Raw genomic sequence first — 60,948 nt, 5'->3', positions numbered from 1 at the left:
ATGGGAGCGATCCGGAGACCCACACCGAGAGGCAGCAGGCGCAGGGACTGCCGGCAGGAGGAGGCTGTGCCTGCAGGGAGCAGGCAGGAGCTGCAGAGCAAGGCTGAGAGGGGCCTGGGTAGGAGCAGGAGGGAAGAGGCTCACCTTGCGGGGAGGGCCTGGGGAGGGAAACAGCAGGAACACAGAGGAGGAAAAATGACAGAAAACGAGGTGCAGCTTGGGTCTCCAGCACACGAGGCACGAGGCTGCTCGGGAGGCAGCACCCCGCTGCCGTCCGCCTGCTCCGAGCAGTGCCACGTGTGCAAGGCGGCTCCGCGTGGCAGCGGGCACGGCAGCGCTGCCAGGACAGCCGGGACTCCCCCTGGCATCAGCCCAGCACAGAGCTTCCCTGCCCCGGGGGAATGCCAGGGCTGGCACCTGGGGACCGGCACTCGCTGGTATTGCTTGGGTGAATGGGAAGTGGGTCGGAGGGGAAAAGAGCAAACGAGCAGGAAGCAGAAAGGCTCAAGACAAACCGTTGCTCCCCCAGCACTTAAGAGTCATTAAGGGACCCCCTAAATTGCCAGAAGTTTTATTTCCTCTCCAGCCAACCTGCAAAGTCGGCCTCTTCTTTTCCACGGGGCCAAAGCCTGCATGCATTAGAGATCAGTTTAGAAAAGGAACGCTTGGGGAGAAGGCAGTGCTGCCCCGCTGGGGCTGGCTGAGCAAGCTGGAGACAAGGGTGTGCCCTGTGGGGACAGCTCCTGCACCCGCAGCCGAGCGATGGGGCTGCTGTGGCCCAGGGAGCTCAGCCCAGGTCTGTCCCACAGTGAGGGCAGGAGGTGCCTTGGGGCAGCAGGACAGGATCAGGAGATCCTCCTAACTGGGGGCAGAAACCAGCTGTGGGCCTGGGGAGCCTCGCATGTGTCTGCCACCCCTCTGGACTGCTCACACCCCTGGGACCTGCATCCCAGGTGCTGCATCCCAGGTGCCCATGGCCCCAGGACCAGCACCCCCCGCATCCAGACCCCAGCATCCTTGGGGACCAGCAGCTCCTGCAGCCTGGGCGCTGCCTCCCCAGGTCCCTGCAGGCAGCACTCCCCACACCCTGGATGCCCCCATCCCCAGGACCAGCAGCCCCCCCACCCCAGCTGCCGCACCCCTGGGTGCCCGCACCCCCCCCAGCGCATCTCCCGGGTGCCCTCAGCTCTGGATGCCCCCACCCCAGCCGCTGCACCCCGGCTGCCCGCACCCCGGGGTGCCCCCCCCCGTGCCGGCCCGGCGCCCCCCGCCGCGCTCCATCCCCGGGTGCCGCATCCCGGCGGCGCGCTGCGGGGGCGCGGGGGCGCGGCGAGGGGCGGTGCGGGCGGGCGGGCGGTGCCTTGGCCCGGGGCCCGCAGGCTGCCGCCCGGCGCGGGGCCGGCGGGGGCGGCGCGGGCCCCTCCTGCCCGGGCTGCTGGGAGTTGTGGTCCGGGGAGCGGCGCGGAACGGGCGCGGAGCGGGCGCAGGTCGGTACCGCCGCATCCCGGTGCGGAGCGGAGCGGGCGGGGCCGGGCGCTGCGGCCCCCGGTGCACGGCCAAGGGGTTTTTGGGGGGGGGGCACCGGCTGCGGGAGGCGGCCGAGCTCCGCGGAGGGGGGGGCACGGCCCGGCACGGCCCGGCCCGGGGCTGCCGGGGGTCGGCGGCGGGCGGGGGGCGCACGGCGGGGCCGGGCGCTGCCGCCGCACCGGGATGTGGCAGCGGGGCACGGCCCGGCCAACCCCCCCCGGGGACGCGAGAGGGGTCGGAGCCCGGCTGCCACCCGCTGCCGAGCGGCCACCGAGGTGTCCCCGGCGGGCACGGCCGTCGGGAGGGGCGAGGCTGCGGCCGCCGGTAACGGCCCCGGCCGAAGCCGCCCCCCCGGTGCTGCCCCCCGGTGCTGCCCCCCGGTGCTGTGCGGGGCCGCCCGCCTTATGTAACGCCGCCGCTGCCTGGCGCGGGGCTGCCCCCACGTCCTGCACAACTTCAGCCCCGCGGCCTCGGTGTGCCGTGGGCTGGCGGTGACCGCCCCGTTCTTGGGGTCTCAGCCCGCGGGGGTGTCCCCGAGCCCCGTCCCAGCCCGACTGAGCAGCCCCCAGCGGGTCCCGGCGGGGGCTGCGGTGCCCCCGAGGAGCTGTCAGTGGGACCCACAGCTGAGGCTTGGCCTGAGGCCACCCCAGGGGAGCCCGGCCCCAAATTCCCAGTGGGTCCCGTGCGCCTGGGGAGCTGGGTGGGGAGCTGGAGGGTGCAGGGGCTTTGCTCCTTTCCTGCCCTGATGCTTTCCCCTTGATTTTCCCCATGTGAGGTGCTGGACGCAGCCCTGGGGCAGCAGCGGGGCTGTGCTCGTGCTGGGGACCCCCAGGCTGTTGGATCCCGCTCCCCCCAGGCTCTCACTTCATCCATCAGCTGCAGCTTCTGAAGGAGAGCCTTGCTGCCGGGCTCCGTGTCAGGGCAGGAGAGCTGCTGTGAATACAGATGGCTCCTGGGCTCTGCCTGCCTTCCTGGGGCACGTTCTGGCACCGCCAAGCCGGTGCCGCCGGGGCTGTGCCAGCATCGGGGACACCCCCGCGTCCTCCCTGCGGCTGCACTCGGGAGCCGAGGGCTGGGCTGGAGGAGCCGGCGTGCGTGGCGGGATGCCAGCCGGGGAGGGAGGGAGGGAGGGAAGTTGTCTTCAAATTTCCAGGCGGCTCCGACGCGCCACGTGGATGGCAGGACCGGGACGGGGCATGCGGGCACCGTGCTGCCAGGGAGCAGGTCCCAGCCAAAGCTCCGTCAGCTGAGGTGCATCACCCTGCGATCCGTGGGGAAATGCACGTTCAGTTAGGAGCTGCAGGACCTTGGCAGGGAGGGCCGGGAAGGGCTTGGAGAGCTTCCCTGGGTAATGAACCCGGCCTGCTCCTTCCAGTCAGTGCGCTCACAGATGAGCAGATAAGCTCCCCCAGCATCTCCCTCCCTCCCCTTCACCTCTGCCATCCTCGTTTCTCTCCTCTGAGAGAGGATTTGGAGCTGGTGCCCTGCAGCTCCCGCCAGCCCCTGCCCTCCGGCCAGGCTCTGCAGCAGCTGGCACGTGCAGGAGGCATTTTGGGCACGGTGCTGGCGCGGGGGGACCGGCTGAGAGCCTGCAGCCCTCGCTCTGCTTCTGTTTGCCCTAGGCTGGGCTGTGCCTTCCCCACGTGCCCAGCTGCCTCGGTCCTGTTCAGCAGCTGATGGCTGGTTGGTACCTGCAGGGCTCTCCTTCATGCTGGCAGCGCGCTGTAGTCGGGGGTGGCTCTCGGTGTGCTCTCCGACCTGGTTTGTGTTTCCCTTCCCTTTCCCACCGCTGCCTGGAGGTGCCCGGGGATGGTGCAGGGGTGAGCAGGGGCCACGCGTGGTTACCAGGAGCAGGGCCATGGCCTCACCCGGCTGCTTCCCGAGGAGCCTGAGGTCAGCGCTGCTGGCGTGGAGCTGAGGGTGGGATTTCCTGAGCAGCCATCAGGAACAACCCCCCCTGTGCTCAGCGGCTGTGCTGTGAGGATGGACCCCAGACCTCACCGTGTCCCTGCCGGGCCAGGTGGGCACCGCTGGGAATCCGCAGCGGGTGCTGGGCTCACTGGGTGCAGGTGGCAACCTCCTGGTCTCCGGAGGGAGCGTCATTTCACAGCGTTCAGATCCAGAAGATAAATCGATGTGCTGCGAGGTTGGGCTGCTAAGAGCCTGTTCTGGGCTTTGCTCCTGGCTCAGCCAGATTTGGGGCGTGATAAGGCAGCAAAGGAGAAGAGAAGTGGGGGGAAAAGAGCAGGGGAGGAGATGGGGCAGTGGGAGCCGAGGGGGCTGGCTCTCCCCACTTACCTTGCAGTGGATGTTGGGATTCTTGTGGCAGATGCTGTTGGGAGCGGGTAGAGGCTTTTCTCAGTGTGGGCAAACAGCGGGGCTCCTCGTCAAACATCCCCTCTCCCCCCATGAGGAGCCAGTGCCCCCCACTGCCCCAGGCTGAGCCCCCCCAGAGACCCCAGGGGAAGCCCACACCCCATTAACACCTCTGGATTTGTCTCCCCAGATTCTCCCGGGTGCTGCATTTCAGGATGATCCGCCCAGGAGCGCAGACGGGGACCCTCCGGGCACGTGGCTGCTGACCCCGTGGCTCTGGCTCCCCTCGGCCTCCCCGCGAGCCGCTGGTGGCCGCTGCCCATGCGGAGGTGCCGGGCGCGCTGGGGACAGCCGCAGCTCCGCTCCCCCATGGCAGACCTGCATGGTGTGGGTGCCCCTGAGGAGCGCCAGGACTGACCGCCGGGCCCCCCTGCGCGCCTCCCGCTGCGCCAACATGTCCGTGGAGTGGCTGGTGGACTGGAGCTGGTCCCTGGACGGCCTCCGGGATTTCATCGCCACGGGCATCCAGTCCTTCCGCGACTGCGACGCCACCGCCCTGGCCGCCGTCGCCTGCCTGCTGGTGCTGTTCGTGTGGTACTGCTACCACGTGGGGCGCGAGCAGCCCCGCGCCTACGCCACCGTCAACGCCCTGATGCAGAGCGCCGAGGCCAACGGCGTGCAGAACGGGTACGTCTACTGCCACTCGCCCGAGTGCGTGCGCTGCACGCACCACGACGGGCTCAACCAGAAACTCTACCACAACCTGCAGGAGTACGCCAAGCGCTACTCCTGGTCCGGCATGGGCAGGATCCACAAGGGCATCCGCGAGCAGGGCCGCTACCTCAACAGCCGGCCGTCCATCCAGAAGCCAGAAGTCTTCTTCCTGCCGGACTTGCCCACCATGCCCTACTTCGCCCGGGACGCTCAAAAGCACGACGTGGAGTTGCTGGAGCGCAACTTCCAGACCATCCTGTGCGAGTTTGAGACCCTCTACAAAGCGTTCTCAAACTGCAGCCTCCCGCAAGGATGGAAAATGAACAGCACGCCCAGCGGGGAGTGGTTCACCTTCTACCTGGTGAACCAGGGCATGTGCGTGCCCAGGAACTGCAGGAGATGCCCACGGACGTACCGCTTGCTCGGCAGCCTTCGCACCTGCATTGGGAACAATGTCTTTGGGAACGCTTGCATCTCCGTGCTGAGCCCGGGCACCGTCATTGCGGAGCACTACGGACCCACCAACATCCGCATCCGCTGCCACCTAGGTGAGTGCCCCGTGGGGGCCCTGCGTCCTTCGCCATCCCCTGCTCTGGGCAGCCTGGGGCACTGCTCCGGCCACCGAGCTGCCTCCCAGTGCGGGTCCTGGGTGTTAGGGTGCTCTGTGAGGGACGCAGTTATTGCCAAGAGCAGGGCCAGGCGCTGCTTCCGTGCCGGTCCCAGGGCAGGGAGGGGGTCTCTGGGGGTCCCCTCCGGGGGATGGGGCGCTGGGCAGGCGGCGCGGTGCTCCCCGCCCCGCGGGTGCCCGGGAAGGGGGGAGCCCCCGCGGCACAGATGGCCGGGACTCTGCCACGCTGGAAGCGGCGCAGATCGCGCCGGGGGAGGCACCGCACGGGCCCTGCTGGCAAACACCGAACGCGATTGTTCAGCCAACTCCTCTTGGGTAAACACACGCCGGCTGCGACTGGCCATTTAATTGCAAGGGGGGGCTGGTCTGCTGAGCTATCTGACGAGTTCTCCTGCCCTGGGGAGCCGTGGGTGAATCAGGAGCCAGCCCCTGGAGTGCCTGGGGGAGGCGAGGGGCAGGGCACGGCTCCTGGGTGCAGGGTGAGGCACGGCTCAGCCTGGTGCAGGTGAGAGCAGCGCAGAGCCGAGGCCAGCTCTCACCTGGAGCGTGCATGCCCTGGGGAGACGAGCGATGTGGGCCATCCCCTTGTCCTGCATTTCCAAAATCCTGCTCCATCTGCTTCCTGCTGCTGGCCCTCCTGCCAGGACACAGCCCCGTGCCCGGGGTGTGCCGACAGCTGCTCAGCTCGGTGACATCCCCACCTCGGTGCTGCTGTCCTGGCTGTCACTGTGCCCAGGCCGTGGTCACCTGTGAGACACCCAGTGCTTCCAGGTCAGCGTGCCCTGCAGAGCCAGAACAGCAGGCACGGAGCTGAATCTTCCTGGGTTTTACCCCAGTGCCCCCATGGCTCTGCCAAGCACCTGGGGCCAGGCACAGCCCCAGTCCTGCTGCTCCAGGGGACAGGGACGCATCCTGCAGAGCGCTGGCCCAGAAGGGAAGGCTGTGAGCTGCCACCTCCTCCTCCTCCTCCTCCTCCTGCCTCCCCTGGCTGCTCAGCTCGCCCCTTCCAGCTGGAGCGACTCCAGCTGAGGCCACTGTGCAGGGAAATGGGTTTGGGCTTTGCTGTCTTTGAAATGTTCATCAGGAAAGCAGAGCAGCTTTTATGCTCCCAGCTCTCCTGGGCAGCTGGGAGTCCCTGCTGTGCCTGCTTGGATTTGGCACAGAAACCCCTTCCTGCTCGTTAGCAGCATCGTCACCACCTGAAAGTCACAGGAGCTGCCCCTTCCCCTCCAGGCTGCACCTGGGGGCAGGTTGCTGCAGCAGCTGCAGCACTCGTCCTGTGCCATGGGTGGTGTTTCTGATGCACGGGGTGGTGGGATCGGCACACGGCCCTAGAAGTGTAGAGTGCCTTGGGTTGGAAGGGACCTTAAGGTCATCTAATTCCAGCCCCAAATGCAGGAGGTAACCATGGCAATGGTGCAAGGTCAGAGGGGGAGCAGGGGCAGAGCCGTGCATTGAGCCCATCCCTTAAGTGCAACATTTTCCTCCCACTGCAGCCTTGCAGTGGGCAGTGTAATCACACCAGTGCTGGAGGAAGATAAGCGTGCAGGCTCTGCCTTTGGTCCTGAAGCTACAAAAATGCACCAGGAAACTGGCTTCCTGCACACAGCTCATGCCTGGGGCTTGGCAGCTGTGCCGGCTACAAAAGAGGGTGCCCACGGCGCTGAGCTCGGGTTGGGTACAGCAGGGCACTGCAAGGGGGGGGCCCACAGCCCTGGGTGCAGGATGGGCAGGAGGGAGAGGGCAGGGGCCGAGCTGCACCTGGCTTGGGAGCTCAGCCCTGGTTTTGTTTGAGCCCTGCACTGAGCCCTGCTGCTCCTGCTCCCGGGGGGCAGCAGCCCCTCAGCTCCCCTTGGGCTCCACTTTGGCTGGGGGCAGCAGCGTGGAGCTGGCGTGGCGCTCACTGCTCCCCGAGGGGCTCCCTTGCTGCAGGGAGCACAGCGCAGCCTGACCCCCCCCCCCTCTTCTCTCCTCTGTGCCTGAAGGTCTGAAGACCCCCAGCAACTGTGAGCTCGTGGTGGGGGGTGAGCCGCAGTGCTGGGCGGAGGGGCGCTGCCTGCTGTTCGACGACTCCTTCCTGCACACCGCCTTTCATGAAGGTAAGCGCAGAGCTCGGCTGGCGCAGCAGCAGCCACGGGGCTCACACGGTGCCTGCCCGGTCCCCCTTATCCACTTGACCTGGAGTCCTCTCCTCCCCGGGGTGCTCTGTGCCCTCACCCCGCATCCCTGCAGTCCTGCTGGGATCCTGCCAGCCCTGGGGACCCTCCGGCCTCTCCCTACCCAGTGGTGAGCACCAAGAAGCTCCCTCACCCCTGAGCGCTGCGGTGCTGCCCAGGCTCTGATGCTGGCAGCCCCGTGCCCCAGCTCACAGCGGCGCTGCCAGCTGCGGCCAGCCCTGTCACAAGGCTCCTGGTGTGCCCCAGGGGCCTTTTCCTCCATCGGTGGGATAAAAGCTTCACGGTCCCCAGCACCCCTCTCCCTGACCCACAGGGCTGGCTCTGCCGCCCGTCGTGCTCCAGGCTCTCCGTGGGAGCTCCCGGTGCCTCTCCGCATCGGGTCCCAGCCCCTCTGGCTTTTCCCCAGCCTCCCCCCATTTGCCCAGCTCGGTCCAGCCCAAACCTTTCGGTAGCTGCAACACCGGGCAGGGTGAATTTGTGCTTCCCGAGGCGAGCACAGCAGCAGGGTCAGGCTGGTTCTGCTGCCCCTCGCCGTTACCCGCGGGGCCGTTCTGCTGCAGCTCTCCCGGATTAGCCGGCATTAGTGCCGATGGCATAAAGCATCAAGCAGAGCTGCTTTTTGCAGGAGAGCGTGTGAAGAGGGTGGGAGAACAAAAGCTGTTGCTCCCACATAAACCCTGCTACGGAATGGGGAAATGCAGCTCGTTGCAGAGCCGTGGGGATGGGGAAGGCCAGAACAGCGCCGCAGCGGCTCCGCACACCGCGCTCAGACGCAGCTGCGAGCACGGCTGCTGCTGAACGGCAAACTCAGCACCGTGCCCCCTGCCCTGAGGAGCCACGCGCTGTGGGATCGCAAACAGCGGGGCTGGGGCCCTGCAGGAGCACCCTGCCCTGGGTGCTGGAGGCACTGGGCTCCCAGTAGGAGCTGGGGGGTGGTTGCTGGAGCTGTGCAGGGCTGGGCATGATGCTGTGTGTGCGATGCTGGAGTGCACGCGGTGACCTCGCCGAGTGCCTCGGCTGCCCGTGCTCCGGGGGTCCCGAGCCGTGGGGGCTGCCTGGTTCTGCAGCAGAGGTTGGCGTCCTGGTGCTCAGCAGGCACAGCTCGCTCCGGCACGAGCAGGGCAGGGCGCACGGCGACCCCGCGCCTCACCCCGCTCCCGCGTCCCTCCCAGGTCCCCCGGAGGAGGGTCCCCGCGTGGTCTTCATGGTGGATCTGTGGCACCCCAACGTGGCAGCCGCCGAGCGCCAAGCCCTCGACTTCATCTTCGCCCCGGGACGCTGAGGGCGCTGCCTCGCTGTGGGGGTGAGGGCAGCCGGGACCCGGCTTCGTGCTGGCGGTGCCACCGCAGCCCCAGCGCCGCCGCCCGCCCCGGGAGGCCGCTCACGGCACGGCGCTGGGGGCTCCCCTCGGGGTCTTGTAAATGGAAACGTCGACGTGTCTCAACGCCCATCTCCTCCCGCCCATCACTGGCTTCAGGGATCCCCCTCCACCACGCCGGTGCATTTCCTTCCCTCCGTGGTTAGACGCAGCACCACTCCCGTATGTGTTACCGTTGCTACCGTGTTTTGCAGTGTTCAGAAGTAGAGTTACCGGGGTGTTTGTTTGAGTGTGATAGTGTACAATTTCTCGTGGCCATCCAAAGGACAACGCTCCTGTGCCAGCACAGCCGAGCAGCGGAGCGCAGTGCTCAGCCTGCCCCTGTCCCGTTTTGGGGCCGTGCAGATGGACGGACAGACGGACAGATGGGCAGCAGCAGGCACCGAGCACCTCCTGGGGGCAGACCCAGCACCGGGCACAGCCAGCTCTGCTCTTTGACCTTGCCAGAGGTGTTACCCATTGCCTAAATCCCCTCCTTGTGTTATCGGCGACCCTTGTTTTCCACGAGTCGAGGCTGGGAAGCCCCCGCAGGGGCAGGGAGGCGTTTGGCTTTGGGGGGGCTGCAGCCGCAGGGCAGGGCGGCTCGGTGCTGCCGTGCCCCTGCCCGAAGCACCGCACCGTGGGTGCTGCCCCTGCGCTGCTCCTCTGCTCGGAGAGGGGCCGGGTGCCTCCCCCACCCCCTGCCCTGCCCAGGGGGACGCAGCCCAGCTCCGCAGCGACTTCTTTACAGACTTCTGAGTGATCAGATTGCAAGGGAAGGCAGAGATTTCAAATACATCCAAGATATTTTTTACACCTGTCTTGTTACCGAATATCCGAAGTGCATGATTTCTACCATGATTTCTACATGCATTGATTACTTGGAAACAGACTCTGAGGAAGCAGGCTGGCTTGGCAACTGTCTTACAGTTTGGTAACATTCATACAGTGGATAAGCAAAGATTATCAATAAACCGTTGTGCTGAAAACAGACGGGGCTCTGCCTGCTTGTGTAACTGTTCCAGGGTAAGGCAGAACGCGGCGGAGCTGCAGCCTGTCCTCCGGAGGCTGGCTGGGACGGAGCAAAGTGCTGAGAATAACGGGAGCTGGGGTGGGAGGAGGTGAGGGGCCCGCGATGAGCGATGCCATAAGGGCACCGTGTCGCACCCCCAGCCCCGCAGCCTCCCACCCAGGGCATCGCCACCGCCCCCACTGCCAGCACCCCAGGGGCATCCTCTTATCACCTCCCCGCATTTATCGCACTCCTTGGGGCCGTGCTGACCCCACACAGCCAGGCAGCTGCCCCCAGCCTGCGCCCCCAGCACAACGCCTGCCCCAAGGCACTGGGAACTGCCGCGCTGATTCAGCGCTCTCCAGGCTCGGCCATAGGGCCACCAGAGCCTGCAGGAGCCTCCCAGAAAGAAACAAAACAGCATTTTGGGGAAAAAAACCTCATAGCTGCACTGAGCAGAGCATGGGTGGGAGCTGCTGGACCTGGAGCATCTGAGGAGCTGGCAGGGAGCTGGCAGGCAGCACATGGAGTCATCCAGCCCCAGCCCCCCCCCACAAACCACAACAAGACCATGCAGTACGTGGGACTCTGGGTGCCAACACCCAGGTCTTGTCTTGCAAGTTTTTATTTTCACAGTGATGTGTGCGTGGAACAGCAGCGGTCTGAAACACAGCACGGCCAGGAGGCAGGCACGCAGCCCTCGGACCCATCACCGCCTGTCCCAGGGGCTGCAGCCCCAATTTGGTCCCGTTACCTTAAGGGGCCCCCACTCACCTCTGAAAACAGTGCAGACACTGAGCAGCGAGAGCAAGGGGTGAAGCAGGGTGCTGCAGCAGGAGCAGGCAGCAGGGGGTCGAGCTCTCAGGTCACAGCACCTTTCTGTGCTGGTGGGTGGCTTGGAAGGCAGCACCACACCTCACAGCCACTGAGCAGGCACGCGAGGAGGGGCGAGGATCTCCCAGATCCAGCTACAGAATGAAAAGCTGACAGCTGCTGGCGGAGGGCTGGGGGGTTGCAGAGCTTGTTCTATTCCAGTTAGCAGGAGAGCGCGCAGGCTCTGCTAAGCAAGGTAAGGCACAAAGGTGCAGCAGGGGATTGTTGCTGTATATTAAGAGGTATAAATAGAGCCCGAGGCTGACCAGGGCAAGGATAGTAACAGAACTGCAGGCAGGGGCAGTGGCTGGCTGTCATCTCTGAAAGCCAGCACTGCCCGACCACCCAGTGTCCTGCGTAGCTTAGAGCACAAAGAGGTTTTTCTTTAGGTCAAGGCACCCCAGGAGCCGCTGCCCGTGGCAGCAGAGCACCATGATTACAGTCAATGTAAACCAAACACCCCAACGGCTATTTGCTACCTTCAGTCTTTGGTAAGTGCTAACGTCAATGATACCCTGCAGTAGGACAACACGTGCTGCAGGAATAGGGCACCAAGGTGCCTCTCATCAGGGCAAGGCAGGCTGGAGTCCCCACAGGTAGCACGGAGCCCCATGCCTCCCACAGAAAACATGGCTTTGAGATTTTGCTTCTTGGAGATGAACCGTCTTTGCTCATGGGCTGGGACACGCTGCCTCAGAGCTCAAAGCAGATTCACTCCGTGCTTCAGCAGCTTCTGCTTGGCCTTGCCCGGCAAGCTGAAGGCGCTGTCGTGAGGGTTGGGAACGCCCGAGTTGCGGAGCGGAGCACCCAGCTGCTGGAAGTAGGTTTCCTGGACGGGGTTCCTGCAGGCGTACACGGCCGTGGAGGCGTTCCTGGAGGACAGGGGAGACAGCAGCAGTCAGGGTTGTGCAAGATCCCCTTCAGCTCCCAGTGCTGGGCAGCTCAGAGCACTGGGCTCCCAGCTGCTGAGAGGGACTGAGATCTATTTCAGCGAAGGAACACGATGCTGAAACGGGCACCAAACCCCTGCGATGTATTGCCAAAAGGCCACAGGGAGCCAGACCCTCCTTCCTTCTCAAGGGTCCAGGCGTCCTGAAGGAAAAAGGGTCTCATCCCTCACGGTCTGGAACCTCTTCAGCAGCATCAACACCCATGCACCTGCCCATCCGCAGAGAGTCTCCCTGGCAGACCAGCCCAGGACACAAGCTGATATCAAACACTCCTCGTGTCCAACGCCCCGTCCTCCTGCAGGGACCTATCCCCCTGCTGCTGCCCGTACAGCAATCCCAGCACAGCACCCCTGCAGCAGGACCCATGAGGTTAGTTGTGTTGATGAGCCCAGCACATGGGTCAGACACGGTCAGCAGGAAGCTCAAACCATTCATTAAAAACCAGCGTCAGTATTGACCTGGGAGAGATGCGAGGAGGCAAAGCAAAGGGCTCTGTATTCCTCCGTGAGAGCGGAAAGCAGCAGCTGATATGTTTGCTGACACCCTTCTGTGACAACTCTCCATAAAAGCAAGCAGTTTTAGTCATCTTGTTACTCAGTCTGATTCACACACTGAGTTGCTTTTTTTGGGGCAACACAGAATGCGCCAGCTTCCCCGGCACAGGATTTAAGGAGCCAGTCAAGCTAACGCGAACCACGGAGCTCTCCAGCATTAAAGCCTATGATTCACGTTCCCTTGGCAGGCAGCATCGCAGAAATGAAGCAGTAATTCCCAGAAGCATCTTTATTTCATCACGTTTTGGACAAACAAGCACGGCCAAGCAAGCAGAAACCCTGCACACACACAGCAGGAGCTCCCTGACCGAGACCAGCTGCGGGACTGGGAGCGCTGGAGCACGGGGGCAGCTCGTGCTGGGGCTGTGCAGAGCGCTGCCTGCGATAAGGCCATCCCGCCTGGCGCACTGCAATCCAGTTTGCCACGCACATTACAGCGTGTTTCCAACCCAACAAGCCGTGCAAGACAACAAAATCTAGGTTGCCAATTCTGGGTGCTTTTGGCTCCCGGCCGAGACACCAATTATTAGGAAGAGCTATATTTAAAACTGTCTTAGAACCTTATGGTGCCGGGAACCGGCGATGTTCTAGTATTGTATCCGAATTCAGACCTGGGGCACAGCTCGGCTGCGCCTCCAGCTCACTCGTGCTGGTGCCATTTTAGCTGATCAACCCCCAGATCAACCCCCAGGCAGAATATTGAGCAGCCTGCCTCTGAAGTGTGGACTTCAGGCAGCGAGGTGACAGCACTGACCATGGTGAGAGCCACCAGCACGGTTACAACACGTGCCACACCTCAGCGAGCTGTACAAAAGGAGTTCCCCCCTTCCACCCGCTGTGTGTGCCGCACAGCAGCCCTGTGCCCGCAGGAGGGAGTGACGACCCCCCCTTACCTAATGACCCCCCCTTACCTAATGATCATTTCGGAGGCAGTCGGAAGCTGGCTGAAGTCCGAGTGGATCAGAGCTGCAGCCCTCAGGAAGTGCCGGTCCAGGGGGCCAGGTGCAGGGGGCAGGTTGGCTGCCAAACAGAGCAACGGGGGCGTTAGGAGCCTGCGCTGGGGAGAACCGAGCAGGAAAAGGCTGGGGATTTCCCCCCAGTGCCTGGGTATGGCAGAACAGACTGCACAACAGCCTCGGTCTCAGCGTGATCTCGACAGGCAGCGGCTGGTTTGTGCTCAGCCACGCACAGCCAAAGCCCGGCGTGCCTCTGCCACGTGTACACGGAGCACAGGGGCGACAAGGGAGGCCTTCAGCAGGCTAAAAACTCACTAACGATGGAGTTTCCTTGGCTGGGCTGTACAACAGGGACATTTCTTAAGGGTTAACTGCACACAGCTTAGCAAGCAACGCCTCTGAGCTGTGAGGAAGGTAACCACAGACCCTGCTGTGACAGTGCAGCAGGTGAGGGCTTACCCGTGAGCACGTTCTGGATGCAGTCGTAGTGCGTGAAGCTGTAGGTCGCCTTGGCTGAGGACACGGAGTCCTTGGGCAGAGTCTCCCTCAGGTGAACTTCGAGGCCGTTCAGAGAAGCCAGGCTGCTGTGGTACTGCACAGGGCAGGAGGAGGCACAGGTCAGAGCATCCCGGGGGGAGCGGGGGGAGCCCAGTGACCGCTGCCGGCAGGGCAGGGATCAGGAACCACGGTAACTTGGGCAGAGGAAAGCAGGGAGACAGGGACCAGAACGGGGCACCCCAACCCCAACAGGAGCCTCTGCACCGCCTGCAACCACGGCTCCCCCAGCTCAGCACGGGCCCGGTGCAGCCTGGAGGATGGATGGGATCAGCACCGAGCCTGCAGCCTCCGCCGGCCCCAGGATTAACTCCCTAATCCCGAACTCCCTAATACCCCCCCGCTCCCTCCTCCTCTGCTGAGCGGATCAAGCCTGCACCCAGCACCAGGGCAGGGCCTGCCCTTGGCCCCAGCACAGATTTGTTTTCTCTCCGGTGAGGAGAGGAGGGGACAGCCCCCACCCCGGGACACGCAGTGGGACCCGGAGCCCGCCTGCTCTGCCGCAGGTCTGCACCAGGAGCTGCTCTGCCCGGGGTGATCCGTGCCGCCGCGCAAGGAGCATATTTTACCCTTCTTTGGTGTCATTTAGGGGACTCAAAGCGTTTGATAAATTAATTACAAGCAAGCTTTGACATCCCTGAGAGCCGAGGGTCATTTGTAACCCACAGATAAACAAAAGGACAGAAAGCTGCGGCCGTGCCTCGAGCCCAGCGCGACGCCAGCAGCGCAGCCTCAACGCTCCCAGCTCCGTGTCCTGGAGGAGGGGCGCGTTGCTCCAGGAGGATGGGACAGGCAGCACAGCTCCAGGACATAACACCTGCTCCAAGAGGAAGGCTGTAGCCAGGAAAACCAGGAGAAAAATAAAGCTGGGCAGAGGTAACGGTTTGCCAAGAGGAGATCCGAAGCAGAAGCATGCCAAGATGAGCAGGAACAGGAAGGGGACGATGATTTGGCATTTCTGGTGCAGAAGGCTAAGGCGTCCTGGCCTTGGCTGATTTTGCATCCACCCCTTCCCTGGCAAGCCAACCCTGCGGGCTGTGCATCCCCCGGGGCATGGGGGGGTCACGGACACAGCCACCGAGCCCCAGAGCTCAGAAGCAAACCTTGAGCTTTGCGCCCTTGAGGCTGCGCTGCTGGCAGCCGGCATCAGCCGGAGCTCTCCCCCACCTTGCAGTCTGACAGCTGAAGAAATGAGGTTGTTCCTATGGCAACTGGCACATCAAACGGGCCTCTGCAGCTTTGACTCAGCTCCCCAGCTGAGGCCGAGGCCAGGCAGCAGCTCTGCAGCCTCATCCTTCACAGGGAGGCGCCGGAGCAGCCTCGTCTTCCCCCCGCACCCTTGAGCCCCTTGTTACCGGCAGCGCAGCGCCCGGCGGGGCAGGCTGCACACAGCAGCACGCCCAGCAGCGGGAGGCACCTTGGATCACCCCGGCACAGCGCCCACAGGCAGCGCTCAGAGGGCACCCCCCAGTCCTGCCACAGCTCCCCTGGGGACAGCAGGGCCAGGGGGAGGCAGGCCGGGGACCTGGGTGCCCATCCGGAGAGGCGCCACGGGGAGCTGCGGCCCCAGCAGGGCTCCCCACCAAGCACACCCTGCCCTGCAGACAGCCCCACAGAACCCATGGGGCTGCCCAGCAAATCCCAAACCCAGCTCAGCCCCTGGCAGCCAGCAGGGCTGTCTCGCACCACCACGCTGTGCTCAGGAGCTGGTGCTGACAGACGGCAGCAGCTACGGGAGCGACCCGTGACAGCTCCCACCTCCCAGGCTGGCTCCTCACGTTCGCTCACACCTCTCGGCGCTGTCTGGGGGTGCTGGATCCCGCCACGCCGCACAGCTTTGCCTTCTGTGCCACACAGCAGGTGAGGACAGGGTCGGGGACAGCCTCCCTGCTCGCTCTGCGCCTCCAAGCCCCGTCCTGCCCGGCCACCACCACGGGAGCGGCCGCAGCCGAAGCCCTGCAGGTGCTGACGGGGTCTGCTACTCACCACGTTTTCGATGGAGCTCTGGTCAGCTCGGAGGCGATCTTCAGCCAGCAGGGCGAGCACCAGCCCCTTGATGCAGTGGACGTACAAGCTCATCTGAACCGTTCTGCCGTGCCCGCTGGTCCCCGCGCCACCCTGGGCTCCCCGAGTGCCCTCCCGAGGCCGGGCGCTGTCCCCAGGCTGGGGACAGGCTGTGCTCTCTGCTGGGTCACCGGGCTGGCTCTCCTGAGTGCCTGCAGCTGGCAGCTCCCCCCTGCTGCTGAGCTCTGGCCGTTCACCAGTGGCTGGACAATCTGCCCCCCAGTTACCACCAGTGGCACCACTTTCTCCAGAGACGCTGTCAGGGCTCGGGGTCACTTCCTGGTCTTCTTCACCCGACTTCCTTCTGCTCAGCTCCTGGGCAGGAGAGCAAACGGCTGGGCTGGTGCTGCCTGCAGGACAGCTCTGGGAACTGCACTGTTGGACATCCGAGTCCTCAAGAGATCCCCCCGTGCTCTGCCTCTCCTGCGCGTAGGGGTTTGGGAAGGAGAAGCCTTCCAGGTACGGACCTGCAGCCTGAGCGTGCCCAGCAGCACGCAGCCTGGGGGGGCTCGGCAGCTCTCTCACGGGTCTGTCGGATGAGAAGGACGCTTCTCCACCGAGCTCTGAGCTCCTGTCATCCGGGCAGCTCAGTTCTGCAGCTGGGGAATTCTTTGCCCTGGCTTCCATCCTGGGGAAGCTCTGCAGAGCCCCCGTGTCTGCGAGGCTGCCTGACTGCACGCCATCTGCTGCTGGGGGTGTGCTTGAGGCTTGCTCGGGGGGCTCCTGCACAGAGGCATCGTTCAGGTCTTGCTTTCCTTGAATTCCTGTTGGTTCTGGAGTTGCCTGGGAGCCAGGAGCATTCTTCTCTCCTCTGAGGCTTGCTGGGGACATGGGCGACCTAGCAAGAGACAAGTTGATTGAACTGCTGAGCAGGATCTGTTTAGAGAGAATTATTAAGTATGTAATAGCTCATGTCCTGCTACAAAGAACATCTGCCTCGGCAAAGGATGGGGTAAGTTCTAACACAGCTGAAAAGCAGGGGCCACACACATGACTGCTGGGCACCACCTCACTCACAGAGCACAAAGGCTTAAAACAACACCGGGAACTGAGGGAGCATCACAGCTGGCCCTGGGAGACAGCCAAGCTTCAGGCTGCTTCACAACAAAGATATGGACACCACAGACTCCATCCAGCCTAAAAGACCCCAGGCCCCTTCAACAGAAAGGTGCCGGAGTTTGAATTAACGTTAGGGGAAACAGCAGTGGCTGGTGAGGACACAGCACCACGCTAACTCCCAGCTGCAGGGGCTTTTTTAGGTGATTTCCCACCTTGTCATCCACTCCACCGGGAAGTCTCGGAGCACTGAGACCTCGTCTTCTGTTAGGAACACGGGGATGATACGGACGCCCTGCGGCAACGGAGAACCTGCAAGAGCAACGGAGGTTTGAGAGTTGAACGAACAGGTCCCAGCACACAGAGCAGAATCCAGACTCCTCAGCACAAAGCCCTCCACAAGAGGAGGCGGCGTGCTACCACCCTGTGTGCAGGGGCATCCGAAGCTCCAGGTCTGACTAGGCAGCATCTCCCCACCCTCCTCATACACTCGGTGCCTGACAGAGTTAAAGTTCTCCCCCTCTTTTTTTTTTTTTTTTTTTTTTTTTTTTACCCCTCCAACTGTCCTGGCAGAATATTTATTAACTGATGCTCAAAAACGATGACTGAAAGCAGCAGCCATCTGTTTTCAGGGTTCCATCAGTGGCCAAGCAGACACATGGGGAACTGGAATTCATGTTGGGAATCTGCAGAACTCATGACTAAACCCAAAAGAGCAAACTCCTGTGCTCAGCTGAAGGAACTAGCTCTGATTACACAACACCCACTGGCACACACTGACAAGCAGCAGCGCTGCCCTCGGGGATGCTCCTGCATTCAGCTCTGACACAGTCCCAGGAAATCTCATCCTGACTGCAGACACAGCCCGGGGGCTGCCCCCACACTGCTGCCCTGCTGCTGGTGCTCACCGTGTGCTCGCTGCTCCTCGCCTCCACGCTCATCCTGCAAGAGAAGCCAGCCATCAGCTCATGGCACGACTCAGCACTCGCCACCAGTGCCACCAGCTCATCCCCCCCTGAGGACAGCGGGTGTCCTCCCTGTGACTACAGCAGGCCCCAGACCATCCCCTTCTTCAGGTTACCACTCTGGGCAATGATTTATTCCCTAGGTAGCCCTCAAGGCCAAGGGGACTTCCCAAGAACCCAAATCCGCCTGAAAGCAGGGAGAAATACACCACAGCCTGCCATTACTGCCCACTCGGGGAACAAAAACCTGCTTCTCTCCACCAGAGAGAAAGTAGAGGCATTCCTCTTACTGGATCTTGATACATTTTTGGAGAAGATCTTGAACACCAGAAATGATTACTTCTGGTAAGTTTTAATGACAATGAAAAGTGACCTATTCATCACTTTCGGATACTCATTTTAGATATCAAGCACTGAATATCCAAATTTAGGTAACACGCTCATCAAAACATCATATGGTTGAGAATTCACAAATTCAGATTGAAACAAAAGCAAATTCCTAGTGTAAAAGTCTTGAAACCTTCCTCAATCTTAAGTAATAAAAGCTCTTAACAGCATCAATATTTGTCCTGCTCAGTAACCACAGACAAGACCTGTGGGATGAGAGCTCCCAGGGGGCACCCCCCGAGCGCCCACCCGCACGCAGCGAACACGCTCAGCAGCATACCTGGCCTGGCTCATCACCCTGGAGGAGAACTTTGGCTGTGAGAGGAGGCGGCAGCTGGGTGCTCACAATCCTGAAAGTGCAAAACCAAGTCACCACCCATGAGCACAGCATCACCTGACAGTCAGCTGGGGGTTCTCATCCCGGCTGAGCCAGCGGCAGCGCGGTGCTCACACGAGGCTGCTCTCTGCACAGACCTGGCTGGGCTGCAGGGCCCCGTTTCCCAGACAGGGCATCCCTGGGGGGTCTTTTCCATCGCACCCACCCCTCCAGGTTGTGCTAGAAACCCTGCGTGGGTTGAAGGACCAGCCTGAGACACGGGCTGTACCATACCCAGCACAAAGGGAACACAAGCTGGGTGACCGTCAGGACTCAAATTCTCTTTGTTGGGTTGGTTCCACTACAAACCCTGCTGGTATTTCCTCTGGGCCAACAAATCTGGTTTTGCCAAGTCAGGACCTAATATTAGCAATGTTTCCTGCCACCCCCCGAAGAGCTGTGAGCAGTGGAGAAGATTCAGGAGGACGAACACTCCAGGTACTGCAATGTAGCCCCTTGTACAGGGCTTCGGAAGGTTTGTGATCTCTCCACGTACACCTTGCTGAGATCCACCTTCTTCAGATTCTCCAAAAGACTCTAAAAAAGGGAAGTTTCACCCCAGCACAAAGCCCTCTGCAGTGCTGCAGCAAGGTTCAGAGAACTCTGATGTTTGGTGGAAAAAACCTCTACCAGAGGGAAGAGCAAGGCAGTGAGACACACCGGGGTGATGGGCAGGCACAGGACAGGACCCGGGTCTGCAGTCAGACGTCTGCTTCCAGGGCAACACTGCCAGGTTTAAGGATGCTGCAGTGACTCACGCCCAGCATCCTGCTTGCAAGTGACATCATTGCCTTAAAAACGTCTGGCCAGCCTCTGTCAGGCCTGGAGAGCAGCGCACATTGTGGCATAATTCCAGCGCTTGTAGGATGTGCTGCAGGCACAGCCCGTGTCAAAGGGAAGGAATGCTGCTGCCAAGGGATTCTCCAAATCCCCCAAGGGATTCGAGGCTTTCCTTGATGTCGTTCAGAGCCACACCTGCAGCATCCTCAGCTACCTGTGATTTATCTGCAGCTGAAAGATGACAGATTTCCCACAGGAAATTCTGTCTCATTCTTCTCTGTACTTTGCCAGTACAGAGAGCGGTCCTGGCTACAAGGCAGGCAGAAATATACAGGGACGGGCACTCGTGTGCCCTGCAAGACAGCAAGGAGTGCGAGAATGACGTACACACTTCTTGCCTTCTCCTGGGGACTTCCACCTGAGCTGTCTAACTCGTTAGGCCCTCACGTTTCACTGAATACCGACAGCAGGCTACTCCTTACACTGAAACCTTGAATTCCTTCATGCTTCAGTTTTTCCCACTTACAGACACAAGTGACCATTTATCCTCTCTGAAATACAGCAGCAGACAGGGATGCCCTTGCCTGAAGCATTAATGTTCCTGCCAGTACCAGAAAGCAGCCCCGTGTGTACAGCTGCTGTCCCTGCTCTGCTCCCTGGATGCTCCCCAGGATCGGAGCTCTGAGCACAGGCAGATTTAAGGGCCAGGCCTGGTCACTTACAAGCCTTTGTAGAGAATACAGCCTGCCAGGACATGGGGAGACCACTGGCAAGTCTGCAAGATGAGAGCTGCTTTCAGTAAAAGCAGGGGGTCCACCTAGATAGAGAGAAACAGAGGTCGTGTCAGAGAACCCCAAGAAATGCTCAAAACAGCAAATAAAAACCAAAACTGAGGCATTGACAGAGCTATGCACTGCAGAGGACAGCTTTTTACCTTGTTCTTGTCCAGATTCCAGAGAGAATTAAAAATCTTGTGGAGGTCGTTGGTGTTTTTCTGGATGTGGTCAATGTACCTGTCCCACTGCCTGTCCAGCTCCTCCTGAGAAAACTCCTGCGGACACCCAAAATCCGCATGGCTGTCACTGCCCGATCCCCACCGCGCTCCCAGCCAGACCCAGCACGGCTGCTGCTCTCTGCTTACCGCGTAAGCGCGGTGCACGGGCCCATTGTAGAAGGTGAAGAGGCTGATCAGCTGCTCCAGAAACCGTCTGCAGCTGATGTCAGAGAGCTCAACAGCGCAGCCCAGCACCTTCAATGCAGAAAGCCACAAATGGTGAGCGTGACGACCCAGGGACAGCAGGTGAGAGCAACTTGTACTGCTTTTAAGTGAGTATCAAGGGCGTACAGGCAGTTCGGTGGCAGGCAGACATTCCCCAGATTCACAAGTCTGATTAAAAGAAAATTCAAAAATACCCAAAGGAGAGCCCTGGCACAGCCAGGATAAGTAAATGATAACAGCAAGCCAGTTTTAGACGTTCTCCTTTCTAATCGTACGTTAGATGACCTAGCTCAGCGCTCTAAATTGTTACCAACATTTTCCTGGAAGTAACAACTTTAAAACATTCACGTTCACCTGCAATTTACAGCAATTAAGATGTTTAATTTTGTTTTGGAGCTGCTGAGGAAGAAACAGAAGTGCCAGAGCCTTCTGACTTGTTCCAGCCATGGCCAGGCACATCCCAGCCGATGCACTGGGTGCAGACGCACAGAGGCAGGGGGGGCTTTTACAAACCGGGTGAAGGGATCACCCCGCACATGCCCCCACTGCAGCAACCCAAAGCTGGCAGTGAGGAGCCGAGCCCTGCAGCCTCCCCCCAGGTCCCCCTGTGCCAGGCCCACACCCCCTGGAAGAAAATCCCTGAGTCTGCCGGGGCTTCTCGCGGGTTTAGCGGGTGCCCCCAGCCCCCCGCACTCACCCACAGGTGGTCCCCGTCGGCTCTGACAGCAAACTTGAGCTTCCTCAGGCGGATGAGGCCGGGGGCAGCCCCCGAGATGTCGGCCACGCAGCGCACGGCGCCCGCCAGCTGCCCGCACAGCAGCTCCTGCTGCTCGGGGGGTGTCTGGGGGGGGCGAGAGCAGCTTTAGGCCTTTAATGGGGCTCAGAGGAACGGCGACAACGCCACGCTCAGAGATAATTAATTATAAATACAACTCTGAGTCAAATGGGTGCAGTGAGACAGGGAAACTGGGGGGGGAATGGGATTGAGCTGCTTTTCCAGGCAGCACCAGGCCTGGGTCACCGTGGTGCCCGCAGCCCCCCAGTGCCCCCCAGCCACCCTAGTGCCCCCTAAGAACCCCCCCCGCCCTCCCAAGCTCCCCAGACCCCCTAGTGCCCCCCAGTACCCCCCACTAGGCCCCCCAACCCCTCCTCAGCCCCCCCTCAGTACCCCCAGGCCCCCCCAGACTCCCCTCGTGCCCCTCAGGGCCCCACTAGGCCCCCCAAGCCTCCCTTAGCTCCCCCTAGTACCCCCAGGCCCCCCCAGATCCCCCCAAGCTCCCCTCTAGTGTCCCCCCAGTGTCCCCCCAGTGCCCCCAGACCCCCCCCAAACTCCCCCTAGTGCCCCCCAGTGTCCCCCCAGGGCTCCCCAGACCCCCCCCCAGACTCTCCCAGGGCCCCCAAGAACCCCCAGTGCCCCCCAGCCCCCCCCCAGTGCCCCCCCCAAGCCCCTCTCCAGCCCCCCCGCCCCCGCTACCTGCCGGGGGTGGAAGCAGCAGATCCCGGCGCTCGTGGGGTCCCCCTCGCCCCGCACCTTGGAGCCGTCGTAGAGGAAGAAGCAGCTGCACCTGAGGGGCACGGCCAAACCGGGGGCGTCAGGCGGCACCGGGACCCCCCCGGGACCCCCCGTGTCCCTCCCCCTTCACCACCACCCCCCCTCAGGCTCCATCCCCGTCCCCCCCCCCCTCCCCGCTCACCACGGGGCCGGGCCGGGCCGGGCCATGGGGCCGTGGTGGGGGGGTGCGGGGGGGGCGCTGCCGGTCCCGTGCCCGCCCCCTCGTGACGGCGGCGCCGACGGCGGCCGCGCGGGGCCGATGGCGGAGGGCGCCTGGGAAGCGCCGGGGGGGCGGCGGCGGCGGAGACGGGAACGGGGGGAGCCCGAGGGGGGGGGCGCGGTGCTGAGGAGGCTGCGGGAGGCGCGGTGAGTGCGGGACCCCCCCCAAAAAAAAAACACCGGGCAGCCCCCCCCCGGCCACGCTCACCCCCGGTAACCCCCCCGCAGGGACGAGCTGCTCGGCTCCGGCTTCTGGGAGGACAGCGCCGGTGAGTGCGGAGCTGGGGGGCACCGGGGGGCACCGGGGGGGCACCGGGGGGGCTGAGGGGGTCGGGGGGGCACCGGGGGGGCCGCTGTGGCGGTGTATGGGTGTCCCGGTGTCCCCCCCGTGTCCCGGTGCCTGACGCCCCCCCCCCCCCAGGAGCCGTCCGGGCCCCGGGGTGCGTTGCGGGGCGGCCGTGGCGCTGCGTCTGCTACGGGCTGGGCCGCTTCGGGACCTGCCCCAACGCCCGGCACCAGCTGGCCTTCCTGCTGCTGCTGCTGCAGAGCATGGAGGTACGGCCGGGAACAGCCCCACGCGGGGCACACACCCCACCCGTGGCCGGTTCCCACCCGTGACCCCAGCCCCACACTCAGCCCCATCCCCCTGCATGTCCCTGACCCCCTGAATGCCCCCAGCCCACCCAGGGCTCTGCCCCCACCTGTGTGTCTTCACACAGGGCCCTGTCCCCCTGTGTCCCCCACGCGTATTCCTGCCCCACACAGGGCCCTGACCCCACCCGTGTCCCCAGCCCCACACTCAGCCCCATCCCCATGCATGTCCCCAACTCCCTGCATGTCCCCAGCCCACCCAGGGCCCTGTCCCCATGTGTCCCTGCCCCACACTCGGCCCTGTCCCCAGCCCCACACTCAGCCCCATCCCCCTGCATGTCCCTGACCCCCTGCATATCCCCAGCCCACCCAGCACCCTGTCCCCACCCGTGTTCCCCCCACGCGTGTCCTCACACCACACAGGGTCCTGTCCCCATGTGTCCCACACACATGTACCTGCCCTACACTCAGCCCAATCCCCCTGCATGTCCCTGACCCCCTGCATGTCCCCAACCCACCCGGGGCCCTGTCCCCACCCGTGTCCCCGCAGGTGCCCCCTGACCGCTGCCTGGTGTTCGACCCGGCCTTCTCAGAGCTGGAGGTGGCGGCGCTGGGCGAGCTGGGGCTGCGGCTGCTGCCAGAGAACGAGGTGAGGGCAGCCCCGACCCAGCCGGGTCCCGGCCCCTGGTGCAGCCCCAGCCCGGCCCCAGCGCCCTGCTCCCCGCAGGAGGGCAAGCACCGGGTGCGGGATTCGCCCACGCTGTTCTACATGGTGCACTGCGGGAAGGCACTGTACAACAACCTGCTCTGGAGGAACTGGGCCCCGGCCGCGCTGTCCAACATGGTCATCATCGGCAACAGCTTCAAGGGGATGCAGGAGAGGTGCGCACCCAGCCCTGCTCCCTTCCCTCTGCATTTGCCTTTTTCCAACGCTTCTCTCAGGGATGTCTGCGTGGTGCCCAAGGCCTGGCTCAGGTTGAGCTGCTGCCACAACAGCAGCCCTCGGGCATCCCTGTCCCCTACCCCTGCTGCTCCCCGCAGCTGCAGAGAAGCTTCAGCCCCCAGAAGGGCACGGCCCCGCTGCCACCTCACGGCTTTGTTTTGCAGAGTGCTGTCAAGAATACTGGAGAGAGATTACTCCTACATAGCAAAGGTAGGAAGCACTGTGTGTTTTTTTTTTAAACTGACTGGTTTGTGCTGACAAGCACCTTTTAATGAGAAAGGGAATTAATTGGAACTGTAAAGAAGGGGGTTGGCTTAAAAACCTTCTGTCTTGTCAGCTACAGCATAAAAATGAATCCTCTTTTTTTTTTGTTGTCTGCAGAAGACACTGTGAACAGGGGTAACGGGTACAGCTAGCACTGTTCCCATCCTCACAGAACAGTTTTTGCACAGTACATAACATTTTTTCCAATGCGCACAGATCTTAAAAGGGACAGAGGAGGTGGCGCTCCCAGCACACCCTCGGTACACGGACACCTTCAACGACACCTCCGTCCACTGGTTTCCCCTGCACAAACTGGAGCAGCTCTCTGCGGAGGTTTGGGAGTTCCTGGAGGAGCCGACGTACCAGGAGTGCGAGGACTTGGAGATCATCAGGAAGGAGGACGAAGGTAACGGGCACAGCCCCGTGGCAGTGCAGTCCTGACTGCACCCCGGGGTAGCCCCGGTCCTTCCCAGGGTAACACCAGCACGGCCGAGAGAAGCCCAAGCACAGACAGCGTCACCCCCACCTGCAGCAGCACAGTGCCTGGATGCTGAGCCCAGTGGGACAGTTGTGGAGCTCAGTGTTTTTTTTAATAAAAGTGTTTTTTAATAAGCTGTGCTTTGACTCATGCTCAACTAGAGCAAACTCGGGTAACTGCAGAGAACTGCCTTTTAAACCAGGCGCAGAGCACGGTGATTGCGCTTCTGATCTCCCCTGTCACAAGGGATTCAAAGCCTTCGCCTGCACCATGCACGTTTTGACATATACAGAAAGGCAACTAATTTGAGGGATGTGCAGCTGAAAGTGACAGCAGATGGTTCTAACACAGACTTATAAAAGCTCTTTCTCAGGCAGGGGACTCGAGCTGTTCAGTGCTGCTACAACCAGCTCTCCAGACATTCTTCTTTGAAGAGCCACAGCATTTCCCTCTGGGGAAAGAAGTGCCCAGAATTACTGAGCTCCTACAGCTCATCTGAACGTACTAGAACAGCAATCTCCCTTCCAGCTCTGCTTTGAGATGGGCACTGGGAGCTGATGAGGGCCCAAGGGCTGAGGCAGGGACTAGGCTGAACAAGCCCACCGCACACCTGGAGGGGCAGCCCAGCTCCTGGCTGCAGCTGGCAGAGAAGGGCCCGGTGTGAGGGACAGCATCAGGACCGTAATTATCACTGCCAGGGCAGCGCAGCAGCTGAGAGCTGTGAAACCTTCATCAGGGGAGCCTTTCAGGGTGACCTGCTGTTGGTGATGGCCCTGCTTTGAGCAGAGAATGACCACCACGGGTCCCTTCAAACCCCCACTGGTCTAGTGGTTTCAAACCATTACTGAAGTGGTGTCACAAGAGGCAATTACACAACAGCGGAACTGCTGGCTCCTCCTCAGCACCACCTTCCATGAATAATCTCACCTCTTGACACTGTCGGAGCAGCAAAGAAACCAATCGTGGTGTACAGCTGAAGCTTCGTTATTTACAAACCTGTAACTTCTTTATTTTACAACAGTTACCCTAAAAATATCATTAAGATCATCTTCACAGTTCAAAGCAGGAGCCTCACTTCGCCATATCGATGAGACTCTGGAGGGAGGTTGGCACCCAAGTCTTCTCTCCTTGCACAAACACAACGCCCCTGTCGATGTAAATCACAATCCGCCCAAACGTGTACAGCTGCTTCCCCTCGTGCCGCTTGCCGATCACCGGCATGAACACGATGTTGTGCTCCTCTGCCTTTGTCTGAATCAGGTCCTTGAAGTTCATGGGCACGGAGCTGGCAGCCATGCCGATGCCTCGCTGGGCCATGTTCTCAGCCTCTCGCCGCTCCTGCATGGCCTCGTACTGGAAGTCTTTCCTCCGCTCCGTGTGCGTGAGGTACGCGATATTCTCCCGAGCACCCGGCTGCATGTAGCCACCTGGTGGGCAGACAGAACGTGAGAACAAGGTCCCTGGGCAAAGTCGGTCCAGGACACAGTAAACAGTGTTTAAGTTGAGCCATAATGCTCTGAATCATCCCTTACAGCTTTTGTTGCTTCAGTTTTAGTGTTAATACAACAGACTAGAAAGATGAATCAGAGAACTGCAACAAAAGAGACGGGGTTTGAAAATCCCCAACTGAATCTGAGCGTGCACAAGGATGCTGCACTCCTGCTGAACAAGGGAAAACAAACAGCAACAACAAAATGTACTCCTCAAGGCCCAAACCCAGCCTGTGGTCCCCACCTGCCCCCTCTGAGTTAAAAACAGTGCCTACTGCAAAATGTGGCTAAGGACGGCAGGCACCACGCTGCAAGCAGCAGCGTTGCACCACAGGACTTTCCCTGTCAGCCCCAGTTCCCTATGTAGCTGCACGCGTACCATGCCAGGAATTTCTCAATAGATGAATTCCTCTGAGTGCAATGCCTGCCTGTTTTACCACAGAAACGAACACTTAAAATAGAGCTTAAGGAATTATCCGTGTTTCTGATGCAAATTCTCCATCACACTATAAAGCAAGTGGCTGGGAGGATCACAGATAAACAGTTAGCAGTCTGAGGACAGGACAAATTTCAGGCACTGCTCCCGTGGGCATTTCTTTCCCTTTTTACACAGTTTAATTTCCAGCAAATTCCTAACAATTCTTTTGTATCAGAGGGAGGGTCATGTGGAAGGAAGGGCACTGCTCTAATGCTAAGGAGAAGGAAAAAATAAACCCACACTAAATTATAGCTTCAGAAGCCAACAATTTGAAATGATGGTCTCTGCTGCTCTCTCCTGACATAAAATACCCTGTATCCAGGCGATGCTGAAAAGAGAATCAGTACCCTAATGGCACAGGCACCAGAGATAAAAAACAGTTTGTGCTTCAGTGAAGCACAGATAATTACTATGGGCAGAGTGAAGTAAAAATCCTTCTGGTTCTTAATGCTCACTGGAGCAGCTGCAGTGCTGATTAGCAGGGCCATTCCTAAACACAGCCTGACAAGAACCAAGCGCTGCTGTGCTGCCACCACAGGAAGCCACCTACCAACGCTGGAAGAGACAGCCCGGTTCATGATATCGAGAGCTTCATTAAATTTGTCTTTGATCGACGGATGTGCCAACACTTGGTCTGAGAACATGGACTTCCAGCCCAAGTACCACTTCGTGATCTCTTCATAATTGGGGCTGTTGCTGAGCCAAGAGCACAGCACCTGCAAAACAACAGGACCAGTCAGACTCAATTGGACACAATTATGAAAGAACGTCCATATAATGCATTACTTCATTACTGAGCTTTCAGTAAAAGAAAGACAATGACAGTCTGAGAAAAAAGTCTGGTCTCCTGGGTACGGAGCTATGATGGAAACAGCTCGATGTAGCAGTTGAACCATTTTGGCACTGGGGCAGCAATTACTAGATCGAAGTCACCAAAATACTTCACTTTGAACCATGCCTGACTCAGCCTTGGTAAGCTCCTCACCTGCAGCCACTTGGGGAAGAAGTGTTTCTCCAGCAGCCCAACAAGACTGGAGACAGAAATCATCCCCTCCCAGTCAATCACCCAGTAGAAGGCATCCATGTGCTGCTGGTGCGGGTTTATTATGAGTTCGTTCAAACACATCCCTAGGAAACAGGAAGAAGAGTTACAGCAGAAGGCAACTTACAAGTGCCCTGGGCTATTTCACAACGATACATGCACGATTTGAGGAGCCACGGTACTGCACACTACCCCATGAGACTTTCGGGATCTTTAAACTGTTTGCCTGATCCCTGACACTGGAACAGTGCACTTCCATTTCCCACGATTACAATTTGCTGCCAGAGCTGAGAAACTTATTAAAACATTCAACTGTTTTTTTTTGTTTGTTTGTTTTTTTTGACCACAGAGCTTTTTAGTCAAGTTGCATGGCTGACAGGAATTGCGAAATCTCATGGTGAAAGCATTAACACAGGCCTAAGAATACAGGAGCACCACACTATAACATGTCCCTCCATTGCTATCCGGCAGCCATCAGATATTACTGTCAGCTGAGGAACCAGATGACTTAGAAAAATAAAGACAGAACACTGAGAATAATCACAGGACTTCCCCATGATATCTACAATGTCTGCCTTAAAAAAAAAAAAAAAGCATGGTAGTGGTAACACAAAAGAAGATGCAAACTTTGTCTAAACTCACTAATAATTTTTGAAGTGACACTGACAATCGTGCCCATGTGGTTTTTCAGGGGTTAAGGGGGAAGGCAGCAACCAGCAGATTCAGGAATTTGGCACTGTTTGGCCTGTCTCACCTAGCTTAGGCACGATGTTTTTGACCATGAAGGCCTCCCAGGACCCAGGTGTGAACACGTCCTTCCAGGGCTGCAGGATGAGCTTGGCTGAGGAGTCGCTGGGATGCCATTTCTGCAGCGCGTTCGCCAGCTTGTTTCGGATGGGAGAGTACAGCGGCTCCAATCGTGCCTGCATCAGGGGAAGCCAGGGGTGGATCCACGAATGGATTGGGACTGTGTCTGTCAAAGGATTCCAGTTTTCAACCTGAAGGCAAAACACAGAAGAGAATTCCTAAGTCCATCCGTTGGCAGCAAGTCTTGCCAGATACAGGAAGAGCCATACTGTAACCCCCCAGTACCTAAATACACTGACGAGGCAACAGGCCGGTGTTTTGGAGGTTGTAGTTGGCTGAAATTGAAACACTGCCTCAGAGCAAGGCTGCGTTCCAGCGCAGCTCTCCCATCTTACCTCTTTCTGTAGCTTGGGGAAGATGAGCTGATCCAGAATGTTATCCAGGATCCACACGGGAACAACGTGCACCCAGCTGTCCAAGAAATCCACCATCGACCCGCAGTTCCTCGGCTGCCACTGAGCCACTATGTTCCTGACATATGGCATCCAGATTTCCCACATCAGTCTGGAAAAAAATCAAAGTTAAGTTCAAAGCTGTAGCCCCAAGCCTAGATAAACCAAACGGATAACTTATTTAAAAGCTACTTCCTTTTATATAGTAAACAGCTGGATTTTAACAGACATCTCAAGAGAATCATCTGGAAAGCACGCTTCTCCCTCTTCCATCACTGAGGAAGCAGCATTTGAAGATACTCAAAGTGCAATTAATTTCTTATTTACCTGTGAAAAGCATCTGTTGAGAGGTCCTGCCCACCGTGCGATAACAGCTGGTCGTTTTCCAAAAGGCTCTTCCACTTGGCTATGATCTCCGTGCCATACGTACAGTCCTGGAAACGATAAGGTGTAAGTGGTCGTTATCCTTTTTCCCTCGTTTCAGCTGGTATCTACAAAGAACAGGCCGGCAGCGTGCTCCGCCAGCCAGCTTCTCACTGACTCAGACAACAAGCTAGGAGCCTGCAGCAGTTATTAAGGTCCCACAAGAGGAAACCCCCCCTTTATGGATTTATCATACCTCCAGGAGGAGGAAGGATTGTCAGAACTTTTTCAGGGGTGCACAGAGAATCCAGACTCTTAATGGAGCACAGCCTAAATGGCATTAGGAACAAACACTGCATACCTGACTGCTTGAAAAACAGACCCCTCTGCTTTTCAAAAAATAAGGACTAGAGATTTAGGTTTTATCTGCCTTTTCTTCCTAACATCCATAAAAAGACTTGACTTTAATCCTACAAGCCCCTAAGCTGTTGGCCATTCTATACAACACTGGCCTTGGGCCCTAGGAAGTGTCTGGGTATGTGTGCAGGGTGGATCCATCTTTCTGCATGCTGATCTCACTCTGACATGAACACTGGGAGTGTTCTCTGGAGCCTCCTTTTCTCCTGTCAGGTGAGAGGAAGTGTCTGTCTCTTTTTTAATTTTATTTCCTCTCCAAAGTGGACAGGAATTCTGGGCAAGGAGGGGAAAGTTAAAATAAAAAAGCTTAAGCCATCAAATAAAAACTGCAGGTAAATCAAACTAACACACACCTTGAGGGGATCCCAGTTCTTGAAGTAATCTTTCATGAGAGGATAAACTATTGCCACCGCCAAGTCCACCCTATCGGACATTCTGTATTCTTCGTAGTACTTGTCTTGAAGCGTCTCAAAAATCTTTGCGCACTCATCCAGGGTCAAGGGATTCTCACAGTTGGGCTGCATCCGCCTCTCGCACTCTTCCACCATGTCCAGGACCTTGCTGAGATTGCTGATCGCGGTCTCCTCGTGCGAGAGGACTTCAGACATCTTCTGAATCTCGTGGGTCAGGTTGACGACCATGTCCCTCTCATACTGCAGCTGCCGGTCGCTCTGGATGATCTCCTGCTCCGTGATGTCGATGAGGAGCTGCAGGTTGTGCTCCAGCTCAGGCAAGGCAAATCCCTGGGGCTTGGCGTCTTTGCCCAGCGGCTGCTGAGGGCTGTCGTCAGGGATGTTGTGCTTGTGGCTGATCTGACTGTAGCTGTAATAAACCTTCTGCTCCCGGCCCGTCATATCTATGACCTTCCAACAAACAAGAAACATGTCTTAAAAAACGTATTTCATATTAAATTGGGAGGAAATTCCTTACCAAACTGGAGACTTTTAACTCCCTTCATTACTCCTGCAGGCTAGTAACAAGATCTGGTATTCTGACAGGCAACTGGAGGCTACCTCTAAAAAGGCCCACTGCTGGCCTGAAGATTTACAATGAATAAAACACTCTGCAGTCAGAGCTGGAGGACTCTGCCTCTGAACTCAATTTTACCACCTCGCTGAGTTAATCTGCAAACTGCGTTGATGCAAGCAGTATTTTGTTTGTTGTTGTACAGAAGTCTTCGGTAATTTAATACTTTTTTTTTTTTAAAGACACGTTAATTTTAGGTGAGTATCTTAATTAAGCTATGTGAGCTATGACAAATGTGAGACAACTTCCTAAAGGAAACAACCCCAATGTCCCAGGTGATGCTGTGGTCTATTAAAGGAGTTGATAATGAGTCTGAGGCCTTGATTTGCATGAGGCTGTATACAGTCAGTTTTTACAACTGCCTTCTATTGAGGTTACTGATGGCTAAAAAAACCCCTCATAACATTTCATGGACAAACTGGCTTCCAGAGATACCATCACTTGGGTATCAGCCTTACCTTGACCTGAGACAGCTCCTTCTGAGGGGCTGAAAGCTGTTTGTTGATCCTGCCCTTAGCTTTCAGTTCTTCTACTGTCTTATAGCTGTATTTGGGCTTCTTCTTGCCTCCATTGGGATCCTTCCGCCACTGGCTGAGCTCTTTTTGAAATTCCTAAACAAAAACAAAAGGAAGTTGCTGTTGATGCTCTGTCTCACCCCAAAATTGTTTATTCTCTATGAAAAAAAAAAACACTAGATCAATGAATAATGCTTTACGGAAGAATAACAAGAGGTAAAGCACAGCAGCCAGCTGGCTCAGCCAACCACCTTACTCTAAATGCTAGCAGACTGTTTCTTACCTTTTTTTTTTCCTCTAAGCTAAAGCCAACTATTTATTTGGGAGGGGACTGTTTGAGGATGGGGTTCTAGGAATACTACCAGAATAAAGTGGGCCAGAACCAACAAAAAGAACATTGCAAGGACAGGAACAGATACGACATAAATTTCACTTAGATACATCTCTAACTTCTTATCTAAAATGACTTCAGACAGTTTTCTTTTAACACAGAAGCTGATACTAGAACTGAATTTTGTACAAACAGCACAAGAGGGAAAGCAGGTGTACCAGGAATCATAAATACCTCTTCGGCTTCTTCTTCTGAGTCAACAACAGGGAAGTCTTGCAAAGACTGGCTGGTTCGTTCAGAGCCATACGCTCCCACAGCTCCTTTGCCCTTTCTCTGCTTGGCCTCAATCGGATTGATGATACCTAACAAGACAGGAGTTAGATCAGGGGGAAGAACAGCTTAACAGGGAGAATACTTTTCTTACCGTACCTTAATTATCCCATCAGCACAAACACCCAGCCTCGCACTCCCCCTCCACTACTGTGGCATCCTTCTCCACTTCACTTATTTCTAAGCGACTACAAAACCACTGATTTGCAGAGGTGCGCACACACAGCGTTACTCACATCTGCATTTTATTGCTTTTTTATTCTATTACATAAAATAACACCCCCTGTTCTGTGAGCTGCCAACCCTTGGCATTTTGTCTCCCTTCTTTCTTCCTGCTCTCGCTTGCAGAAGAGCAAGAACACAAAACTAGCCTTTGATAAGTTACGTACAACTGAACCTTGCAATGCTGACCCAAACCTCTTGCAAGAGAAACAAGAGCTCATTTGTAAGCCACCTGAAGATGAGAGCTCTTTATAGAACTCAGTCCCTTCTCCAAACCACAACTCAACAAGAAACAACCAGACAATGGCAGTACCTTGCGCATTCTTCCCGAGACCTTTTCCCGGAACGTAGCCCATCTTCTGGAGGAGCTTCTGCCCGATGCCCTTGGTGTGTCTCTCCCAGCTGCCAAAGTCCATGAAAGGTTTTGTGCCCCCTACGAAGCCTTTCTGACTAGGCTTGAAATTACCGCCCTATTAAAACACACAAACAGAACACAGAAGATGTTTGAGGAGCTGCAATGTCTCTCTTGGAGAGACAGAACTCCCCAGCAGCGATTTATGTGCCAGCACAGCGCGCTGCTGCTTCCCCTGCTCACTGCATCAGGGAGCCACATCTGTGCCCACGGAAGCTGCCTGCCATGCAGGAACCCACTCGAGCTGCTAGTTACCAGGCTCTGTCACTGTTAGTTGGCGCTGTTTCCTGAGCCTTACTGAATTTGAGAGTTGAAGATGAGTACTTTATTGTTTTAATCTGTCAGACGCTCAGATCAGTCATATTGTTCAGTGAGATTAAGAAAATTAGGAATTTTGGTTGTCCAAAGAAAGGAAATATGCATCATATGGAAACGCATGTTCCTTTAGTTTAACCTCAGCTAACCAAAGAATTATTTAGGAAGACAAAGAGCCCACAAGGGAGTGATTTTCCCAAGGGCACACAGCATTACATCAGAATAACTGTGAGCAGAGAGAAAACCTCTCCCTTAATGAAAGACCTAATGTTGTGGTTCCCTGGTTTTAGTTATTTCTCTTTCCCTAGTGCCCCCTCATTGTTCCATGAGCCCTTCAGCTCCCCAACCACACCACGCAGAGCTGCGAGCACCGCGGGCCACGCACCGTCTTGAGCTTCTTCGACACGAACTCCTTGGGCACCTCCTCCTGCTTGGCCGGCCTCTCGTCCTCCTCAGAGTCCTCCTCAGACCCATCCTCCGCCGCCGCCTTCTTCAGCCCGGCGCTGATGAAGTTCACGGGGGCCGAGTAATCCCTGGAGCTGCACCGGGACCGCGCGGGGGGCGCTCAGCGAACGGCACCGGGCCCGGGGAGCCCCGGGGCCGGCCCCCATGGCCGGGACCCCCCCCTCACCCCGCCCCCCCCCCCCCGTACCGCTTCCCGCCGAAGCTGGGCCTCTCCTCGTCCGAGTCGCGCTCTGCCCACACGCCGTACGTGGCCTCCTCCTTGCTGGGCCGGTGCCGCGCGCGGTGCGGGTTGAACTCGTTGTGCAGGTCCCACTCCGACACCTCGAAGCGCTCCAGCTCCACCCCATCCTCCGCGCCGTACAGGTGCGACATGGACATGGCGCCGCGACCCCCCCCCCAAGGCCCAGCCCCGCCGCCCCCCGCCCGCTCCCGGTGCCGCCCCCGCCGCTGCCGCCTCAGCCGCCGGTAACCGGAAGCCGGAAGCCGCGTCGTCCTCTTCCGGTACCGCCCCCCACCATAGAGACGCCGCCCGGAAGGAGCGGCCGCACTCGCGCCCCCTGCGGGCGGGGCCAGCCGCGGGTCCTCCCGGGGCGGGGTCGCCCCTTATTAACGCGTGCCTCAATTAGTGATTAACGAACACAAGCACAGCCCGCACAGGGCCGCGTGTAGTAACACAGCATATATTAATTGACTCTTAAATACAGTCTGTACACGGCGGGGGCGCGGCAGCCGCCCTTACGGCCTGCCCCGAATGGGCCCGGCACCGGCACCGGGGGTCCCGGGGGGTCCCAGGGGGGTCCCGGGGCCGGGGCAGCGCCGCCAGCACCCGGCCGGCCTCCTGCCAGCCTCCTGCCCGCCTCCCGGCGCTGTCCGCAGCAACCTGCAAGAGAGAAGGGCAGCGGGGTCGGGGGGCGGCCCTGGGGCACCCCCCGGTGTTGGGGAGCGGCCCCGGGGTGCCCCCAGCACGGCCCTCACAGCACCGGAACCCCCTCGAGCTGTCCCCACACAGCAGCCCCTCAGGAGCACCGAGCTCCCGCTCAGGGCACGCGGCTGCTCCCACCCCGGGCTCCTGAGTTTATTTTGTATTTTTTTGGCCAGAGACTGCTTTGAAATGGAGAGTTCTAAGTGTATATTTGCAAAGTTCTAAGAGTAAATTTAGGCAAAAAAAAGTGCTGTTTGTGTCTTAGCACAGAGGCTGCCTGAAAAGAGACAAAGGCATCCGACCACTGACAGCCACTATTGAAGTCAGGGGGAGCAGCCCGGGGCTGCCGAGCTGACAGCAGCCGGGACGGCCTTCACCTTCCTCCCCATGACTCAGCACCCCTACAGCTCCTCATAGCCCCCCACAGCCCCGTGCAGCCCCCCACGGCTCCCCACGGCCCCTCACGGCACCCCACTCCCACCCCTTCCCTCCACAGCCCCCCCTTCCCACAGCCCCGCTCCGTGTTCCCCACAGGGTGCTCAGTAATAACGCTCCCAGGTGGATGATTTCAGTTCTGCTGGTGAGCCTCTTTCAGAGCTCAGGGGAAAAATATAAAGTCCTGACAAATCACCTCACGTAACAGTATTGCCCTGAAAACTTAAAGCGACTGTGAAAGAGATCCTGGGCATGGCGAGCGTGCCTGGAGCAGCCTGGCTGATCCATGGGCTCAAGAAATTAAACCAGCAAAATGCCAGCCCTGGAGCAATGCGGGCAGTTTGCATGGTCCCGCATTAAACTACAAGGTCTTACCTGGAAATCATTAATTTTATTAGTGAGAAGATGACGTGTTCTGCATCACCTAGAACAACCAAGAAACAGAAGATCAGTTTTAAGTCACCACCTGCACTTCCAAGCATCCCCAATGCGCTCCCTGTATCGGGAAAGGGAAGCGGCCAGGACAAGACGGTGCCACGGCGCAGAACCAGGAGCCACGAGACTGGGCCAGGGGCTGCAGCTTCTCGCTTCCCTCCTGTACGTGCACTGCGAACCACACAGGGTGGCTGCTCAGGAACTGCAAGTGACACCTCCTGCAGTGAATACACGCGCGTGCTTGCTCCCCCAGCAGCCCCGTTTCCTCACTTTGGGGTTTGGCTGTGTTGTTTGCACACACAGCGGCAATGCAGATCAGTCTGATTGCGTAAGGGGTCCCCACGCTGAACAGGTCCAACTGGCACCTTTGGTCAAAACATCTGTGTGACTCCACACCAACACACCGCACCTCCCGTGCAGGCAGGCAGTGCCTTCTGCAGAGTCAAGAGTCAGGTCTTTTATTTTTAAGTCTGTGTGTGCTGGCTGTTGCACAGCTCTGCATTGTAAAAGACGGTCATCAACTGCCCTCAGACACCGCTGTACAGGGAGGGAGCCATGCAGCGTATGTTTGACACCAAAATACAATCACACAGGTACAGGAACCAGAAGACCCACCTCTATCCTGAAATCAGATAAGCAATCCTTCCCTAAACACGGCAAGACCCAGGACAATGAAAAAAAATGAGTTTCAGGACAGAAGCAAGGTGGAAGTGTCTCAAAGAGAATGAAGAACTCGAGTTTGAGGAGTGAGCACAGAGCAGTACAACAATAACCCACACACAAGAGCAGAACAGAAAGCACTGACGGGTGAAAGCAGGTTCTGAGCAGCACAGAACAAAGTCAGGATTTGTGACTGAGGCAGGATGTCAAAATAAAGCTGGGAGGATGGAGCAGGAAGGACAGGAACAACAGAGCAGCACCAGGAGCGATACCCCAGCTGGGCTGCCCAGCCTGTGAACGCCCATCAGAGGGAGCAAGGGACCAGGCACCCAGGGCGAAGTGCTCGGCTGTGACACGGGACGTACCTGCAGGTGACCTTTCAAGTTGGCTGGCGTTTTATATTCCCCTTTTAAAACCTATGGGAAAGAAAAAAATACTGACCACTTCTTGGACAGCGACTGTACGAGCATCAAGTCCACCCTGCAAGCTGCTGTGTGGCCGGGCACGTCTGGGTGTCCAGGTAGGACCGGTCACCCCACAGCCTGAGAAATTCCCTCTCCAGTAACTGCTGTCTGCGGCTCGGCAGCTCCTTCGTCCCCGTTCTGATCCAGACACGAGTCAATATTCTAAAAAAAATTCTTCTGGTTTTGCCCAAAGACACTGTGAGCCTCCCGTCACTTTCCTCGTGGGACTGGCTGGCGAGCTCCCCGCAGACACAGCACAGCCCGAGCCTTCTCGAGGGGCCAGACCAGAGTGCCTAGTGCCACCCCCCCATCTCGGTAACATCGCCATACACCACTAACCCCATGGCTGGGGTCAGGACCGGGGCTGGAGCAGGGAGGGACAGGTCAGTATCTGCCACAACAGAGGAACGAACCCCACCACAAAATCACAGGGAGCGCAGTCGGCCCGAGCCACGCCAGGCTCCGTGCACCGCGTGTAACTGTGAACCTCCTCGGCGTGACTGCACTGCGACCACACGGAGCAGAGCTTTGTGTCTCCACTCTTTTTTTTTTTTGACTCTCTTCAGGAGGCTGTGTGGGTGCAGAGCCCTGCGGTCCACCGCCACGAGCCCTCCCCGCCAGCGCCCGGCCGTGCTCCCGGCGGTGACACTCACTCTGTGCGTGTTGTTGACCACCAGCGGGTCCGGGTGGCCGTAGTGGGGCGGGTTGGCGTACGGGTCGTAGCCCAGCCTGGCGAGCATGGGAGCTATGTGGGCCATGTCCTGCAGCACGTCCCCCGGGATGTGCCCGATCCATTTCGATAACGCCTCCATGTTCACCGGCTTGATGACCTGGTCCGTGGATCTTTCTATCCTGGAAGAAAATAAAGAAGAAGGTAAAACAAGGCACTAAAGCTGCTGCTGCTTGGGTTTCACAGACGCACCAGGCTGATGGAAGAGCCTTCAGCTGGGCCAGCTGCCACCTGCACATTTTGCTGTCAGGACAAGTGTGCGCCTCAAATGCTGCTCTGCTCCTGCTGCGAGTGCGGGCAGAGCCCCCACGGGCACCGTGGTGCTGCTCTGGGGGCAGCCGAGGTGCCTGCAGCCCTGGGGCTTGGGTCTCTCCATGACCACGCTCACTGTGTGAGCTCCCGCCTGCCTCCTCGCCTGCTGCTGCTGCAGCCAGACCCCACGAGCACCATGGCCCCACACGAGCCTCTCGCCCTGCGATCGAACCTGGCCACTGCACCCGGCAGGACCAGCTCCAACAAGCAAAGCCAGCCACGGCGCCCTGCTGCGCTGCAGACACCGCTCCCCTCCCGCCCTGCCCTGCGTGGGGAGGACAGGACACCCACCCCAGCCCAGCACAGCCCAGCCCAGGGAAGGCACACCCGGCCCCGCAGAGGCAGTGCTGTGTGCTGGAACGGGTCAACCTGCACAGCGGCTGCAGCCCTGAGCCTCGGGGCTGCCAGGCAGGCGGCGAGGCACGAGGCACATGAGGCACACACAGTGCCACAGCCCCGCTGGCAGCAGCATTTCCACCCCCACGCTGTCCCCGAGGAGAGGAGCGGCCCCGTGCCCCGCTGCAGCTCCCCGCAGCACTGCTCGGGGTGCATCGGGCTGCTGCAGGCCAGAGGAATTTATACAGAGCCTGCTTGGATGGTTCCCATAAACGGCCGGTTACATCTTCCTAAGGCAGGCTTCAGCTTCCCTGAGGAAAGGAAGAGCGTTAAAAGACCCGAAGAAGGTGGGCGAAGGCAGGCACAGAGATGGGGAGCCAGCGAGGAGGGGCCTCTGGGTGTGTCTCCACGGGAGGAGAGCATTCGTTGTGTCCTGCACCACCAGCACCGGCGGGATTATCGCACACCACGGCGTGAGTCACAGCAGCACAACTGCAATCACGGCAGGGAGGGTTGAGGATGGGTGGAGAAAAGCCACGTTACAGAGCTCGTTTCTGAGCAAGCAGGTCTTTTCGGATTAAAGATCGATGTCACTCCTGCACTGCCAAGGAAGCTGAATAAAAGCCACCTGCTCCTACAATCCCCGCCTGGCAGGCTGCCCTTTGGGGTACAACAGGCTGCCACCACCGAGTCCTTTACTCAGAAACACAAATCTATAAAACTGGAGGTGCTGCAGCTCCCACCCCTAAAAAGCACACACAGACACAGGGAATGGATCTTTGCCCCCCAGTTTTAGCTCTGTGTAACGAAATACCCCTCGGGAAGCAGAGACCAGGACTGAGACACTCACTTGGATAGGGACACTCCGCCGGGCTTCCCTATCAGCTCCTCGTGGTGCAGCACGGCGTCGCTCCAGGAGATGTCCAGGAACTTCATGATGGCGTGCATGGACTGCTCGGGGTGCAGCACCAGCTGCTCGTAGTAGACGGGCAGGCAGCGGGAGCGCCCGATCTCCAGGCACTGGGAGTACATCACCTCGATGGCTTTGTTCCACTTGGTCAGGCAGTCCCGGTAGCTGTTCAGGTCAAAGCCCGCGATCGTCACCTTCCGGGTGATCATGGAGTGCACCGAGGCGCGGCCGTCTCGCACCATCAGGAGGAACTTGGAATTGGGGAAGAGCCGGGACAGGTAGACGGAGGACTTGAGCGTGAAGGGGTCCTTGTTGCACAGATACCTGGCCGGCTCGCCGTGCTTGGCGATCACCTCCAGGATGAAGGCCTGCATGGCCGCGTCCAGCACCTGGTCCGTCACCCCCGCCTCGTCCAGGCGCATCTTCTCGCGGCCCGACTTGGACCATGCCTGCCGCATCGCCAGCACGCGGGGGATGATGCGGGTCTCCTCCCCGCAGCGCACCTCGGGGTGGGCGTCCAGCATGGCCCTCATCAGCGTGGTGCCGCTCCGGGGGACGCCGCCGATGAAGATGAGGGGCATCTCCTTGCTGTAGCGGTACTCCACGTGGTTGGAGTCCATCATGACCAGCTCCTCGTTCTCCGGCCTCATCAGCCGGTGCCTCCTCTTGTTCAGGACCTGCTGGCACTCCAGGACCTGCTGGCCAAGGTGCAGAGTCACCACCAGGGCGACCACCGAGCCCACGGCCAGCAGCACCCGCCTCATGGTCACCCGCATCCTGCTGCGCTCCGCATGGGCTGCAGACCGACAGGCCACCAGGCTTCAGCTTGCGGCTAGCGAGCGTCCGGCCCCGCGGGCATCTGCAAGAGAAAGACAGAGCCGCTGGTGAGCAGGGCTCCTCGGGACGCCCGCGCCACCCCCCAGCTTTCATCAGCCCTTACCTATCAGCACGTCTCAGGGTAGGTGTCTTCTACCCAGCACGTAATTAAAGCGCGCCTGAGAGCACGCCCAAAGAGATTACCCGACTGTTTTCTGTACCCAGAACCTCGGGTTTGTGGCTGGAGCAAAGCTCCATGGACGTTTTGGAGAGGGGAGGCCACCACTCGCCCAGCTCTCACAGAACTGTTTCCTTGAGGCACCGACTGGCTTTGCCTTCATCCAGTTACTCCTTTGGATCGAGCGTGTGTTAGGTTAGGAGAAAAATCTCCGGCTTTACTTCCACCAACAGGGTAAGGCACCGTTACAGAGCCTGCTCCATCCCACACAGACCCCGAGGCTCCCGCCCTTCTCCTTCCTTCCAGCACGGGTTCCCTGTGCCCAGCACACCTCCTTGCTCTCCCTCCCGCTGGCCACCTGCCTCCTTCCCACACCGGCTTTAGTTGTACGCGTGCTGCCATAGGGGAGGGAGAAGGCTGAAATAAAGAGAAAACCAAAAGCATCTCATGCAAATCTGAAGCGCCTGACTCAGAAGAAGCAATTACCCATAGAGCGAAACCAGCTGAGAAATTAAACCAATTTCAGGGTAACGCGCCAGTAACGGCAACGTGCGGTCTGTGTTGGACACCTGCACCCCAGGCTGACCTCAGTAACGTCCCCGGAGCCGTGCCGTGGTCCCAGGCCAGGTGTCTGCTCCACGGGACGTGCTGGCAGCAGGCTGCCCGTCCCCGCGGCGGCTCCCAGGAGAGCTGGCACCGTCCCCCGCCCGCCCCCTTCTCCCTCCCTCTGCCAGCGCAGGTTTTGCAATCCTCCCGGGGTCACGCAGGGATTTCGAGTCCTTTGTGCTTACACGGCCTGGGCGGGAGCTGAGGCCAGGGGCGTCCACGCGCTGCAGCTCCCCAGCAAGCATTGGAACGGCCTCGGGAAGGCGGCCTCCCTGCTGCAACCCTCCTGTAAGCGCCCGGCTAGGAGAGGGGCAGCCAGCAGAGCCTGCCCGGCACGGTGCCTGTCCCCATGGCACGGTGCCTGTCCCCATGGCACGGCGCCTGTCCCCATGGCACGGCGCCTGGTGGCACCGTGCCCTCCCCATCCCCATCCCTCCCCTGCCCGCTGCTCCCAGGGCACCTCTCCAAGGCCCGGCCTCGCAGCACCAGCTGCCCTGCTGGTTCCCGGCTGCACTTGCACAGCACCAGGGCCAGACCCGGCGAGGCAGCGCCCGTCTGCCCGGCCAGGTAGGAGCCTTCCCACCCCGGGACCATCTGTGTGGCCGTGCCGCTGCCTGTGCTGCCTGCTGTGAGCGTACCGAGGGTCGGCAGTGCCAGGCGCACGGCTGCACCGTGTGAGTGTCAGGAAGCCCAACGTGGGCACGTTGGCTCAGGCCACAAGTCGCAGGGGGCACCGAGCAGCTCCCTGGCATTCAGTCAGCACCACGGCACTGCCCGCTCCACCCTGCTACCTCGAGCTGCTTCAGTCATGTAAATGAATTCAAATGCTCACCCTAAAAATAATTGCTGAAGGCCGCAGAACCCATTGCAATGCACTGCAGCTGGAGCACTCGGGATTCAAGGCCAACTGGAATAATTAGCGCTGTGCAGAAAGACAGGCTAATTAGCAGGAGAGATCAGCAGTGCACAAGGAGGCCGGGAGCACAGAGGTGCTCTGTTCTTTGCGGGCTTACAGGGAGCATTTCCCACCACCCTGCTCCCTGGCACAAAGGAATTCCCTCATTTTGCTGTGCAGGGGGCAGGCTGGCTGCGAGTCTGCCCGCACCATCCCTCGGCTCCAGGGAACCTGTGTGGGGGCTCCCCCTGCCTGCCCCTGGCTCCCCATGGGGGCATGCGGGGACAGCAGGGACAGCGGGGAGCAGGACAGGGCTGTGCCCGGCTGCAGGCAGCTCAAGGCTCTGCAGAAAGCCGAGGGAGAGGGAAGCAGCGGGCTGCTGGGGAAGTGACAGCAAAGCGGTGACCACCAAGGACACCAGAGGCCCCGTAGGCAAAGCGCCTCCCATATTTTGCATGCTGCTGAGCCATCAATAAGGCTTAAAGCATTCCCCGTGAGCTGCTGCAAGCAATAAAATATTAACGGAGCATCAGCGAAGGTGTGGGCAGCCGCATGAAATATTCAGCACTCCCCTGCTGGGACCACAGGGGAATCAAGCGCTCTGCCAAGAGCTCTCCACGCGGGCTTACCTTCTCCCCGTGTGCTCATCTTGCTGCTAGCCGAGTGTCACGCCGATACACCCCCAGGTGGCTGCAAAAATACCTAATGGGGAAGAAAAACACAGGGCCGATTTGTTTGTTGGTCTCAGATAGGTACAAGCGTGGTTACAAGCACTGCTCTTCCTCCTTGGCACCGTCCCCTCCGCACGCACGCCTCCTGCCCAAAACCTCCCTCCAAGCCCCAGGAGAGCTGGCCCGGATCCCTGGGGACAGCTCTGGCCGCCACGCACAGCAGGGCCGGGGTGCGGGCACCTCGGTGGCCCTCGTCCTGCCCAGCTGCGTTTTGGTGCTGGCAGAGCTGGGCCAGCACAGGGAGGAGAGGGGCGGCAGGACGGTGGCTGCTCCGCGCAGGAAACCCAGTGCCCTGGCCGGGAGAAGCCGCAGAGGAGCAGAAGCAGCTGCAGGATCTAAAAGCAGGGCCCAGCCGCCCGGACATGGCACGGTTCCACTGCACACAAGTGGCCGGAGCAGCACGGCCCGTCCCAGAGGAAGCAGCTTCAGACTCGCTCACCGCAGCCTTTGTTACAAACGCTGGAACCAGACAGGAGCCAGAACAGCGCCCAAGCTCCCCAAGCAGCAAGAGCCAAGGGAGCCCAGGGGACACCTCGCACCCAGGCCCTGAAACTCGACGCTCCCAGCAAGGCCACGGGGACGCAGAGCTCAGGACCAGAGCAATGCCACGGAGCTGTGTGAAGCTGAGATCCCTCCGGTGCTGGCTCAAGGCTGAGGGCCAGCCCCAGCCCTGCCGTGGTGCTCCCGGCCGCCCGACGCAGCTCCAGCTCTTGGTGGCTGCAGGACCCAACCCGCCGGGTGCCCCCGAGGACACGGCGCTGCCCGTGCCCACCTGTGAGCCCTGGAGCAGCCCCACAGCCCTCCTGCACTCAGCTCCCCCCCGTGCGACGCTGTCCCAGCCCTGGAGGATGTCTGTGAGCACATCTGAAGCGCAGACGCTGATTGTTGTTCCAGCTCCCCGAGAGTCTCCTCCTCTCCTGCCCAGACGCCTTCGAACGTCACCGGCCCCTCTCGAATTAGTGTTCCTTAGCACTAATTAGGAACAAGAGGGAAACTCCACCCGGCAGGGACGTCGCAGCGGGGCAGAGCCCAGCACATGCATCGCCCTCCTTCCCCACAGTGTCCCCCCCACCGCCCACAGGACTCCAGGTCTGGACGAGGCTGCAGGGCTGCGCGGCACCAGCCGCATCCCCGGGTGCAGCCCTGCAGCCCCACGAGCTGCCTGGTGCACGCGGCAGCGGTTTAACAGCCGCCCCGCTCCGGAAACCCTCCGGCTCTTGCCCTCGCACACACGCTCGCACACGCTTGCAGACTTCCTTCCTGCACCTCCTGCTGCAGGCTCAGCGCGCCCAGGCTCCCGCAGCGCCCCTACGGCACCCTGTAGCCTGTGGAGAAGGGGCGAGTGCCGGAGGGGTCCCACACAGCTCCGGGGGGACACACAGCTCCCAGGGGACACACAGCTCCGGGGGGATGCACTGTGTGTGGGGTGCGATAGCAGCCACTCGTGCTGCTGAAGGCACGGCTGGCGGGCAAGACACCACGCTGCAGCCCCGTGCAACACAAATGGCACAGCTCAACCGCGCTGCCCATCACCAGGCCCTGCACCACGGGGCTGTGCTGTGCCTGGGGGTGCTTCTGCACCGATGAACTCCCCACACACACGGTGCAGAGCTCACGCAGCCCACCACCAAGCAGTGTTGGAGCAGGACGTGCAGCCCCCCAGCAGCAGCTCGCCCAGGGATGGCCGCATCCCAAGCGCAGGCGATCGGCAGCGAAGCGATGTGATGGGGACATTGTGCAGAGCAGGGATGGGTTACAGACAACAAGCACCGTTTCTACAAGAAGCGTAATGTGATCAAAAAATGCCTTTTCTTTTAAATCATTCCCAGAAATGGTTGCTTGTCTTTGCAGCCTCCCCAAAAGCCTGAGGTGGGGCATGGAAAAATTTAGCTCAAATCCTTGGTGCTTAATAAGGGATGAGGAACTGCGAGCGTCCTCGCGGTGCAACAGCAGCTGTGGTCAGCAAAAACACACTAATGCATCTAACCGGCATCTTTGCAAATCAGCAAAGCTTAATTGCTTAATTGATAGCCTTCAATTAATTCGCAGGCTGTGTGCAGTGCAGGAACACCCTCGGTGCCGCACCCCGGGCCCGGCCGACAAAGCGTGGCAGCGCCCAGCTCCCGCGGCACAGCGGGGCCAGGCGGTGGGAGAAGGGCTCAGACGTGCCTGGGGTTATGCTGCTGAAGGGTACCGACAGTGTTCAAATTGAAAAAAAACAGAAAGAGAAAAAAAAAGAGTTGCTTTCAAGGCATCACGTGACGAGAGCAGCAGTGCCGAGAGCAGGGCGTTTTTGCTTACTAAGGCTGGGGATGTGCTGAAGGCCACAAAGCCAGGAGCATCTACAGCAACCAGAAGCCAACCCCACTAAAAATACACGGATTTTAGGCCACTTTGGGGTTATGGATCCCTCTGAAAATCCCCAAATAGAACAGAGAGCGCTGTGGCTTGCATTGCAGCACCACCACCCCGGGCACAGCGGTGAGAGCAGCGCGGGGACGGAGCGCGGGCACCCCCTGCAGCTCCCCCACCTTCACCAGTCCCCGCGGATCCTGCCCAGCTTTTCCCTCAATTAAAAGCACCAACATCGATGTGCCGGCCAAACCCCCAGCGAGGACCCCGGCCCTGCAACCCCGCTGATGACAGGCACCCGTTTGCCTCAGGCGCTGACGCCCCCAGCAGCCGGGCTCGGGGAAAAGGAAGGAAAACGGCCCCAAACGTGCTGCGGTGGCGATGGGGACCCGAGAGCCACCTGCCCACCGCCAGGGCCTGCAGGCAGCAGGGAAGCAAGGCCCAGCCCCGTGTGCTGCTCCCAGGGCGCTCCCCCGAACGGGGAGGGCAGCAGGGCCAGGAGCAGGGCTTGTGGGGGGGACCCACGCTGCCAGGAGCCCCCCTGGCCCAGCGGCCCTACGCCCCTTGGCGTGCCTGGCACTGCCCTCGGCTGTCCCGGAGACAGCAGATTTCTGGCTAGCGCAGGGGAAGTGGCTGTTACCACATCTCATTTCACAACACTCGCTGCTTCAGGGACAGCAGGGAGGAAAGCTCTCCTGCTCAGCACCACGCACCAGGGCTGGCGAGCAGGAGCCCCGTGCAGACCCCCATGCAGTGACGGACGTGGCCCCCAGGCAAAGCGCAGCCACCGGCCCTCGCCAGGGAGCATCCGCGGTGCACGAAACCAGGGCAGCAGCTGGGAGCCTCAGAGGGACCTTCCTGACGGTTAATCAATCCACAGCTCCCATTCACAGCTCCTCCGTGCCCACGGCTGTAATTACAGTGTGGTTATTCCCACGGGGGGCAAAGCCAAAGCCCCACAGGCACCCCAGAGGATGGGCACTGAGAGCTCACGGACCGGCACCTCCGCTGCTCCTGCTTCGCCCCCACACTCGCCCCTGGGGCTGCTGACACGAGCAGGAGCAGGAGCAGGGCCCAGGGCAGCACAGTTCACGTGCAGATATTATTCCTCTGCCTGTCCTGGCGGGCTGTGCAAGTGAAACCAAAATCGCCGCAGGTTTTCCTGCAGCGAGGTGCAGAGGGACCAGCGAGGGGAGAGTCCTGCAGCCGAGGGCAGGGGTGTGCACGTCCAGGCACCAGCCTCGCTGCAAACCTGGCTCCGCACTCCCAGCGCTGAACAAAACATTCCCCACAAGTGTGGGTGGTCAGAGCCTGCCATGCAACAGGGAGAGAAAGAAATCAAAGGAGCTGCTAGAAAAAATACCGAGCATCTTCAAAAAAATATTTTCCAAGTCCCCGTGCCAAGCCGTCAGTCTTAACGAGCTCCATTCCTGCACGCACAAAGATCAGGATCTGCAAAGTAAAGGTTGTTTCTACAAGAGAAACCCCAAAACCTCAAATTTGCTTAAGAAACAAAATCAAAATATTTTATTTCCCTATGAAGCAACACCAGCCATCCCCAGCCCCGAAGGCACCGAAGGAGGAAGGTGCGGGCAGGGGGCACCGGCTGCAGCCTGGCCCCGAACCCCAGCCCCGTGGGGGTGCGCAGCCCCCCTCGCACAGCCACAGCGCCCCGGTGCCACCCAGCAGCTCGTGCAACACCCAGAGCCCGGGCAAATATTTTATGCCAAGGCACGGCCCAGGAGGGGCTCGTCTCGTGGCACCGTCGATGGATGAAAATGGAAAGGGCCCTTCTGGGATGGCCGCCCCGTGCTGCCAGCAGAAGCAGGACAAAACCCAGAGCCTGCCCCATGCAGCTCAGGGCTGCAGCCCCCAGGCCCAAAGCGAAGGGCTGGGGGTGGCTGCAGGGCAAGCACCCAGGCGCTGGGTGGGAAGCAGCCTTCCCCCTGCCAAGGCAGGAAGGAGGCTGAGGCTTGCTGCGAGCATCACAGATTCGTCAGGAGGCATCAGCGCAAAACCACCTGCTGGGGGCTGCCTCCTTTCCCCAGAAATGTTCCTGCCAGGCTCCGCGCTTCGCAGAGCTCCCGCGTCCCACACATCCCTACAGGCTCAGCACATCTGTAACGCAAACCGCCTTGGGGATCAGGGCATCGGCTGCTTCACACGGCAGCAGGAGTCACTAACACGGTGTGAGAGCTGCAGGGAGCAGCAGCCCCACGGCCCTTCTGGGGGGCACGCAGCGACTGCACCCAGGGACCCCATAAGAGCTCCCAGTGCTCCCACTGCTCCCAGTGCCGTGCTCAGCCCCGAGCTGTCCCCGGGTACATATTGGGGCACCGCTGGCTCAGCACAAGCCCCTGGTGCTCAGCAGCTCTGGATGCAGCCCAGCTCCCCCCCCCCATCTGGAGCTGCAGGGAGGGACGGGGCAGGGGCACACACCCAGCACCGTGCGGGGGGCAGCGATGCCTGGGCAGCACGGCGGGCACAGGGCACGGTGCTGGCATCACACCTCCACCAATGAGCCATAAAACCCCATAAACCCCATAAAACCCATGAAGCCCCGAGGCCTGCAGGTTTGCTCCTGCAGGTGCTGCGATGCCGCGGGGAGGGCTGCGGGCAGCACCCGGCCACAGCTCCACGGGGAGCGGGCACAGAGCTCCGGGAGGGACCCGCGGCCGCCCACCGGTCCCCTCCCCGGCCCCTGCCTGCCTGGGGCTCGCACCCAGCCCCCGGGGGGGGCACGGCCGAGGGGCAGCCGGGCCCGGTGCGCGGTGCGGGGGGGTTGGGGCTGGGGGGGGGGCTGTGGGGCAGTGCGCGCCCGGTGCGCACCGTCCCCATCCCGTCCCCATCCCGTCCCCGTCCCGCTCCCCGGGGCTGTGCCGGCGGCAGGGGGACGCGGTGCGGGCAGGGCGCTACCGGCAGCGCGGGGCTCCGGGACGGGGCTGCTCGGGGCTGCGCTGCCCGGCCCGGTGCGGGCTGCCGGGGGCACCGGGTACCGGGCACCGGGCACCGGGCACCGGGTACCGGGTACCGGGCACCGGGTACCGCGCACGGCCGCGCCCCGCCCCCGCCGCCGCCGCCCGCTCGGTGCCCGCCGCCCCCCCCCACCCCCGCACTCACCGCTCCCGCTGCCGTTCCCGTGCCCGGTGCCGGTGCCGCCGGCGGGGACGCGGCGACGTCACGCGCACGAGGGGCCGGGATCCCCGCGCCGCCCCGCTGCGCATGCGTCCTGCGGCGGGGGGGGCGCGGGAACGGGCACGGGGCGGGCACCGGCACCGGCACCGGGTGCGGGCAGGGGAACGGGCACGGGAACGGGAACGGGTATGGGTATGGGTATGGGTACGGGCACCGGTACCGGCACCGGCTGCTGGCCCGGCCCCGCCGTTCGCCCCCCCGCGCCGTGCCCGTGCTCCCCGGGGGGCGCTTGTGCCCCGCGTGTGTGCGTGCAAACGGCGCGCACCAACGGCGCGGGGGCGGCACCCAGCCCCCAGCACCCAGCACCCAGCACCCAGCCCCCAGCACCCAGCACCCAGCACCCAGCATCTCCCAGCGCCCCCCCGCAGCTGGCAGCACCACCGGCACCGTCTCACTCTTTATTTCCCCCCGGGGCAGGCTCCGCTCAGCACCGCGCGGGGGGGCCGGGGGGGCCGGGGCCGCCCGTGGTGGGGGCGCTCAGTCGGAGGGGGCGTTGGGGTCGGGGCGGGCGCCCCGCTGCTCCCACTGCATGTCCCTGACGCGCCGGATGGACTGCAGCTGCGGCTGGAAGGCGCACCAGTCGTTCCAGTGCCTGAAGTCCCCGGTCTCAAAGAGGTACTGGTAGCCCCGGTACCCCGGGTACTGGTACCCGACCCAGCTGCGGGGAGAGCACACGGGTGTGAGCTGCCGAGCTGTGAACCCACCCAAAAACATCCCCACCACGGAACCCTGCCCGGGGTCCCCGCTGCCCGGCTGTGCCCCGCTGCCTGCGGGACACCCCCTGCACCCAGGAGGCAGCACGCGGAGCCCCCCACAGCGCAGGGAGCTGGGGGGGCTGCAGCCCGGCTTACGTTCCACTGGGCACCTTCACGCTGCCCACGCGGTCGCAGAAGCCGTAAGCCCAGAGGCTGGGCACGTCGTCCTCCTGGATGTCCATCTTGTTGCCCTTGAAGTCAGCAGACTCGTACAGGGAGATTTTGTGGTCCTCAGCCTCCTGGGGAGGACAGCGGGGAGGCGCTGGGCTGGGCGGATGGCACTCGCAGTGACCGGGCACCGCGCGGCACGGACACAGCCCCAGCCCCAGCCGGAGCCACCTCCTTCCCCCGCCACTCACCATCCTGATGGGACGCATGGACATGAAGCAGTCGCTCCGGTAGCTGCTGGACCAGGTGTCCCAGCGAGGGTACTCGCCCTTCTCCAGGACAAACATCTCCCCGCGCATGTTGGCTTGCTCGTAGGCCACCCAGCTGGGGAGAGGGGCAGGGTGGCGCGAGGGGTCAGGCTCCTCTCCTGCTCCACCAGCCCGCGGGGCGGCCGAGCTGGGCTCCCAGCACCTGAAATATCCATGGGTGCCAGGACCGAGCCCACTGCCCTGTGCCTGCCTTTCTCCCAGCCCATGTGGGGGGCTCACACACCCCCGGGCACAGCGACCGCTGCTCGGCCCCAGCAGCCAACCCCACACCCACCGCCCTTGTCACCGGGGGGGGACAGGCGCTGTGCCCAGCTGCAGGAGATGCCCACGCATCACCCTGCACCCCCAGGCCACGGCGTCCCCACGGGCACGGGTCCCTCCGGGGCAGGGTCACTCACGGGCCGGAGCTGACAATGACGCTGCGCACCCGCTCGAAGCTGCAGTCGGCCAGGTTCAGGCACTCGGCGGTGAACTCCATCTGCCTGCCCTGGAAATTCTCCTGCTCGAAGACGATGATCTGGGGGCAGAGGGAAGAGCTCGGGCAGGGCACGGGGCCGCGTGTCCCGGCACACCGAGGTCCCCCCCGACAGCTGCTCCCTGCTCTGGGTGCCATGGCCACGCTGGGGGTCCCCGTGCTGGTGCCCCCGCAGTGGGTACAGCAGGGTCGGGATGGAGCTGTGGGGCCAGGAGCTGTACCTGCACCGTGCCCCCTGTGCCTGGCACCGTGGAGCTGTCACGGGGCACCCTCATGGCTCACCCCTTGTCTCCAGCCCCGATGCAGCTCCCCAGCAGCACCGCGGCCTTTTGGTGCTGTCCCCATCACCCCGGCAGCACCGCGGGGCTCCCTGTGCTCAGCTCCTGCCCTCCTCACAGGGCTCCTCGGGGCTATGGTGGCCTTGTGGCAGCACCAAGCCCCGAAGCTGGGGTGTGGGGAGAGCAATTCCAAGATCTGCACTCTCAGACAAGATGTCCTGGCCGAGGGGAACCGGGAGCATCCTGCGTGGCAAACCCACATCGTACCCGGTGCTGCAGCAGCTCCCTGAGTCCTCTGCCCCGAGAGCTGCTGCCAGGCAGGGTCAGCACCGGCCGTGTTCCCCCTGCTGCTGGCGGGGGCTGAGGGTCCGTTCCCCTTGGCCACCCAGGCTGCCCCTCACCCCGGGACCCTGTCCCTCCCCGCGGGGATGTGCGGGGCTTACCCGGAAAGCTTCTGCGGCGGGCTCCTCGCCCTTGCTGTTGGTGACGGGTGTGGGGTCGGAGGATGGAGCTTGTGCCTTCTCCTTGTCCTCCGCAGCGGTGGTTTTCATGGTCTCAGACATTGTGGTGGTCAGCTCAGGTCTGGGAGCAGAGATGCCAGCCGCAGGTTAGTGGGGGCACGGCCGTGGGACACCCCACCCGGCCCCAGGGATGGTGGCATTGGGGTGGCATTGGGGTGAGGAGGGTCACAGCATGGGGCGAGGAGCTGGGGGTTCCCCAGGCAGGCCGGGCAGAGGCAGCAGGTCCTGCCTGGGCAGCAGGAGGTGGCACTCACCACGCTCCCCTTCTGTGCCCAGGAGAGCCCCCAGCATGGTCTCGCTGTGCGGGGGTGCCCCGAGCTCCCCGCTCCCATTCCCTGCCCTCCCCAGGGCCTGATCCTGCACCAGGGCTGTCCCACATGGGTGTGCGTGGGGCAGGCAGGGCGCACCCCCCTTTGTGTGTGGACCTCTTGGGGGCACCCCGATGGTGACACTACGGTTTAGGGTTATCCAGCAGCCCCCGCAGAGGGCAGAGGGGTGCCGGAGCTCTGTGATGGGCTCGGGGTGCTCCAAGCAGTGGCACGGTGCTGGGCATGGACGAGCCCCTGTGTTTCTCTCTCCCCCCCTCGGGACCAGCTGGAGCGAGTGCTGCAGTGCGGGCACTTGGTCCTCTTACCTGGGCAGCTGCTGCTTCTTGTTGGAGTGAGCGGGCTTGTGTTTCGGGGTGCAGCGGGGCCCCCACTTTATAGCCTGGCAAGGGCAGGCCCCGGGCGGGCGCACAAAGGAAGTGCGAGCTCATCAGTGTCTGCGCGGCCGCCCCGTCATCACATCCCGCACTGCGCTGGAAGCCTCTCCCCGGCCCCGTGCCCAGCTGCTGAACCCAGCACTTTCCTTTGTGCCCGCGGCACAACAGAAGGCCTGACCGTGCCACTTTGCAGCGCGCTGGCACCCGTGCGCCCATGCAGGGCATATATAGCCCCCGCGCACGGACCCGCACTGGCACCCGGCTCCAGCAGCGCCACGGCTGGGCATGGTGCACCAGCCCCGTGCCCCACAGCTGGCCCGAAAACAGCCCTACAGCTGCCCCATGCCCACCGCCGGGGGCAGGAGCCCAGCCCGGTGCTGGCACCAAGCTGGGCAGAGCCGGGGATTGCTCCCAGCCCCCCTGTCCGGACCCCCAGCTTTTGGCACAGGGAGAGCTCAGCCCTGGGGGCAGCGCCTGCAGGTTCCCCAGCCTGGCTTTGCATTAACCCTGCCCTGGGTCAGCCCGTCTGCTTTCTCACTTCCCCTCTGACCTCCACTGATCTCGCTTTAAACTTCCCTCCGTACCGCTCAGCACCTGAGTGCTCTGCCCCGAGGATGCCAGGATGCCAGACTTCAGTGCTTCAAAATGCTTCAAGAGTTGTTCCTGAGGTCTTTCCCTGGAGATGTGCAATCAAAGCCGACACTTTCTGAATATCTCAGTCCCTAAAAACAGCCTTCTCCTCTGAGGATGCTCCAGCTGGCCATCCCGTGCCATCCCTGCCTGCCAGCCCCAGGCACCCTGGGGAGCCCCCCTGCCCGGCCGAGCAGCTTGCCAGCCGTGGTCCTGGTTGCCGTTTGAACCCCCGGCACTTGTCTCCTCCCTGTTCTGTCAAAGCCTCCAAGGCTCCTGGTGCTGCTGCCGCCGAGCCAGCACTCAGCACGGGCAGCAGTAATGCCCCGAGCAGTGCGCTGAGCGCTGAGCCCTGCGCAGGGGCTGCTGGCACCATCCCCTCCTTCCCCCCGGGGGTGAAGTGTTAACTTGCAGCCACGCGGCTCAGCTGCACCGTCAGGGATGCTTCCCAAAACACCAAGCATTCATCGATCTCTCCTCTCCCTGCAGTTTTATCGACCGCCCGCCGTTCCCGTGGCAGCACGGCCGGGTGCACGCGGTGCTCCCGTACCTCCTGGCACCCCCAGGGGCAGCTCCCTCACCTCCCAGCAGCCAGCTTTCGTGGCTCTCGGCTTTCAATTTGCATTCATTTTCATGTTTGTTAGACGTATTTCTATTTTAAGTTGCATTTGCTGCCTCTCAGAGCCAGGGTGGTTTCTTTTAACCTCTCTGCCTTGCCCATGGCTCCTGAGCACTGATCGGCAGCTCCTGCCCGCCCTGCAGCCCCCGTTCTGCTGCCTCCACTTCTCCCTCCCAGCCCCAGCAGCCTTTGGATGGGGCATTTTGATGCCTGGAGGGGCTGAGCTCTGCTCCTGGGGCTTCCCCACGCTGCTCCGGCCGTGGGGCTCCTTCCAGGTCCCCGAGCACAGAGGCAGCAGACTGCTGCAGGGACCCCAAAATCTTGACCTGTGCCTTTGGACCCCTTCATGCCCTCAAGGATCTGCCCTCTGCTTTGCTGCGCCCCCGCTCCCTGCTTGTTGTGATGCTCGGGGGCTTTGCTTCGTGCTTTTCCTGCAAAGAGCTGCCCTGGCCCCTGGGGAGAGCTGCTCTGCCCCAGCACGGACAGCGAGCTCCTCCACACACAAAGGTTTTGGCCTTCCTCCCTGCACTGCACGTGCCAAATCCCTGGTGCAGACAGGCAGGGACACCTCTGGTCATGGTCCCAGCGGAGCCTGGAGTAGGGGAAGGGCTCCCCTGGGGAGCAGGGCAGGCTGCAGGGCGATGCCCCAGCTCCACAGGTCTGGGGTCACTGGGAGCCCTGGTGCCCCCACTCTCCAGCCTCTCCACAGCCCTGCCTTTGTTCCACCCGGTCCCTCCTCCCGCCGTGTGCTGAGTTAGGGCTTTCCGTAATGCCCTCCCGGCCTGGCTCTGTCTGGAGCTATAAAAACCCTGCCCCAGGGCTGCCGGCCGCGCCACCTCTCCGTGTGCAGCTCCTCACCCCGGTAAGCGCAGGAGGCAGCGCGTGGCCCCGGGGCCAGGCAGTGGTGTGCCAGCAGCCCCACACCAGCCTCCTCTTCTCCTGCACAGAACCACCATGAGCCAGCGCCGCAGGACGGCCTCCGGTCTCTGGAAGGTGCGGGAGGCTGGGGAGGAGCAGGAGCAGGGGCCGAGCCCCGCGGACACCCGGGCACGGGGGTGCAGCGGCTGCTGGGGGCCTCTGCGCCTGCAGCGCCTCTGATCCGCCCGTGCTCCCCAGATCGCGGTGTGGGACGAGCCCTTCTTCCAGGGCAAGAGGCACGAGTTCACCGCCGACTGCTACAGCACCCCGGAGTGCGGCTTCAGCACCGTCCGCTCCTTCAAGATCGAGAGCGGGGCGTGAGTGCGGGGCGGGGGGCTGCACGGGCAGGCGGAGGCACAGGGTGCCTTCTGCCACCCAAACCATGGGGCTGCCTCCTGTGGGGAGCGCTGGGGGCTGCTGGGGGCGCTGGGTGCTGGGGGCGCTGGGTGCCGCGGGGTGCTCACCCCACCTCCCCGGCAGCTGGGCAGGCTTCGAGCACTGCGGCTTCCAGGGGCAGCAGTTCGTGCTGGAGCGCGGCGAGTACCCGTGCTGGGAGGCGTGGAGCGGCAGCAACGCCTACCGCGTGGACAGGATGTGCTCCTTCCGCCCCATCGCCTGCGCCGTGAGTAGGGCCTGGCACGGGGCTGTGCCGGACCCCCGACGGCCCTGGGTGGGGAGATGGGCAGGGGGCAGGGGGTGGCTGTGCCCACGCGGTGCCCTCTCGCTGCAGGACCGTCGGCGCAGCCGGCTGATGCTGTTCGAGCACGAGAACTTCCAGGGCAGGAGGGGGGAGCTGAGCGACGACTGCCCCTCGCTGCCCGCCCTGGGCTGGGGCAGCAGCGCCGTCGGCTCCTTCCTCGTCTGCTCCGGCGCGTGAGTAGCGGGGGCAGCGGGACCCGCGGCACCGGGCGTCTCCGGCCCCCAGCCCTGAGACACGCTGCCTTCTGCTCCAGGTGGGTCTGCTCGCAGTACCCGGGGTACCGCGGCTTCCAGTACCTGCTGGAGAGCGACAGCAGCGCCGGCGAGTACAAGCACGTGCGGGAGTGGGGCTCCCACGCGCAGACGGGCCAGGTGCAGTCCATCCGCAGGGTCCAGCAGTGACCGCCCGCACCGCGGCCACCTGGCCCCGGCCCTGTCCCCATCCCTCGGGCGCTGCCTGCCCGGCACGGTGCCGGCACCAAAGCTCAATAAAGCTCCATTGTACAAGGCGGCGCGCTCGCACTTGGGGGATGCGTGCGGGCTTTGTCACCACGGGCGTGCGGCTGCGGTGGTGCCATGTGCTGGGGCAGGGACGGACGGGGGTCTGTCAGTCTGTCCTGCCGTGGCACAGCCACCCGCCTGTCCCTGTCTCAGGCAGGCGAGGCCCCTGCCCAGCTCCCGCAGCAGTGGGGTGCAGTGAGCGTCCCTCGGTCCCACCAAGGTGGAGGACACCGCGGCCACCACTGAGCCTGGGCAGGAAGGTCCGCGGGGTCTGGCAGGCCCCAGCAGCATGCTGTGCACCCATCCTGCACCCACGCACACCCCCACAGCCGTGCACACCCCCATGCACCCCACCCCCATGTACACCCTCCTGCGCCCCCCAGCAGCGCAGCCCCCCACTGCTCCTGGCAGCCACTGCTGCTGAACCCCTGCTCTGGCAAGCAGGGAAATGGTGGCCAGCTGGAGCTGGAACCAAAGGAAAAAGGAAAAAGCTGGTTTGGAAATGTTTCTCATTTCAGAAGCACTCTGCAGAAAAAAAAAAAAAAAAGGTTTGGTGTGATTAAAATGTCCCATTCCTGACATTTGCAAAAGAAAGCCCACCCTCAGAGACAATGCTTCCCGGGGACAGAAATCTCCTCTCAGGACATAACAATTAAAAGGACAGAACAGAGGAAGAGCAGACAGCTTGGGACGGGCTGAGGGAAAGCCTACGGCTGCCCCAGGACATCTGGGGCTGTCGCTTGGAGGAGCTGGTGCCCATCCCCTGGGCATTGGGGACGGTGGGGACAATGCCACGGCTGGGGGCAGCGCAGCTGGGAGCAGGGCCAGCAGCTGCTGCTGGGACCAGCCCTGTGCTGCTGGGCCCCCGGAGACCCCCGGGGACCTGGGACAACAATGAGAGGGACCAGGGGCTCTGGGGGCTCCGGGTGGCTTCGGGCAGAGCCAAACCTGCCCATGCTCCAGACCCGCGGTGCAAAGGGCAGGGCTCTGGGGGTGCCTCTCCAGCAGCCCCCTCCTGCCAGGCGCAATCTGGGGGGCTCCACGCATCCCCCCTCTGCAGGGCCACCTTGTCCCACGCCCAAATCACCGCTGGGCACGGTGCGGGTGAAGGTGACTTGGCCGCGTTTCCAGCATGAAAATTGGGTGGGAGCTGCAGCATCCTCCTGCGCCGTAGGTAGGGCCGAGGCGGTGGTGGGGGCTGCGGGGGGAGGAGTTATCCCCGCGATGTCTCGCTCAGGGATCCTCTCTGGAAGGCTCCAGCACAAAGGAGCCGTGCGGCGGCCACGAGCGAGCGGAGCCTGCCCGTCCCCGAGCCCGGCCACCGCCTGGAAATCAGGTAAAGCCACCCTGGTGTTTCTGCGCTCTGCTGGATGGAAACCCGGCCGCTCGCCGGGCGCTGCCGTGTGCCGGGGGGGCGCAGCCCTGGGAGCCCCCCCCCTGGGGTGCGATGCCCCCATGCACCCAGAGCCGGGCAGCTGCTGCGGCACCGCACCCGAGGAGCAATGCTGCAAGTCCCACAGCAATCCAGAAATCCTCCCCCAGAAATCCTCACCCCCCCCCGGCTGTGAATCGTCCCCACGCGCAGCCAGGCCCTGCGGCAGCCGCCAAGTTCTCAGCAGCGCTGCAGGGCCGGGGGTGCTGCCCCCCCCCCCCCTTTGCCATGGCGGCAGCAGCCCCCTCCCCAGCACCCCCGGTACCACCCCTGCTAACTGCGGCACCGCCTGTTTGTATTTTGTTTTTTTTTCCAGAAACCTCATCAAGAATAGGGCTCGAGCCAGGTAAATGGATTCTTGCCTAATTTTCCGTGCTCCCGGAAGGAAGTTAGCCAAAATGATGGTTTACTTCTTTGTCTAGGACCCACCATTTTCTCCCCAGCCCGGTGATTTTAGGTAGGGGCTGTAGAGGAGGGGCTGGGGCCGGCAGCCCTCCCCCTGCAGCGTTAGCCCTTGGTGCTGCCTGCTTTTGGGGAGCCATTTTCTCCCGCTATTGTTTCGCCGCCCTTTGTGCGCGGCACACCTCGCCCTGGGGGCAGGGGGGAGCCCCCAAACCAAACCCTGCGGCAGCCCCAACCCGCAGGACCCCCCCCCTTGCACCCCTACGGTGGGCACAGCAGACGCGGGGGGCGTTGGGGCCGGGGGGGGCCGCAGGGAGCGGGGCTTGGGGGTCCTGCTGCGGGCAGGGGGATGCGGGCGGCAGCGTGCCCACGGCGCTCAGCGCCCGCTGCTTCCCCGCTCCTGCCGTGCTGCAGCTTGTGGCCCCCGGCCCCCCCCTGCTGCCAGGGGGGCTTCGTGCCCGTGGACCCGGGTGCTGTGCCTGGACGCCCAGGTGCCCCCGCCGGTGCTGCGCCTTGCTGTCTTGCTGCGTTGGTTGCTTTCTTTTGCAGCTGCTATTGACTGACTGAGGTCTGTTCACACACAGTCCCCTGCGCAGCCCCCGCGGCGGAGCAGCCAGGCAGGACAAGGGGACATTGCACGGCGCTCGCGTAGCCGCTGACAACAGGTAGGACCCCCGGGGGGGGGGGACACATGGATGTTCCTCGGTCCTGCCCGGCCGTGGCAGCCCCGTGCTCACCCACACCCCGAGATTTGGGATGGGTCAGTGCAGCCGCAGTGCGCTCCTGCACTCCCGGCACACCCCGAGCAAAACCCTCACAGTTCCCCCAGGCTTGGTCCGTGGGCTCACCCCGTCCTGGGGCTGCCTCCATGGGGGGGGGGCTGCATCTCCGAGGGGTGCCCAATGGTGGGGAGGGGGCGGCCGCCACGCTGCCAGGGCTCTAACAGCATCTCTGCTCCCCCAGCACCGCCAGCCCCGGGGCGCTGCCCCAGCTCTTGCCCGGCCGGGCTGACCCTGCCCGAGGAGCCGGGGCACAGGGAGCTGCCAGCGCTGCCAGCACGGGGACCCCGCAGCTGCCCGGCCCCGGAGCTGTCCCACCCCGCACAGCCACCCCGTGACAGCCCGGCCACCGCGGGGACACAGCCGAGGAGACGGCGGTGGCGGTGGCTGAGGACGCGGGGCTGCCTCCTGCCAGGTGCTGGGGCCCCTTTCCTCCTGCGCTGCGGCTGGTGCAGGGCAACAGGGAGGGCATGGGCAGGATGAGAGCCGCCCCCCTCCCTGAGTGTAACAGGGGAGGGGGATGGGGATGGGCGAGGAGCTGGCTCAGCCCCCCAGGAGGACACGATGGCCAGAGCCAGAAGGGCCCCCCGCCAGCCCCACCAGCCCTGCCCTGTCCCTCTGCCTGTCGGCAAAGCCCTGCTGCTTTCGGCAAGTGCCCCGCACCACTGCTGCCTTGTCCTGGTGAGAGCCTGGCTCTGCACTGGGGGCATTTTGGGGAAACGCCAGGTTTCTGGACCAGCCCGGAGCCCCGAAGGGAGCAGGGCTCAGCGCATCCCTCGTGGGGCCGTGCGGGGATGGCAGCACCAGGCATGTCCTGTGTGTGGCTGCAACATTTGTGCTGCTGAAGGGCCCGAGGGGGCACACAGCGCCTGTGGGATGAGGGCACCTGGAGGTGACAAGGGGCAGAGAGTGCCTGGGAGCCCCTGCCCAGCCTTGTCTCACTCCTCAGCACGGGCTCAGCACCCGCTCCTGCAGCCAGCCCCACGGAGAGGCGGCCTCTGACGGGGAGGGGACGCGGTGCCAGGGCACATTGCCCCCGGTCCAGTCGTGGTTTTCTCTGCCAGTCCTCCTCCTCCTCCCTCCATGGGCTGGTGGGCTTGGTGCAGACCCCAGCGGATGCCTCTGCAGAAGCCCTGCCCTTGAGCAGCCCCTGCCCGGGCAGCAGGCACCGGCAGCGCAGGTTGGGCACTTCGCCCATCCCCGTCTGCTGCCTCAGCGCCCTGCCCTTGGAGCCTCACGATGCTGAGGAACAGACCCAGCACTGCCGGGGCTGCCTCCTTCTCAGAGCCCGTCTCATCCTTGCTGGTGCCAGGGCTGGGCAGCACGGCTCGCAGGGCAGCGCTGTGCGGGGGGGTCGGGCGGTAGCGGCAGGTCCCGCAGAGCGCTTCGTTCGGGAAGGTTCCATCACGCAGGCCAAAACACCCAGACACCCTCCCAAACCTCGATCCAGTGGCAAAGCCCAAAAACGCCTCCTGCTCTAGGACGCTGTCACCCCGGAGGGCACTGCGTGGCCATGGGGGACTGACCGTGCCCGGCTGTGCATGCGTGCGCCCTGCTGCGTCGGTAACGCTCTAACCAGGGCCCCCGGCCCCTCGCGGTGACTAACCCACTAACCAGCCCCGGCGCATGCCCTACTAACCGCTCCTGTCTCACCTCCCACTAACCACGGGCAGCCCGCGCTGTCCTTAAAGGGGAACGGAAAAGCTGGGTAAGTACGGGGTGCTGCGGGGTGCTGCGGCACGGCACGGCTGCGGGAACGCAGGGGCAGGGCTGGGCAGTGTGGCACCCCGATGGGCAGCACAGGGCAGAGCAGGGCAGTGCAGGATAGCCCAGGGCAGTGCAGGGTGGGCAGCACAGGGTGGGCAGCACAGGGCAGAGCAGGGCAGTGCAGGGTGGGCAGTGCAGGGTGCCCGCAGGCAGCCCCCCGCAGGAGCCACTCGCTGCCGCAGCGGGGTGGGGATGCCCAGGGCCCCGTGGGGGTTCTGCTGCTGACTGGCAGCCCAAAACGGTTTTATCAGCAGAAGCTTTTCAGTTCCTTTTTAAGCCAGTGGATCTCTGTTACTAACACATTCCTGAACTGGATTAAACAAACTAATCGTCGCTGCTTTTCTCTTCGTTTCTCTTCCAGTTTGTGTGCTCTCTAAGTAGGACCGGCGATGCCACGCTTCTCTTACTAACCGCCTGCACTAACCCTGCCGTTTTGTTCCCTCCTGCTACTAACAACTCCTCTTTGCACTCTAACTCTGGTGCTGTTCATCATGGCAAATGAACAGCGGCCTCCTGCCTGCCCAGGGGACTCGTGGCCGCCGGTGCCGCCGAGCAGCGCTGCTGCCCCGGTACCTCCTGGAGGACAGTGCTCGGGCTGTGGGGCTTCCCAAATTTCCCCATTGGCCTTCTGAGAAAACCACTTGGTTAAACGAAGAAAAGATGTCGAGTGCAAACAGAAAAGCACCAAAGCTGTTAACAATTGGTGATGGCCATAAAAGTGCAGCAAACCCAGTTTGCAGAGATCCCCCCCAGCAGCACCATTGCCACGAGTCCCCCAGCACCGGTTCAGCTGCGATGGGAACGGCCCCGTGCTGCCGCCCTGCATCGCTGCAGCAGGTGCGGGTGCTCCCCAGCTCTCTTCACCCCCTTTGTCTCTCCACAGTTTACCTCCTGCCTTGCTGCATGCGGGAAGCTGTTGCCAGCAGCTGGTCCTAACTAACACGAGGCGCCGGGACTGGGGCTGGCCACGGGTTGGTGCTTGGAGCATCCTCCCAGCCACTGACACGGCCAGGGGACAGGCAGGGACAGGGACAGGGACAGGGACAGGGACAGGGACAGGGATGGGGACAGGGATAGGGACAGGGACAGGGACAGGGATGGGGACAGGGATAGGGACAGGGATGAGCCAGCCAGAGGCACTCCGCTCTCCACCTGGCAGGATGAGGGTACTGCTAATGCTGGGGCTGGTCGGCAGCCCCCGCTTTGCTTCCATAGGTCCGTAATTAGGTAAAACTCCTGAGCGAGCTCAAGTCCTGCCGAGGAGGAGGCTTCAGGACCCCCCTGGGTGGGCACGCGGGGTAGCGCCGTGCAGCAGGACATGGCCAGGAGCAGTGGGGCAGGACATGGCCCTGCAGGACACCAGGGGCACGGCGCTGGGGGCGAGGGGACGCGCTCAGCAGGGGCCAGCACCCAGCTGCAGCTGCTCCCTTTCTCCGTCCTCACTGGTTTTTGCTTGTGCTCACTGACCCGGTGCTGGTGACCTTCAGAGGTAGCCCCAGCCTCTCGGGTGTGCAATCTGTGGCCAAAGGCTGCCGGCCTCCCCATTAACCCACTAACCGCGTCCCTCCCATCCTCAGCGACACTGGGGCCAGGAGGAATTTTTGGGCTGATGCCAACATGTTGAGTTGAAGAGGGTGCCTTGGGGGTGGTGCTGAGGGGTTCAGGAGTCGGCTCCGCAGCTGGAGCAGAGGAGCGGGGATGGGGAAGGATGGGGGCAGAGGAGGGCAGGAGGAGCAGTGGGGTCCGGCACAGGGCAGGGGTTCCCAGCAGGTTCCCAGAGCCCTCCAGCCCAGCCCCTGCCCAGGGACCCTCTCGGGTGGGTGACCAAAGGCTGCGCCACCCGCACGGCCCCAAGGACACCCACAGGGGCAGCCAGTGCCCACCGTGCCCCCCCCGAGGGGACGGGGCTGCTGGTGCCCACTGGGTGACAGAGGTGTCACAGAGCAGCCCGCGGCTCCTTCACTCTGCCCTGTCCCCTCAGGAGTCCCTGTCCCAGCTGGGAGAAGTCTGTCTGTCTGTCCGTCTGTCTGTCTGTCCATCCCTGTTTGAGACCCTCCTGAAGAAGGGTGGTGACCAAGAGGGGGTCCCAGCAGGATGGGGGCAGGGGTCCTGGGTACAGCGCCTGGCCCTGGGGTGCCCCAGCCTGCCCAGAGCGCACCGGCCGCGGGCTGCCCCTCGCCGCGGGGTGTGAGATCCTCACCCCCTGCATCACCTCCCTCCTGCCCGGGCTGCGGTGTGCCCGGTGCCTCGCAGGGCCCATGGGTGGGAGAGCACCGGGGCTGGGACACCAGGTGCTGGGGCAGGACACGTCCCTGAGACCCCCCATGGTCCTGCAGCGCCGTGGGTCTCAGTGCTGGCATGGGGCAAGGGCGCTCCGGGGTCAGGGCTGGGGGGCCGAGGATGTCCTTACTGCCTGTAATGTCTGCTGTGAACATGGCAAGTGTGCAAACACCTCGTGTGTGGTGTCTTTGTGGGGCGGGGGGGACTGGGGATGCCGGGGGGGGGGATGTTCTGCCTCCCACCCCTCCCCTGGGGGTCCTGGGCAGGGGGTGCAGGCGCCAGCCCCCAGCTGCTGCAGCCGTAGGCCAGAGGGGTGCTCAGCGGCTCCCTCACCCCATGGGGAGCAAAAGGGGTGCTGGGCTGATGGGCATGCCTGGGGGGCACTGGGGGGTGTCCCAGGACAGAGGCTTTGTCCCACAGTGAATGGGGCAGGGCATGAGAGGGCGTCACCTCCCCCAGCACCGACAGAGGATGGACCTGGAGCAAGGAGACACCCAGCACCCCCAGCACATCTCCTGCACCCCCAGCACACCCCCAGCAAGCCCAACACAGCCCCAGCAAGCCCAGCACACCCCCAGCACACCCCCAGCACCCCCC

The 60,948-nt window shown here is 61.6% G+C and overlaps 7 protein-coding genes and 1 long non-coding RNA gene across 12 annotated transcripts; 4 read left to right on the top strand and 4 right to left on the bottom strand.

The window, feature by feature from the left end:
• Positions 1 to 1,351: 1,351 nt before the first annotated feature.
• ASPHD2 (aspartate beta-hydroxylase domain containing 2) lies at positions 1,352 to 9,710 on the top strand. The gene is made up of 4 exons (XM_038187518.2): positions 1,352 to 1,487; positions 4,034 to 5,105; positions 7,171 to 7,284; positions 8,535 to 9,710. The coding sequence occupies exons 2-4, from the start codon at positions 4,226 to 4,228 to the stop codon at positions 8,642 to 8,644; spliced, it is 1,104 nt and encodes a 367-aa protein (XP_038043446.2). The 5' UTR covers positions 1,352 to 1,487; positions 4,034 to 4,225; the 3' UTR covers positions 8,645 to 9,710.
• A 598-nt stretch (positions 9,711 to 10,308) lies between these two features.
• Positions 10,309 to 22,297, bottom strand: HPS4 (HPS4 biogenesis of lysosomal organelles complex 3 subunit 2). Its single transcript, XM_038187512.2, has 13 exons — positions 22,161 to 22,297; positions 21,941 to 22,031; positions 21,164 to 21,307; positions 20,389 to 20,496; positions 20,182 to 20,298; positions 19,970 to 20,064; positions 18,372 to 18,441; positions 17,648 to 17,681; positions 16,955 to 17,051; positions 15,606 to 16,521; positions 13,524 to 13,656; positions 13,020 to 13,128; positions 10,309 to 11,476 (listed from the first exon to the last, which is right to left on the bottom strand). The coding sequence occupies exons 1-13, from the start codon at positions 22,184 to 22,186 to the stop codon at positions 11,305 to 11,307; spliced, it is 2,112 nt and encodes a 703-aa protein (XP_038043440.2). The 5' UTR covers positions 22,187 to 22,297; the 3' UTR covers positions 10,309 to 11,304.
• On the top strand, positions 22,278 to 24,647 carry SRRD (SRR1 domain containing). Its single transcript, XM_038187520.2, has 7 exons — positions 22,278 to 22,384; positions 22,466 to 22,506; positions 22,659 to 22,792; positions 23,379 to 23,477; positions 23,556 to 23,710; positions 23,936 to 23,981; positions 24,252 to 24,647. Exons 1-7 carry the CDS (start codon positions 22,278 to 22,280, stop codon positions 24,474 to 24,476), a joined length of 807 nt encoding a protein of 268 aa, XP_038043448.2. The 3' UTR covers positions 24,477 to 24,647.
• Positions 24,648 to 25,493: 846 nt separating this feature from the next.
• Positions 25,494 to 33,642, bottom strand: TFIP11 (tuftelin interacting protein 11). The gene is made up of 12 exons (XM_038187511.2): positions 33,366 to 33,642; positions 33,099 to 33,252; positions 32,300 to 32,456; positions 31,669 to 31,796; positions 31,047 to 31,199; positions 29,916 to 30,425; positions 29,110 to 29,216; positions 28,726 to 28,894; positions 28,278 to 28,521; positions 27,467 to 27,609; positions 27,032 to 27,197; positions 25,494 to 25,940 (listed from the first exon to the last, which is right to left on the bottom strand). The coding sequence occupies exons 1-12, from the start codon at positions 33,554 to 33,556 to the stop codon at positions 25,585 to 25,587; spliced, it is 2,478 nt and encodes an 825-aa protein (XP_038043439.1). The 5' UTR covers positions 33,557 to 33,642; the 3' UTR covers positions 25,494 to 25,584.
• Positions 33,643 to 33,842: 200 nt separating this feature from the next.
• On the bottom strand, positions 33,843 to 47,204 carry TPST2 (tyrosylprotein sulfotransferase 2). 5 transcript variants are annotated; one of them, XM_038187516.2, is made up of 8 exons: positions 47,081 to 47,204; positions 41,507 to 41,579; positions 40,815 to 40,904; positions 38,323 to 39,241; positions 36,748 to 36,946; positions 35,996 to 36,046; positions 34,911 to 34,959; positions 33,843 to 34,058 (listed from the first exon to the last, which is right to left on the bottom strand). In XM_038187516.2, exons 4-7 carry the CDS (start codon positions 39,156 to 39,158, stop codon positions 34,930 to 34,932), a joined length of 1,116 nt encoding a protein of 371 aa, XP_038043444.1. In that variant the 5' UTR covers positions 39,159 to 39,241; positions 40,815 to 40,904; positions 41,507 to 41,579; positions 47,081 to 47,204; the 3' UTR covers positions 33,843 to 34,058; positions 34,911 to 34,929. The 5 variants fall into 5 exon arrangements, with proteins under 5 accessions (XP_038043444.1, XP_038043445.1, XP_038043441.1 ...); XM_038187517.2 differs by lacking the exon at positions 47,081 to 47,204 and adding an exon at positions 42,381 to 42,614; XM_038187513.2 differs by lacking the exon at positions 40,815 to 40,904 and having other exon boundaries at positions 47,081 to 47,203.
• Positions 47,205 to 47,540: 336 nt separating this feature from the next.
• On the bottom strand, positions 47,541 to 50,416 carry CRYBB1 (crystallin beta B1). The gene is made up of 6 exons (XM_038187522.2): positions 50,256 to 50,416; positions 49,544 to 49,682; positions 48,746 to 48,864; positions 48,270 to 48,402; positions 48,007 to 48,149; positions 47,541 to 47,813 (listed from the first exon to the last, which is right to left on the bottom strand). The coding sequence occupies exons 2-6, from the start codon at positions 49,661 to 49,663 to the stop codon at positions 47,633 to 47,635; spliced, it is 696 nt and encodes a 231-aa protein (XP_038043450.2). The 5' UTR covers positions 49,664 to 49,682; positions 50,256 to 50,416; the 3' UTR covers positions 47,541 to 47,632.
• Positions 50,417 to 52,527: 2,111 nt separating this feature from the next.
• Positions 52,528 to 53,659, top strand: CRYBA4 (crystallin beta A4). Its single transcript, XM_038187521.2, has 5 exons — positions 52,528 to 52,566; positions 52,690 to 52,808; positions 52,972 to 53,113; positions 53,222 to 53,364; positions 53,445 to 53,659. Exons 1-5 carry the CDS (start codon positions 52,528 to 52,530, stop codon positions 53,590 to 53,592), a joined length of 591 nt encoding a protein of 196 aa, XP_038043449.2. The 3' UTR covers positions 53,593 to 53,659.
• Positions 53,660 to 54,779: 1,120 nt separating this feature from the next.
• LOC119718563 (uncharacterized) lies at positions 54,780 to 60,522 on the top strand. The gene is made up of 3 exons (XR_005269695.2): positions 54,780 to 55,027; positions 55,440 to 56,190; positions 56,489 to 60,522. It is a non-coding gene; the product is annotated as an uncharacterized lncRNA (long non-coding RNA).
• The last annotated feature ends 426 nt before the right edge of the window (positions 60,523 to 60,948 follow it).

This window comes from Anas platyrhynchos, chromosome 16 (assembly GCF_047663525.1).
Source record: "Anas platyrhynchos isolate ZD024472 breed Pekin duck chromosome 16, IASCAAS_PekinDuck_T2T, whole genome shotgun sequence".
Classification (NCBI taxonomy): Eukaryota; Metazoa; Chordata; class Aves; order Anseriformes; family Anatidae; genus Anas; species Anas platyrhynchos.
The sequence above is the reverse complement of the archived record's forward strand: the minus strand, read 5'-3'. Positions and strand labels throughout refer to the sequence as shown.

Excerpts from the sequence above, each read along its gene's own strand:
- ASPHD2 (XM_038187518.2), top strand. The coding sequence starts at position 4,226 with ATGGTGTGGGTGCCCCTGAGGAGCGCCAGGACTGACCGCCGGGCCCCC. Across the intron at positions 5,106-7,170 it reads CCGCATCCGCTGCCACCTAG|GTCTGAAGACCCCCAGCAAC; the intron begins GTGAGTGCCCCG and ends CTGTGCCTGAAG. Across the intron at positions 7,285-8,534 it reads GCACACCGCCTTTCATGAAG|GTCCCCCGGAGGAGGGTCCC; the intron begins GTAAGCGCAGAG and ends CGTCCCTCCCAG.
- HPS4 (XM_038187512.2), bottom strand. The coding sequence starts at position 22,186 with ATGGCCCGGCCCGGCCCGGCCCCGTG. Across the intron at positions 22,032-22,160 it reads CGGCCCGGCCCGGCCCCGTG|GTGCAGCTGCTTCTTCCTCT; the intron begins GTGAGCGGGGAG and ends CGTGCCCCTCAG. Across the intron at positions 17,682-18,371 it reads AGGGTGATGAGCCAGGCCAG|GATGAGCGTGGAGGCGAGGA; the intron begins GTATGCTGCTGA and ends CTTCTCTTGCAG.
- SRRD (XM_038187520.2), top strand. The coding sequence starts at position 22,278 with ATGGCGGAGGGCGCCTGGGAAGCGCCGGGGGGGCGGCGGCGGCGGAGA. Across the intron at positions 22,385-22,465 it reads AGGAGGCTGCGGGAGGCGCG|GGACGAGCTGCTCGGCTCCG; the intron begins GTGAGTGCGGGA and ends ACCCCCCCGCAG. Across the intron at positions 22,793-23,378 it reads TGCTGCTGCAGAGCATGGAG|GTGCCCCCTGACCGCTGCCT; the intron begins GTACGGCCGGGA and ends GTGTCCCCGCAG.
- TFIP11 (XM_038187511.2), bottom strand. The coding sequence starts at position 33,556 with ATGTCCATGTCGCACCTGTACGGCGCGGAGGATGGGGTGGAGCTGGAG. Across the intron at positions 31,797-32,299 it reads TCTCGGGAAGAATGCGCAAG|GTATCATCAATCCGATTGAG; the intron begins GTACTGCCATTG and ends CTGTCTTGTTAG. Across the intron at positions 29,217-29,915 it reads AGAACTGGGATCCCCTCAAG|GACTGTACGTATGGCACGGA; the intron begins GTGTGTGTTAGT and ends TATCGTTTCCAG.
- TPST2 (XM_038187516.2), bottom strand. The coding sequence starts at position 39,158 with ATGCGGGTGACCATGAGGCGGGTGCTGCTGGCCGTGGGCTCGGTGGTC. Across the intron at positions 36,947-38,322 it reads GGCGGAGTGTCCCTATCCAA|GATAGAAAGATCCACGGACC; the intron begins GTGAGTGTCTCA and ends ATTTTCTTCCAG. Across the intron at positions 36,047-36,747 it reads TGGTCAACAACACGCACAGA|GTTTTAAAAGGGGAATATAA; the intron begins GTGAGTGTCACC and ends TCTTTCCCATAG.
- CRYBB1 (XM_038187522.2), bottom strand. The coding sequence starts at position 49,663 with ATGTCTGAGACCATGAAAACCACCGCTGCGGAGGACAAGGAGAAGGCA. Across the intron at positions 48,865-49,543 it reads CCGCCGCAGAAGCTTTCCGG|ATCATCGTCTTCGAGCAGGA; the intron begins GTAAGCCCCGCA and ends CTCTGCCCCCAG. Across the intron at positions 48,150-48,269 it reads CCATGCGTCCCATCAGGATG|GAGGCTGAGGACCACAAAAT; the intron begins GTGAGTGGCGGG and ends TGTCCTCCCCAG.
- CRYBA4 (XM_038187521.2), top strand. The coding sequence starts at position 52,528 with ATGAGCCAGCGCCGCAGGACGGCCTCCGGTCTCTGGAAG. Across the intron at positions 52,567-52,689 it reads CGGCCTCCGGTCTCTGGAAG|ATCGCGGTGTGGGACGAGCC; the intron begins GTGCGGGAGGCT and ends CGTGCTCCCCAG. Across the intron at positions 53,365-53,444 it reads TTCCTCGTCTGCTCCGGCGC|GTGGGTCTGCTCGCAGTACC; the intron begins GTGAGTAGCGGG and ends CTTCTGCTCCAG.